We start from the raw sequence: 72,089 nt of genomic DNA, 5'->3' as shown, positions 1-72,089 counted from the left end.
ATGTCAGAAATAGGCTTAGGCATGAAAGGGTTAAGGGAAGCAATACAAACTATTACTCAGCATAAAGGCTATACGGGACACTTACCTATATGGGATAATTATTATCTATGTGAATTAAATAAGTTGCTTGAATTTCTAGAGTGGGAGAAAGCCAGTATAGTATTTCTATATCAGTTATACGAAGGGGATGTTTCATCACCTTAATATATACTTAAACGCTATCAGTTATTGAATAAAAATTTCTATCAATATCTTCAAATACGTCATGCACTACAAAGTCAGACTTGTAAATTTTAGTTGCAATACAATCCCTCTAATATTTTATCTAAGGCAGTTTCTACATTTTGTACAAAACAAGGGTTAATAGTAGACCTCTATTCTGTCTTACAAATCACAAATAGCACCCGAATACAGGTAAATAGTTTTACTAGTTGGGAAAGGGATATAGAATCTTTGGACGAGTGAGAGTGGGCTCGATCATTGGAGGCGTTACCTGAGGTCTCTCTCTCGCCATCCCAAAGGCTGACAACTTATTTTACATAGGGCCCATACCCCACAAAAGCTTTATGCCTGGGCAAAAGCTATACCACCACTTTGCCCTTGTTGTGCTTTGTCTAATGGTTCTCTTGTCCATATGCTTTGGCGATGCCCTAAACTTTATTGTATTGGGAAGAAGGCTTAAAAAAAAAAACAAAAAAAAAAAACAAAAAAACAAACTTTAAAATTTATTATGTTCTACTGAAGTGATAGGGACCCTTAAACTTGCACTTTTGGGAAAAGTCCCTAAAGGAGTATTACCAGAAGAGATGCACATTATGGGGACTAGGTCCCTATATTTAGCACGTAAACTTATTTTTAAAAAAATGGACCTCTCCTATACCCCAAACCCATAAACAATGATGTGAGAAACTTAATTATATAATAAAAAGAGAAAATTTACGTAAAAACAGAGGAACCCCCCCAAAAAATGAAAAAATATGGTCCTAGTGGATAGATCCCAGTAACCTGCTATATAAAATGCTGTATTCAGTATTATAGAGAACTGAAAAAAAAAAAAAAAAAGAAGGATATATATATATATCCATATCTATATCTATCTATCTATACACACACACACACACACACACACACACACACACATATATATATATATGTATATGCATACATACCCCATGTAGCTTTAATTGTGCTTCCAAGCATCTTAAAAGCCTCCATGAAGTCTATGGCAAAGCTCGCTCGAAGCCCCAAGCAAAAGCAGGCGTAAACAGGACTGTACTCTAACCTTTTTAATTTAGTGACAGGAGCTTTGACTAGCATTCATAGAGCTTTAACAAAGTGTGTCCGAAGCCATGTTTTGAAGCAAGTGTAAATTAGCCCTAAAAGGATAGGTGATGTTGCGCTGTCAATAATGAAATAAATATACAGTCCTTTGCAATAACTAGATGTGCACATACAGTGGGTCAAAAAAGTATTTAGTCAGCCACCAATTGTGCAAGTTCTCCCACCTAAAAAGATGAGAGAGGCCTGTAATTGTCATCATAGGTATACCTCAACTATGAGAGACAAAATGTGGAAACAAATCCGGACAATCACATTGATTTTTGAAAGAATTTATTTGCAAATTATGGTGGAAAATAAGTATTTGGTCACCTACAAACAAGCAAGATTTCTGGATCTCACAGACCTGTATCTTCTTCTTTAAGCGGCTTCTCTGTCCTCCACTCATTACCTGTATTAATGGCACCTGTTTGAACTTGTTATCAGTATAAAAGACACCTGTCCACAACCTCAAACAGTCACACTCCAAACTCCACTATGGTGAAGACCAAAGCGCTGTCGAAGGACTCCAGAAACAAAATTGTAGACCTGCACCAGGCTGGGAAGGCTGAATCTGCAATAGGCAAGCAGCTTGGTGTGAAGAAATCAACTGTGGGAGCAATAATTAGAAAATGGAAGACATACAAGACCACTGATAATCTCCCTCAATCTGGGGATCCACGCAAGATCTCACCCCGTGGGGTCAAAATGATCACAAGAACGGTGAGCAAAAATCCCAGAACCACACGGGGGGACCTAGTGAATGACCTGCAGAGAGCTGGGACCAATGTAACAAAAGCTACCATCAGTAACACACTACGCCGCCAGGGACTCATATTCTGCAGTGCCAGACGTGTCCCCCTGCTTAAGCCCGTACATGTCCGGGCCCGTCTGAGGTTTGCTAGAGAGCATTTGGATGATCCAGAAGAGGATTGGGAGAATGTCATATGGTCAGATGAAATCAAAGTAGAACTGTTTGGTAGAAACACAACTCGTCCTGTTTGGAGGAGAGAGAATGCTGAGTTGCAACCAAAGAACACCATACCTACTGTGAAGCATGGGGGTGGCAACATCATGCTTTGCAATGTTTCTCTGCAAAGGGAACAGGACGACTGATCCGTGTACATGAAAGAATGAATGGGGCCACGTATTGTGAGATTCTGAGTGCAAACCTCCTCCCATCAACAAGGGCATTGAAGATGAAACGTGGCTGGGTCTTTCAGCATGACAATGATCCCAAACACACCGCCTGGGCAACGAAGGAGTGGCTTTGTAAGAAGCATTTCAAGGTCCTGGAGTGGCCTAGCCAGTCTCCAGATCTCAACCCCATAGAAAACCTTTGGAGGGAGTTGAAAGTCCGTGTTGCCCAGTGACAGCTCCAAAACATCACTGCTCTAGAGGAGATCTGCATGGAGGAATGGGCCAACATACCAGCAACAGTGTGTGACAACCTTGTGAAGACTTACAGAAAACGTTTGACCTCTGTCATTGCCAACAAAGGATATATAACAAAGTATTGAGATGAACTTTTGATATTGACAAAATACTTATTTTCCACCATAATTTGCAAATAAATTATTTCAAAAATCAGACAATATGATGGTCTGGATTTGTTTCCACATTTTGTCTCTCATAGTTGAGGTATACCTATGATGACAATTACAGGCCTCTCATCTTTTTAAGAGGGAAAACTTGCACAATTGGTGGCTGACTAAATACTTTTTTGCCCCACTGTAATTCATGAAAACTGGCAAACAAATATATAAAAATATAACAATAGCTACTATAGCATCAATAAGCTCAATTGCCAATAACGGTGACTAATAAAAATAGATTACACATAAAAGCCCCAGTGTTAAAAATATGAATGCAACAGTGCAACTGCCAAATGTGGTGCTCTAATTCGTCCGCATTCCAAACAGTGAATAACCGTGATCGGTGTCTATGACACCTCATTTTACTCACATTACCAACACGATTAGCAATGCGAGTAAATGTTAATGTGAGTAAAATTATGCTGTTTTTATAATAAATACCGCTTGAGAAACTTTATCACACCATTGGAGCTCCCTTTTATTCATGTAAAACCATTATGGAGGAGACTAGGTGGAACCCTGGGATTACTTATAAAGGAGAAATTGCTGCTCATCCAGTCCCGAGGGCTGCGTCCATTACAGAGAGAGATCCCCAGTTGAGTGGAGGCACAAGGATTCCCTAGGAGAATTAACTGCACTCAATGCTGTTACCCTACAACATTAAGGTGAGATGCATGTGAGCACTGAGGTGTCATACACACGATAAGACACACACTGCTCACTGTATGGAATGTGGAAGAATTAGAGCACCTTATTTGGCAGTTGCACCTATATTTTATTACTGGGACTTTTATGTGTAATGTGTTTTTATTAGTCACCATTATTGGCACTTGAGTTCGATGCAATGGAAGCTATTTTTATATACAGTATCTCACAAAAGTCAGTACATCCCTCACATTTTTGTAAATACGCTATTATATCTTTTCATGTGACAACACTGAAGAAATGACACTTTGCTTCAATGTAAAGTAGTGAGTGTACAGCTTATATAAACAGTGTAAATTTACTGTCCCCTCAAAATAACTCAACACAGCCATCAATGTCTAAAGTGCTGGCAACAAAAGTAAATACACCCCTAAGGGAAAATGTCAAAATTAGTCCAACTAGCTAATCCCCCCCCCCCCCCCGTCATGTGACTCGTTAGTGTTACAAGGTCTCAGGTGTGAATGCAAAGCAGGTGTGTTAAATTTGGTGTTATCGCTCTCACTTTCTCATACTAGTCACTGGAAGTTCAACATGGCACCTCATGGCAAAGAATCTGAGGATCTGAAAAAAAAAAATTGTTACTCTACATAAAGATGGTCTAGGCTATAAGAAGATTGCCAAGACCCTGAAACTGAGCTGAAGCATGGTGGCCAAGACCATATAGCGGTTTAACAAAAACAGACCTCGCCATTGTCGACCAAACAAGTTGAGTGCACTTGCTCAGCGTCATATCCAGAGGTTGTCTTTGGGAAATAGACGTAAGAGTGTTGCCAGCATTGCAGAGGTTGAATGGCTGGGGGGTCAGCCTGTCAGTGCTCAGACCATACGCTGCACAATGCATCAAATTGGTCTGCATGGCTGTCATCCCAGAAGGAAGCCTCTTAAAAAGATGATGCACAAGAAAGCCCGCAAACAGTTTGCTGAAGACAAGCAGACTAAGGACATGGATTACTGGAACCATGTCCTGTGGTCTGATGAGACCAAGATAGGAGAGGAGTTCAGTGAACCAGATCCCTGGTTCCGTTTGAGTTACTATGATGTATTTACATGTATATGCTACACTTCTGAAAGGTTTACTTTGAGTTGTAACTTTGGGCAAAATAAAATTGACATGATCGCACCTGTCAATAGCATATAAGCACATCAAAAACAAATGTAATATATTGCAGCTTACCAGTCTTTAGATGCACTTCCTGCATTCATTTGAGGCCAAGAACGTTTTCAGCAAGTACAGAAAAAAAACGGTTAAACTCCCACAAATGCAGTTTCCCGTCACTCACTACAACTTTATAAAAAAGCACAGTCAGTCTTATTTTTATTTTGTAAATCACTAGTACCATCCACCACGTTACACATAGTTAATCTGGTTGAAAAATGACTATCCAGTCCAACCAATCATGTAATAGAGAAGTATCTAGGCAGTCATGCTTGAAGGTCAGCCTATGTCATAACCATGGATGCCCTGATAAATACAGTGGAGAAATGAGTCATGGGGACATAAAGAGACCGGAAGAGTGTTATTGATAGGCTTTTTCCTATTGTCACCAGGTAATCCTATTAGTAAAAAAATAATGCTGCCTATACAGCCAGGGACTGGTAAGCTGCAATATAATACATTTCAATCCCGGGCACTTTCACCCCCTTCCTGCCCAGGTCAATTTTTGGCATGCAGTGCCATCACACTTTGAATGACTTGAATGAGTTGCGGTCATGCAACGCTGCACCCAAATTTAATTCTTAATATTGTTTTGAGACAGAAAGAGCTTTCTCTGGATTTTTTAAGTAAACAACAAAATAACACCAAAAATTTTGAAAAATAAATAAATAAAAAAAAGGTCTTAGTTGCTGCTATATCATTTTGCAAATAAGTAATTTTTCTTTCTTCCTCACCAATGTGCACTGATGAGGCTGCACTGATCGGTGCCCTGATTATTAGTGTAACCCGTGTGCTGACAGCTTTGCTGGTTATCATTAACCGGGAAGTCTGTTTACATGTGATCAGCTGTGATTGAACACATGGTAATGGGGGGTTGGGGGGGGGGGACGGGCGGCGTGGTTCTGGGAGGAAGTCCATGGAAGTCCCTCCTAGAACGCCATGATGTAGCTGTCTTTCGGCTATAGCGAGGTAATGAGATGGCTAAACACAATACACAAATTTTTTTCGCAATTCCCCTGTGACAGTTTTACCTTTTGAGAATGTCAGAAGATGCCTTATTTTTCCATTTCTTGCAACAGTGCCAAACTAAAGCAAAAGTAGCAGTTGGAGGGGTTGGGAGAAACGATATTGTGGTCAGTTTTTATTCAGGTGGTTAATTTCTGTAACAAATGTATCCAATATTATAACTAATTTCTCATTCATCATTCCTTTATATTTTTTCACATTTAAATGCAGACCAAGCTGTCCAGAAAAAAGTAACAGGAGTTACTTGAGACAAACAGGAGGGTAGCTGCTTAAAAAGTGTTAGATGAAGTTAAGCTTTAATCATCCTTTATAAACGCTATTTAAAACCTAAAGACTAGCCTGCCCACAGGGCAACACAGCTGCAAGATTTCACTTCAAAATTAACATGGTCACTATTATTGGAAAATGAAAAAATAATGGAACTGCTTTAGTAATGCTATTTACAGACTACATCATACTGTATGTGTCATTTTTAATTTTGCACTTCGTAACATATTCAATTTTTTTCCTGAAGATAATTTCAATTTAACAGCAGTTTCAAAAAGCAATACTGTTAAAAGATTATTTTCTCTCATAGATGTGAAAAGAAAGACTGAATAAAATGGAAACAAAATTGAACTAAAAGGTTTATTGACATTTTTACATACAAGTCTCTTCAGATATTTTTACAACTTTTTTTATACTCTGTAGCATCTTTTCAGTAATCCAGCTACAACAATTTTAAAAATGATTAAAGTATACCTGTAGTGAAAAAAAAAAAAACACAAACAAATGCTTACCTTGCATGGCAGCCACTTGCCCACCAGGTTTTTTGCTAAAAACAGGATCCCCCCCAAAAAAGGGGTACCCTAATGGGAAAGCAGCTTCTGTGGTCACTGGCTGTGGCCCACTTCCTCCTGGGAAGGCAGTCTCACTAATCAACTGAGGTATCAAAAGTGAGTGAAGCCACAAAATAAGGCTGCCATTTACACATTACAGTGCCTCAATATTTGTGAGCCTCCAGGTAGCAGACCTGGTGCGTGGCCAAATCGTAAGGCAATTGTTCTTTTGCCTTTAAAAAAAACGCTCAGTATTGGCTTCAAGGGGACTGCCGCAGTGCAATTGCTTCTATCAAAGATGTTTACACTGCACAGTAGAGAATATACTTTGTCAGGTTGATGCTACCTGTTGACAAGCAATTAACTGGGATTTAATTACTTTTTCAGAGTCAAACAACTTTCCAATACCATGTTTATTGTACTAGAAAAACAACACCTTGATCCCACTTTGAAAAGGAACACCAATAAATCACATCTGAAGACATAGAAAAGTCCTAAATTATTCTGTACAACAAAGTAACTGGGTTAACAAGCACATATTTAAAGCATAAATGCGGCACTCATTAAACAAATACTTTTAGATTTAATGGTGCATCTGGGTAAGATAAAGAGTGAACAGGCCTTGGTTCAAAGCTGGCCACACTCTGATCTAAATTCAGCCAGTTCAGCAGAGACCAGCTGGATTGCGATCCACCTATGCAAAGTCCATCGATAGGTTGACTTTTCGTGAATGGGACTGCTGGCAAATGTCAGGTTTAAGCAGCATTGCAGCCAATAGGACGCAGCGTTAAACTGTGTATTCTGATGACGGGAAGGCGGGGGAGTCTCCCAGCTTTCAGAATACAATGGCACAGAGGGGGGATCCCTGCATGCACACCAAAATGTGTGGATGGGGAACTGATTACGTTTTTTGCTTCAGCCACCTGGCTAATCAGAAAAAAACAAACACTGAATCATGTATGGGCAACTTTACAAATATAAAACCCTGCTTATATCACTCCCACTTAGGAAGCAGACCATCCTGGCTATGCAGTGCCAGCCCCACAAAAAAAGGCAGGCATTGTCTGAGAAGGTTAGAAGTAGTCAGCATTGGACTTGGACCATAGGAGACTCAGAATGGAAGTATGAAGGCGCTTATAGCAACATTCACACTTTGCTCCGCACCATAAACACAAGGTGCCTTATATGTAAATGTGTTCTTACAAAGAACTAGGAGTTGTATCACAGAGACACAGAGGAAGAGCCAAGAAACACGTAGGATTTTTTTTTTTTTTTTTATGCATCATGTTTTTTTAAAAAAAATACACACTTAGTCACTACCTGAGAAGGCTGGAGACCTTATTGAAACCCACAAAGCAAGGACTTAATAGCAGGTACACTAAACAGTAACTGTGCTTTCCATAACAGAGCATCTGCTGCTTGCTTAGCAGAAATCTGGTCCTCAAAACTGAAATGGGAGAAAGTGGCCTATCTTTAGCGTCTAACATCTTTGCCATAACACAAATCTGTCACATAGCATACCTTTGAAGAAGGTGCCATGAAGTAGATTAAAAAAAAAAATATATACAGTATATTACAATAAAAAAAGTATGCTTAAATTTGAGGTTTTAAGTGTATGGCATTCGCATCTTGAATAAACTTGTAAAGTAATGAAACTCCAACTGCTAAGTCAAAATGTATAAAGTAAACAAGTTTATGCTACTGATGTGTAAAACAGCTTTAATTTCTTGGCAAAATAAAGGTTCTGTGGTAGAAAATATTTTAGGGTCCGCACTCACTACAATTTTCTGTTTGGAAACTTATGCCAGCCAAACACAGTTCAAATCTCAGCCGGTTCAGCAGGAACCAGCTGAGATTCGAACCGTTAATGGGCAGGCTGAATGTATCAGGCTGATCGATCAACTTGGGTACAAACAGCCTGCCATGTTCCCTTACAATTATTCACTATAATCATGGTCTTCTCCCAGCTGTGATCCCCCCCCCCCCAAGAAGAGAAGGCAATTCCCTTATCAGCACTGTCTGTACAGCCCATGCTTGCAGGAAAGACATTTGCACTGTGTTTGGCCTGCCATAGGCTGCATTTGCTGCAAAGTGACTGTGCAAAGCTGGCAAGGATGTACCCAGCTTTAAAAACAGTGCTTAAGACCACACCACTGTGCACAGCTCATGACTCCCCTTGGAACTCAGAAACCTATAACAGTGATGTGGGCAAATTCATCAACAAAGGAGCATTGACAGCTGGAGCCAATGTTGCAGTTTTTCATAGCAATCAAATCCTGTGTTTCAAATTTAAACGAAAGAAACTTGATTGTTATGGGGATACATTCAAATTCTGCTTCAGGAATGTGCAGCAAGTGGTTCACAAAATAAATGTGCAGAAAAGTATCCTTGTATAGACCTTAATGCAGCTTATGCAAAGGATACTTTGGATATTAATATCACAGTATTTTCCCTGGTTTTCTTCACAGCAATAATAACATTCTTATTCTCTGAATACAATTTATATCCTGACAAAACTAACTGAAGCAATACAACTCTAGAGAAAACCATATAAATGATTTATCTAACTTTAGTCAGAGGTAACCTAAATAAATAAAAATATATCTGTATATATTCTGATAAACAATTCTTATAGTCCTATAATGCAAGTCACAGTTAAATCTAACTGAAGTTACAGAAATAGGTATTCAGTTAGATGGACCTTTTACTAATAGCCTCCTTTTTCCTTTTTTCACAGCCTTAACCTCTACTTGCCTTTTAAAGCAATGGCACACCAGACTGCTGCATTGCTTTTAGTAACCTGACAAACTGGTCTTAAGCCAGCCATAGATGGTTCAAACCTCGGCCGGTTCAGCAGAAACCAGCTGAGATTCGAATCATGTATGGGCAGGCTTAACATACCCAAGTTTAACGATTGATCAACTTGGGTATAGCCAGCCTGTTGGATTTTACATGCAATTATTGCTAGCGGCTATGCTAGCCGCTAGCAGTAATCACTGTGTCCTCCCGGTGGGGACAGCTCCCCCACGAGAACACAATGGGGTTGATTTACTAAAGGCAAATATACTGTGCACTTGCTCCAGAGCTTAGTAAAATGAGGTAAAGCTTCAGTTTGCAAAAATACCCAATCACATGGAAAAAAAAGCATTTTTGCTTGCACATGATTGGACGATATAAATCAGCAGAACTACCGCTTAGATCTAGAGCAAGTGCACTTGCAGTGCACAGTATATTTGCCTTTAGTACATCAACGGCTCCACGGGACAGATCCTCCGATTAACACTGTGTTGATGGGGGGACTCAAGAGATTTCGCTCCATCTATTGCCGTTTTTACACACCTTCTCTTTCATGTGTGAGAACACTGTGCTGAGAGGTGTGACTGTTACTCATCTATGCCAGCATAGAGTACTGGAGTAGGGGAGAAGTACGTACGTTGACACTGAAGGCATCTTAAGGCTTTTCCAAGGAAGAATCATAAGTCAGTACAAGACTATAAAAAACAAAACAAAACATGGTGTGCGATTTTCACTTTAAAAAAAAAAATCAATAAAAGAATAAAAACATACTTTAAAAAAAAAAAAAAAAAAAAAACTCAATGGCAATACAGATCATCCTGCCTTTTGAGCTTCCCCGAACACTGCAATTTCATATGTATAAAAACGCGTTTAATCCCATTATATTCTCAGGTATAAAAGCTGACCAGCAACATGCATATTGTCTATTGTGAAAGGTCAAAAGTGTAAATCTAAACAGAAAGGTATTTCATCATTACAAATGCATTTCTAACATCTGTTTAATGTGTCCAAAGAACCGATCAAAAATATTAGACACCAAGGAGAATTTATCAAGGAAGACATGGGTTGATTTTGTGGAGCAGTGTTCAGTTAAATCTTTCATTCAATCATATGCAAGGAAAAAAAAAAAAAAGTTCACTATGAATTCCTGATTATGTGCAAGGGACAGAAAAGCGAAATAAAACGTGAACACAGCTTCACCTTATTTACTGAGTTATATGAATATATACATTTCAGAGTCAAATTTGCTGCCTAATTTTACTGCTATATGAAAAACAGTCTCAAAACCTCTAGTAAATCAACCCAAATGTGTGCATCTTAGTTAAGGATTCTCAATCTTGTTTTCAAATGCATGTTCTGTACAATTACATGATCTATAAACAAGGAACACTACTGTGCTTGCAATACTTTTGTGCCAAATGTAATATTTCCCACTGTCTAGGAATTCAAAACAGGTGAATATGTTACATGCTCAAAGCCCTATTTTAAGCAGCATCAGAACACAGATTTGCACTGAAGATAGATATCCCTTTTAAAGAGCAACTCCACTTTTATTGAGAAAAAAAAATCCCCTCTGGGTGATCCTTGTACTTCGCAAGGATTTTAACAAACTTTTTTGCAGATTCCCACCTTGTTATTCTGAAGAAATAGCCGTTTGTCTGTGTCCATGAGCACAATTCATGTGAGTGGTTTTAGAGTTATCAATCAGCTGCTGCGCTTGCATGGTTCTAATGTGGAAAGTGTCAGGGTCTGCATCCCTTTAGACGTGATTTCCCTTTGAGAGTATCTCACCAAAAAAATACACTTGTTACAAGGGATTGTCAAAATCTGACTGGTATCGGAGTGCAGACTGGGAAAATCAGTAAGCCCATCACAATAGCAGGAAATTACAATTTTTTTTTTTTTTTTTTTGGGGGGGGGGGGGGGTGTTTTTGTACACCACCTGTGTACAGAACGCCTCCAGGCTGCCATATTGCATTTTACAGAAAATTACAGTGCTGCAGATTGAAAAGGAAAGGTAATTTTTAATAACAATAAACGAAAATATGACTTGTGCAGCCATTGTATACGCTATATATTTTGTTCCCACAAAAAAAATGGAGTTGCCCTTTAACCGCATGAACATTTACGTCGGCAGAATGGCATGGACAGGCAAATGAGTGTAGGGGTACATCCCTTTAAATTTGCCGCCGTGTGGTATACCCAGGATCGTCTTACGGAGAGGAAGAACGGGGAAATGCTGATGTAAAACAAGCATTTCCCCGTTCTGCCTAGTGACACTGATCACCGCTCCCTATGATCGGGAGCGGTGATCAGTGTTGTGTCACACGTAGCCCATCCCCCCTACAGTTAGAATACATCCCTAGGACACACTTAACTCCTGCAGCGCCCCCTACTGGTTAACCTCTTCACTGCTAGTCACATTTACACAGTAATCAATGCATTTTTAATAGCACTGATCGCTGTATAAATGTGAATGGTCCCAAAATAGCGCCAAAAGTGTCCGATCTGTCCGCCATAATGTCGCAGTCACGATAAAAAGCGCTGATCGCCTCCATTACTAGTAAAAAAAAAAAAAAATAAAAAAAATGGCATAAAACTATCCCCCATTTTGTAGACGCTATAACTTTTGCGCAAACCAATCAATAAACGCTTATTGCGATTTTTTTTACCAAAAATATGTAGAACCTATGGGAGATGAGTACAGCGCTGCACCAATGTTATTAGGGGATGGTTACACAGTAAGCAGCTGACACGCCTATTAGACAAAGGTAAGATAAAAATAAAAGTATATAAAGTGTAGCGCTATGTGTGTAAATATTATAAGGTAAAAAGACAATGAACTAAGCCCGAGCCATTCCTGAAGGGCCCACGAAAAAAATAGAATGATTCGAAATTACATACAGATGACAAAACACAATCAAAAATGCACTGAGTGCCACACAATGTCATATACAATATAGTGATTATATAGTTGATTCTAATAAACCAGTGAAAAGACAATGTGAAAAACAAGTATTAAAAAAGTGGAGAATTGACCAAAAACGTCCATAAATGTTGAAAATTATAGTCTTAATGAAAATCAAAAACCACCACCAAAAGTCTTTGAGGGTTGAATAATGAAAACAACAATGGAAAGCTTCTGGCAAATGGATAGATAGAACACCAAATGAATGAAACGTCTAAATAGGTGCCAAGACCATCACCGGAGCATCAGAGGAGGCTTACCGGAACCAGGTGACTTGAGAAGACATACGTCTTACAAGTCTCAGAAAGCTTGTTTAGCCACCAGGGCTGGCAAGATGCATCATCAGGTGTCCCCTTACGATCACCGCGACTGATATATATTTTGAGCTGTATTACGATTTCCTAACATGTGAGTGTTCCTTTTTATTGTTTTAATAAATCAATGTTTTTTAAACGATGTTATGCCATGTGAGCTTTATTTCTCCCATGGTATGTAAATATATCCGGTTGGCCTGTTGAAAAGTTTGGACGGCTGAAGCTGTGACGAGATCTTTATTTCCCCCCCCATTTGAAGTTGAGGACACCTGATGATGCATCTTGCCAGCCCTGGTGGCTAAACAAGCTTTCTGAGACTTGTAAGACGTATGTCTTCTCAAGTCACCTGGTTCCGGTAAGCCTCCTCTGATGCTCCGGTGATGGTCTTGGCACCTATTTAGACGTTTCATTCATTTATTGTTCTATCTATCCATTTGCCAGAAGCTTTCCATTGTTGTTTTCATTATTCAACCCTCAAAGACTTTTGGTGGTGGTTTTTGATTTTCATTAAGACTATAATTTTCAACATTTATGGACGTTTTTGGTCAATTCTCCACTTTTTTAATACTTGTTTTTCACATTGTCTTTTCACTGGTTTATTAGAATCAACTATATAATCACTATATTGTATATGACATTGTGTGGCACTCAGTGCATTTTTGATTGTGTTTTGTCATCTGTATGTAATTTCGAATCATTCTATTTTTTTCGTGGGCCCTTCAGGAATGGCTCGGGCTTAGTTCATTGTCTTTTTACCTTATAATATTTACACACATAGCGCTACACTTTATATACAAAAATATGTAGAAGAATACGCATCGGCCTAAACTGAGGGAGAAAAATGCTTTTTTATATATTTTTTAGGGATATTTATTATAGCAAAAAGTAAAAAATAATGCGTTTTTTTCAAAATTGACGCTATTTCTTTTTTATAGTGCAAAAAATAAAAATCGCACAGGTGATCAAATGCCACCAAAAGAAAGCTCCATTTGTGGGGTAAAAAGGACGTCTATTTTGTTTGGGTGCAACGTCGCACGACCGCGCAATTGTCAGTTAAATAGACAAAGTGCCGAATCGTAAAAAGTGCTCTGTCTTTGGCCAGCCAAATAGTCCGGGGCTTAAGTGGTTAAATTAAACATGTAGATACGATTGGCTTAAAGTAGACATTTACTTAGAAAATAAACATGCAAACAGGCAGATTTTGAATGAAGAAGAGACATACCTGCTTGTTCGCAAAGCACATGCAGTTTAGGCACCTGCAGAGAAATATGAATTCCCAGCCCAAAAGACGACCGTCTTTGGATGTCTGTGGCTGACGATGGAGCTTTCTGACAACACATTGCTGGAGTGGAGGTGAGTATAGTTCCTTCACACTGGAATGGACAGCTGCCGGAGCGCTTTACCTCTCTGGCAGCTGTCTGTTCAGACTGTGGTAGGGGGCGGTGTAGTGTGCAAATAGAGCATCACGCAGCTCCGTTTTTTTTTTTTGGGGGTACAAACTTTATTTGAAGTGTACAAAAAGTACACTTCATCCATGTCACTGTAGAGGAGCTTGATGTGCTGTGCTGTTGTACAGTGACATCCGATCCCGTGCAGTGCACAATCATTTTGTGTGTCCTTGCAGGAATAGGTGCTTTACAATGCAGTAAAATGCTGATCAACGCAAGTGTGCATTCAGCCTAAATCTTAATGGAGTGTATTATAGGCTTCCATTTATACTTTAAATTATAAATAATTTTTTTGTTTACTAGTGCAACAAATTGATTGTGCTTTACTGCTCTTAAGTCAAGTCTAGGCACAAACCTCTCGGATTTCTTTCTTGGGAGTGTGTAAAACCTTCTGTTTAACCTTTTGCCACCTAAGAAGTGCATATGTGCAGTGGCAGAGGGTGGTCTTTAACGCCCACACGTGCGTCTAGGGGCATTGGTTTCTATGCTGAGATTGCATGCACAGCACTGAGACCGAGCTGTCAAAGACTGCTCTTGGTCTGTACTAATGAATGGGAACCAGTGACCACAGTGACAGCCAAGCACACTGGTAATATGATTAGGCAGACCTTCCCACCTCCCAATGTAATAGCCCAGTTAAAGGGTGGGCAAGCAGGGGTTATTAATATGCTTTTTGTTTACTAGTGCAACAAAGTAATAATTGTGCTACACTGCTATGAATACTTAGTCTAGGCACAAACCTCTTTGACAGATTTCTGTTTTAAACAATAAGCTCTATGGGTAGGTTTATCCTGCGATTATCAAACTCATGAATGCTGACTTCAGTGTCAAACAAATGAACAATGGGGGGACCTACAAAAGTATAAGTAATATATATTTTCATGTAAGCTTTTAATGATAATTCGGTAATCATTTTAAATACCTTGGATTTCCTTTTAAAAATGTTTCAGAGACAAAAAATACATACCGCTTTTGTTCTGCAATCAGACATAAGGGATGTTTTTTCTTTACTTAATATCGGCGCTGTTAAAGGTTTCTGCAACTTGGTTCATTTCTTAATTTTAGCTCAAAAGAAATGAACGTTTGCAGCAATGTGGAAAAACTGTGTTCTTACAAGACCCTTGTTGCCATATACTAGCAGATAATTACATACTTGATTCTTTACACCAAATATTTAGCTTCTATATGGCCAATAGGATTGTCCAGATTCAGGATCTTAATCTTACACATACATAATTGTATACAATAAATGCCATAATTTGCAGAAAAATACTGACCAAAGCATACCAAATACAGCAGTATAGCATAAGCAAATAGCTGAAAACTACTGGTTATAATTTGACCTGGTATTTGTCAATGAATTCTATGCAACCATGGTGGTGTGTGCCGAGATGAGTAAGGCAGACGGTGAATACTATAAAAATGATCAAGTATCAGCCAGGTCTACACTTTTTGGTCTGCGCATTTAATAAAATGTGTATTCTGGTCCTCCTGCTGTTGTACGTTACAAATAAGAGAAACAATTGTCATAGCCAGTAGACCACCAGGAGGCCAGATCAGCCAAGAGTGAGGGGCCATACAGGAATGACACCCTTGAATAAAAAGCCTGGTCCTAAAGCAGTTGTAAACTCAAAGTCTCTGTTGAAAGTCAAAGACCAGACAATTGATGACAGTAGTATGTGTGACATTATGTCAGTTCAAAAAACTCAATCCCTCTCTGTATGAGAAGTTCCTCTGAGCACAGTGGTATGGGGCCAAAGTTATTCACACATCGCAGGAAAAAAGTCAGGAAATGCAGGAATCCTTGAGATGAAGAGTTTCACTGAAATACAGGATAAGGAATCTTCAAATCACACTCTTCAGTGTTACCACTTGAGAACAGTCATGTCACAGACATTACCTTTGGTATTTGAGTAGCACAATGGGTGAGACACATAACTAAATCATTGTGATAACAGCATCCATACAAAAAGTGCACAGTGATAAGACCATCTGTGAACGAGGTATAACATTTGTTAAGTGGCATTTCCATGAGAACAGATTTGTGCAGGTGGGTCATGTGTTTTGGTCTTCTGGTAGAAGATACGGTCAGTACTTTTCTGATAAAAGTCTATAAATAAGGAAAAAGATCAGTAAAGTTTAGTCTGCATAAAAATAGATATAGAAGGTCTTCATATTTACATTTGACACAAAAGTTAATTTCCCTTATTCAGTGCATGCAGATTCAATGTTCTAGAACAAAAAAATAAAAATGGAACGGTACCTAGTAAATAAAAAACTGGCAGCTGTACTTTATGATTCATTTAAGAAAAAAGTTTGGTCCCCTTGGATTACAAGTTATTTTCCTCGCGATTGTGTCCTTATTGACCATTTAATATCCAACTAGGCAGGGGTGCCCTAACTAAACTTGCGCTTAACCTCTCCTTACCCTGTCCCACTCCTGGAGAGGGGGGTTAGTGGCTGCACAAATGCAGCTCTGCTACAAAGTACATAGAGAGGCAATATACACCAACTTTGAGTTGGTCCAAATTACCTACGAACTGGGAGATCATTATTTTTGAATTTGGTGCATTCAGATCAGCACTTTGTAAAGTGGTGCTATTAGGAACTACCCAAATCTGCCACATTTGGCACATAGCTACAGAAACCGGGGGCAGGAATTTTCAGATTTGGTCCATTTTAACCATTTGACCTCCGGAAGAATTAACCCCCTTCATGACCAGGCCATTTTTTGTGATACGGAACGGCATTACTTTAACTGACAATTGCACGGTGGTATTTTTTTTTTTTTTTTTTTTTTTTAAATATACACACATATATATTTATACACACACATTTTTTTTTACTTTCTACTATAAAACATATCCAATAAAATTAATGTAAAAATCAAATGTCTTCATAAAATTTAGGCCAATATGTATTCTGGTTTGCGCAAACATTATCCCATATTTTTATGGAATTTTTATCTATACTAGTAAAGGGGCGATCAAGGACTTCTAGTGGGACTGCGATATTGCAGCGGACAATCTGACACTTTGTGGGAACCTGTGACACTAAGACAGTGATCAGTGCTAAAATATATGCACGGTCACTGTACTAATGACACTGGCTGAGAAGGGGTTAAACATCTAGGGCGACCAAAGGGATAGATGCGTGCCTAACCAGTGTTTTTGTGTATACTGTGTGGTGCTTTCACTAAGCGATGTGCTGATTTTTATTCCCTTTGCAGGGAAATAAAATCCAGCACATCCCCACTGACAGGACAGAGCTCTGCCTTGTTTACATATACAGAGCTCCATCCAGTCAGTCTCCTCACTGATAAGCGGCAGGCTCACGCCGCTTATTGGTATACACAGACACACATACGCGATTCTGCGCAGATCGGTCAACCTGTAGTAGAAGTAAAGCTACAACAGGCTGGTCACTAAGTGGTTAAATCAGGAGAGGGAGGGGGAGAGGGGGGAGAGGAGGGAGAGAGGGAGAGACACACGAAAATGTGAACCCCTTAGAATTAAAGGAGGTGGTTTTCTGTGGAAATTTGCCATAAGAAGTGATCTAATCCTCACCAGAATAGACAAACACAGTGTGCTTAAGCTGTTAACACAAAACAATCCTTTTTTTGTGTCTTTATTGAACACACCCATTAAACATCCATAGTGCTGCAGGAAAAAGTAAGTGAACCCTAGAGTTAATAGTTGGTTGAACCTCCTTTGTCAGCAATTACTTTAAGCCAGCACTTTCAGGTGCTCTGGATCAGACCCGTCTAAAAAAAAAAAAAGAAAAAAAAAAAAAAAACGACATTTGTAAGACGTCTGATTTGAACGGCTCTCTTTAACTCATTACGCAGCATCTCTATGGGGTTAAAAGCAGTAGTAAGGTACCTGTAGGTATAATGATTATCTCCTGAACGTGCACCATTTAGGAGATATTCACATTGTACAGAGTGGGCCAAACTTCCTCTTCTAGGTTCCTGTTGGCGCTCTCGGCTCCTGCTGTTCTGTGTCTGACACGAAAGAAAGCAGCTTGCTCCCAAGGCACACTACCAACGCTTAGTTATTGGTGCAGAACCCTAACGTACTACCCTATAACTGCATGCACTACTGCCCCCCCCCCCCATTATAAAATCCAGTTCTGCCACTGGATTTCATCATTAGAGCAGATTTCATCATGCCTATACATGGCCCAGTCTACTACTGGGCCACTTGCACTACAAATTGCACTTTGTATGCACAGATGTAAAGGCTGTAATGCCTAGATCTAAGCTCTTACCTATTTACATGAGCGAGCAGGGCAATCGGATACAGCCTTGGTTGCTGTCTTCATTGCTGTCCAGTTTTTTCATCCTGTACTGATGGATTTCACGGACCAGTGTATAGAAAGCATCTTCAACACCCTACAATAACCATTTAAGAACAAAAAGGTTCATAAAAAAAAAAAAAAGAAGAAGAAGAAGAAGAAGTAAAACTGCAGCACTATTTATGCACGTTGTCACTTTACATGATTATCACACGGCAACACAGTGCAACAACTGTAATCAAAATTAGTAACATGTGGAATCCATCTATTAGGCTATTTATGTTAGATTAAGAAAATTACAGACATTGTGGTGACTTTCCCACTGTTTTTTGTCTACTTTCAACCCTTGTTCAACTCGAATAGCTAAAATCTTTTTGCATTAAGACAGTAGTGTGACAAATATTGCATTGCATAGCAACTTGATGCGTACACATGCTCCTACTGCTCCAAGATGAATCAGTACTCAGCTGTGTGGTCTGTATAGTCTGGGGTGCAGGCCTAGTTGCAACTGTAGTGATTCAAGTAACAAAGATCCAGATGGCTGCACACCCAACTGAAGATACAAAAAACTGCCTTTATTGTAACGCCACATATAAAAGCAACACTGATGTACAGACAGGGGAGGGGAGAGATTAACACGTTGCACACTAAAGCTTCTGCAATTTGTATACTAAGAAATAAATGTAAACAAAGGCGCATGCCAGCAGTCGGTAATAGATCATACTAACACATACAATTCAGACCCTACCCCAGGCCACTTTGATCTCTTGGCGACGGCCCAAAGAGAACTGAATCTTCACCTGACAGAAATCACAAAGCTAGAAATATATAAAAACAGGCAACGATTCATTGAACAGGGTGACATGAATGGCCATCTCCTAGCCATGTTGGCCCACCATGACCAACCACTTACACTGATCCCCACTATAACCATCTCTGGTGGTGAGACAGTAACAACCCTCTTGGACATACTAAAGGAATTTAATAACTTCTATGAATCTTTCTATACCTCTGGTCTGCCCTCCGACTTTCGACCTGAGGAGCTACAAGATCTGTTAGATCCTCTGGCTCTCGGGTGGCTATCGGACACAGAACGAGAGATATTAGTGCAACCTTTCACAGCTTTAGAGGTTCTAAACGCAATCCAATCCTTCCCCTCTTTAAAGGCACCAGGCCCAGACGGGTTGCCAATAGATTTCTATAAAACACATGGGGAGGTACTGGCACCGCAGTTGGCATTACTATATACGAAATGCCTTTCGGAGGGGAAATTACCAGAATCTATGTACCATGCATATCTGATCTTGATATATAAACCTCAGAAAGACCCTACTTCCTGTACATCTTATAGGCCCATTGCGCTACTAAACAATGACTTTAAAATGTTAACAAAACGCCTTGCCATTAGATTATACCCAATGTTACCCTCAGTAATAGACTCCGATCAAACAGGTTTCATGCCCTGCAGAGCCACAGACGTCAACATTTGTAGACTCTTCACAAATATCCATGCCCAGCACCTCAATAACGGATCTCAAACTGTTGCTTCCTCAGACATTGAGAAGGCATTTGACAGTTGAGTGACCCTTCTTGTGGGAGACATTGTATAGAATGGGGTTCCCTTTGCTCTTCATTAAATGGCTTCAGGTGATATACAAATGCCCTACCTCCTCGGTGCGTCAGGGGGGGGGTCGATTATCTGACCCCTTCAGGCTCTCCAGGGGAACAAGACAGGGATGCTCTCTCTCCCCGGCATTATTTGCCCTTGCCGTAGAACCAGTGGCGGAGGCACTGCACACTACCCCACATATTAAAGGCCTGTGCATTGGTCTGCTGGAGGAGAGGTTAGCCGTGTATGCCGATGAAATGCTACTTTTTCTCGGCGATGCAGGTCCATCATTACAGGGTGCACTGACAGTGCTGAACACCTTTGCCAAAATCACAGGGCTAAAAAGTAAACTGGACCAAATCTTTGCTATTCCCAATAGACCAGGCCGCAAAGACGAACTCCCCTCCAGACATCCCCCTTCAGTGGGTAGACACTTTCAATTACCTAGGTGTTATGGTTTCCTCTCAAGCTAGGGAGTTCATCCCTCTCAACCTAGACCCAGTTATACTAGATTTAAAGATCAAACTTAAGTCATGGGGGAATTTGCCACTGTCCTTATGGGGCAGAGTTAACCTTCTCAAAATGAAAATCATTCCCAAACTTCCAAACTTACCTATCTCTTTAGACATTCCCCGCAATGGATTCCCAAATCTTTCTTTAAAAGGCTCAGTCAGATTTTCTCCTCCTTTCTATGGGGCCCCTCCCCGCCAAGATATAAGCTGAGCACCTTGATGAGACTGAGAAAGCAACGTGGTATGACATTCCCAGATTGCTATAAATACTATCAAGCCGCACAGCTGGTGACGGCGACATGGTGGCTAGATCCAGATAAATCAAATTCAGCTACAGTCCTGGAGGCAGCGATGGTGGATCATTAGAAGCACTTAAATTGCTGGTCTACAGGGGACCTTGTGCCCCATACCCCCTGACCCTCTCCATGCATACCACCTTATGCGCATGGAAGGCGGGTCTGGCGGTGGAAAAATATAGACCTAATGAAATCTCACCCAACGCTCCGATTTGGCTGAAACCTAATATCCCTCACTTTTACAAAATGCTAAATCCATACGCATGGACCAAATATGGTATCAAACTTATATCACAGATAACATCGAACACCACATTAATCCCCTTGTCTCAACTCTCACAGACACATAATATACCAAATCATTATGTATTTCGCTACATGTAATTATCTCATGCCTTCGCCACACAATTCCCACAATCCTCCTGCATGGTGTTCCAGTCAGGGTTGGAAAAGACACTCTGCTCCAGATGTGCCGAAAAACCAACCTCCCATCTTTATGAACATCTGATATTTGTGTCTCTCCCATCCATGGATAATCTCTGGTCCTGCTGGCAAAGAGATATCCCAACACTGGACAACGATGACTGGAATGAGGTTTGGGATTTCCCCTTTAGCTCCCTGGTTTCACTACGAGACAGACTTTTGCAGTTTAAAATAGTACATAGAACTTACTACACACCATATAGACTTCATAAAATGAAACCCGAGCACTCTGAAGAATGCGGGAAGTGTAACACCTCCCAGGGAGACTCTACACATTTTCGGGGCTTGCCCTAAGATTCAGCAATATTGGACCGAGGTGCTAGATATGATCAATCTGGTCGCCTCGGACACAATACCGATGACGATGGAGGTGTGTCTCTTGGGACTCATAGAAACAATAGTGCCGACTGTTGCAAAGAGGACATTGATTGGGTTATTACTCTTTTATGCCCAGAAAAACATTGCTATGCACTGGAAAAAACCCACGGTGCCTTCTCTGGCTCAATGGAAGCGTCTCATAAACAAGAGCCTTCCACTATATAAAGATAAGTATGCAAATAGAGGTTGCCCACTGAAATAGGACAAAATTTGGCGTACATATCTAGCTCAACCTACTACAGCTTGATAGACGAGGGAAAAAGACACAGATTAAATTTTTACATGTCAACTTGTACTCATATGCCCAAATTTTTAAGTAGAGGAATGTGTGCCTGAGCAAGAAATAGCTGGTTCCAAAACTGTGAAACTGAAACTGTGAGAAGACATCAGAAATCCTAGTTATTTCGATGTATCCCAAGTAAGCACTGATAAAGTCATGAACTGTTTAATTACATGCTAATCATGCAGATGTTGTGATGCACTTATTGGTTTGTTGTTTGAGTATGTGTTTTCTTTTTGTTCAAAAATACAATAAAAAAAGAGTTTCAAAAAAAAAAAAAGGAGCATGCACAATTCCCCCTCTGTGCAGTCCGATTCACTAATTTCTGTGCAATAGCTTGACGTTTAAAACGCACATACCTGTCTTGTTTTCGCAGAGGTCTCAATAAAGGGGATACCATAACTTCTTGCCAGCTCCTGAGCTTGCTTGGTGTCTACAGTCCTGGTTGGTAAATCACACTTGTTACCTACAAGTACCATAGGGACATCATCTGAGTCTTTCACTCTCTTTATTTGTTCCCTGTATTAGAAAAAACATTTTTTTTTAGGAAACAGCACAGATATTAATGCTACTGATTTAATACAGAAATGCCATGCATAATAAAACAATGTGCAAATTGCAGTAATCATATTTATTAAACTCATAAATGATGGAAGAATACTAATTTGTTGCTTTTGATCACTATGCATTGCTCCCTGCTTTACTGTAAAAGCCTGTCACCAAAATATTTTATGTAATGGGAAGCCAGAAATGTCAACAAAGCACTATTTCCTGTTGGCTTGCATTTAAAAACCATAAACAGATATTTGTTTGCCCAGTTGGTCTCTGTTGCCAAGCAATAACTTGGGAGGACAGGTCTTTTACTGGCAGGGATGTGAGAGTTATATCTCAACAGAACTGCTTTCTGGCTGCATTTTCATAGGCTATAAGTTTATGGTTGTTTGAGGGACCAACTTACAAAGCAAAAAACGAACTGGCCACCCAGTGAAAATGGAAGGCCGATACTACCAGCAAAATAGTTAGATATACCATAAAAGGAAAAAAAAAAAAAAAAAAACTTTCCCTATTAAGAAAATTTAACATTTTATTAATGAAAAAGTGCACAATTACCTATAGGAATTGATGTCCGCAAAAGATTTGCTATTGTTAATAGCAAACACGCAAAGGAACCCTTCACCAGTTCGCATATACTGGTCACGCATGGCACTGTACTCCTCTTGACCTGCAGTGTCCAAAATATCCAGCAAGCATGTCTCCCCATCAATCACCACCTGCTTTCTGTAGGAATCCTAGAGTAAAAACAGGAAAAAAAATTCATTACGGCAATATAGACAGACATCATTGGTCTAAATTTTTCTGCCGTCTTTTATGGAGTTTCAGCTAGAAGATTTGTATTTATAAATTCACACAGCTCCCAACACACTGTTTGGTATTTTAAACCTATTTGCTAATCCTTCATAATTACAAAATACCTTTGTTTATTTAATGTAAGACAACCCAAAGACAATCTGTGTACTTGAGTCTGCCTACCCGCCAGATGACTTGGAAATACTCAAGTGCACATAGAAATTGCCTTTGTGGTGTTCGCTATTAAAGGCCAGGGAAGATGTGCAAATTGAGGGATAGAGACCGCCCTTGAACATACACAAAAGCAACTTTATTGGGTACACCTAACACTCAGTAGGAACCGCCTACTTTATCTGAAGCATGGATCCAACAAAAGCCGCAGAGCCTAATGAATTATGAGAAACTATCACTTTATATATAGATAATTTGATTTACGGTCAATACTTGAGACTTAAAACGTAACTGCAGTGAAGACAGCCATTTTGAAAAGGAAGCAAAAGCGCTCCAGCTACGCTTTAAACAACGCAGATACAGCAGTAAATGCCTTAAAAAGGCCTACATCAGGGCAAAAAACAAAAATAGAATGTCTTTAAAACATGATCCTAAACCTGTTAAAGCCAACCCAGGGATCGGGTTGATCACTCGTTTCTTGGGTCAGCACCGTCAGGTGCGTGACATCATACAGAAACATTGGTATCTCCTGATGGCAGATGACAATGTTTCAACACATCAAGAAATACCCCGAGATCACCTTCAGAAGATCACGATCCCTTAGGGACAATCTTGTACATAGCCACTAACAACTCCCAGACAGCAATCTCCAAGAGGGCTAAAGGTACAAGACCTTGTCATAAATGTAACTTTTGTCATTACATTCATGCTGCACGACATGTCACCCTCCCAAATGGGCGTCTACACAAACCCAAATTCATGGCAACATGCCAATCAATTGAAGTGGATGAATGTAGTGCTGTGTGAATGTGAGGCATTTTACGTGGGAAAAAGCCAAACGAATATTCTTCCACCGTATTAGGGACCATGTTTCCCTTGTATCGAAAAAGAGAATGGAGACACCAATAAGCCGCCACATGGGCCTGTATCATAATTTTGACTGCTCCAAAAAGCATTTTTGCTTTGGAGCATATTCCCCCAGGAGAAAGAGGTGGTGACTATGACAAAACGCTATTACAGCGTGAAGCACGCTGGATACATGACCTGTCTGCCTTTAAGCATCCTGGTTTAAATGATGCCTTCAGTTTTAAACCCTTTCCTTAGTGAATCATCTAATTTTTTTCCTTTTTCCCCCCCCTTTTCTTTCATGTTCTTTTTCATGTTTTATGTATTCCAGGTCCGGCAAATGTTAAATCACTGTTGTAAGGTCTTGGATATATTTGTGCCATATACAATATTTCCTTTTTAAATATGTGGGTATCTATCAATCTTCTCCGGGCTCTAAATCATTTAAGCATTTCCTCCATATAAAAGTACACATTTATATTCACAAAGTTTTTGCATGTGAATAAGTGCCCTTTGCATGCTCTCTTTTCCGCACCCACTCATTTGGTTTTGCTTCTCTGGTGGCCGTACGGACACCCAGGGCACTAATCTGGCTGTGCCTCTAATCAATCACCCAGCTGATTGGAGCCCTAGAAGCTTCAGTCCCTGGTCTGCCTATCCGGACCCATTTTTGACCATTCTTTTCCTGCACTGCAATATGTGATTGCAGCCTTATCGCTGCCATTCCTATTGCTTGCATGGCCTTACCCCCCATTGGTTAATTTATCCCAGTAGGGCATTCCCTTTACAAAGATGGTGTGTTCGCTTGTGACGTCAACAGCGTCACATTCTGCGCGCCGTCTTTGAGATCTGGCGCAAGCGCATGGGCATCTTCACTTCGTGTCCACGACCCGGCGGCTACATCAGACGCCGACGAGACAGGAGGAACATATGAATGCAGCTTTTCGTTGCAACCATCTGATAGAGGCGCCCTGTGAGTGGGAGATTGAACATCTCTCCCACCTCTCTCTCCACACTATCGATTTCTTAAACTCAGGTAAGTCACCGCTCTGCATCTGCTCTGCAATTAGCAGATTCAGCTATTGACTCATTAAGATATTCAGTTTTGGCTTCTTTTTCTTTCGCCTCTATGACTCCCTAGATTCCCTCTTAGTGAGCATTACTCGAACAGTGCCATTTATCCTAAGTGGGTCCAAACGTATATGTTCCCTTCATATTTCAGCTGGACACTCCTTTGATGCATACCCCACGCTGGACTTGATTTTTGACCAGCAGGACACTAATATTGATTCAACCTTTCCAGCACTTATTTGAGGTAACTCTGACGTTATATTTTTTAGTTTTTGTTTGGTTTTTGATATCAACAATTGATAATTTTCCTTCAACATACACATATCCCTGAAAGAGGGGACAGGGAGGTATGTAAATTAATTTCCTCCTGCGACCACATGAAAGCAAACTCCTGGGTGGGGCACTCTGAACATATATGGGACGTATAATTTTCCATCCTTAGTCAAGTTTTTTATACAGTTCTAAGCAGCCTGGGTAAGATCCTTCCCACATCTACATATATCTTTCTATATTCGTTTCATCTGACCATTATTGTATTTATTGATTATCTGCATACTAATGCTATGCCAATACTATTAGTATTGATGTGTTTGTTTTTTTGTCTGATCAAAACAATTAACATGAGGTCTCATTCCTGTCTTTTTTGTTATCCTTAGCATATTTTACACTTCACCAGAATCTCCTGAAGAAGCTTAAAAAAGCGAAACATGTTGAGTGGTAGTGTCTGTATATATGCCTTTCAATGGAACATACAATTCTTGATATGGATGGTTTAATTTCCTCATGTTTTTTATCTTTGTAATAAAATATTTAAAAATGTTATTGATTATGTAATTGTGTCTTCACACTTTCTATCTTTAACACCGTTAAAAGTCCCGGGGTTTGTTACACCCCCCCCCCCCTATTTAATGTTATGGAAAAGTAATGTTTACTGCCTACCTGTATTGTTTATCATTTTTATAAAATATTTCAAAACACCTTGTACATTGGTTCACACTTGTGCAGCTCTGCCTTGTGTGGGCACTGCAGGTCATTCATTTGAATGGGCTGCTGTGCCTCCTGCAAACGCAGGAAAAAGGTCCCTGCATCTCTACTGAAAATGCGGCCCGAACAGAAACCACAAGTGCAGAAACTGCACTGTGATTAGGATGTTAGAATAATGGCGCGCGTCTCTTAAACGCGTTTTTGTCTGAAGGTGGTTGTGGAACCACCCACAGAAAGCGTGAACCTAGGAAAACAAAAACATCTTAGCTGATGAGCAAGGTGACAAGTGTATGACTTACCTCAATTGTAGGGTCGTACTCGTCTACAAAATGGTTCTGTATAAGCTGTATTGTTAAGGCACTTTTTCCAACACCCCCGGCTCCCACCACCACCAGTTTGTATTCCGTCATTTCTGTAGACCAATTACCTGATAGACAAAGAAAGCACGTTCAGTAGACTTTATATGCAGCCTGTATTAGGGGAGACATACAGGCAACAACTGTGGACCTTTTTCTGAAAATGGTAACTGCCTGGATGACTGACTTCATGCCTTCTGATACGCTGAAAGGCATGCAGCCAGCAAAGTCAAACTCAGGTACAAACTTGTTCTTGGTCATTGATGCAACTGGATTTTAAGTGAAGATTTCTCGTGTCCATTGAAAAGATGGACAATGACTTTAGCACAAGAACTACAAACTACAGTTGTGTCCGTTACATATCCCTGGCAGCAGCTCTAATATGTTAACTATTTTTGGTGCACCAGCACCCCAAAACAGCCTGCTTAAAATGTGTCAAATACCACATAAAGAAGCATTGAAACGGCAACATATCCATTCAGGAAGAGGAGACCAAAATTTTAAAAAAACAAAAAAAGGAGAGAAGAAAAAAAAAAGGTCAGAACCATAAACACGATATTTGGAGAGGGGTCAACAAGGCCTATGAAGAAAAGCATACCATCCCTATACCTTGAATCTCAGCTGTTGCAGAGGGTGGGGCGTTAGCTATAGCAGCACAGGATATTTTGTTAAAACTGATGGCAAGATGAACAAAGCATATTATGAGAACATTGAGGGAAACTGCACTAGGCGGAAATTTGACTTACCAAAATGTCAATGATCCAAAACATAAGGCCAAGTTGACAGTTCAGTGGCTGCCAGGGTGGATAAAAATCAATCATTTAAAAAAAAAAAAAAAATGTGATTATTAAATTTATTTTAATAAAATGGTTTTGGAGTAAAAAAACCTATCTAAAGATACATTATTCATTTAGTTTATTCAGCATGAAATGGAGCTTAGTTATGTAGCATGAGACGGTATATTCTGCAATATTTACATTTTTGGTAAACTCATTCAATGAATCCAAGCTCTGCAAGCTGAGATAACATGCACTGTATTGATGCAGTCAGACAATTTCACAGTAACCATGAGATAAAACAAAGTTCAGGAATATTCCTTTATCCCATTGCTTTGCAAATCCATGTACACTACAAACTGTATGATTGAATCGGTTCTTATCGCTGTTTTACTAACCTGACAGCTTATTCCAAACAGGAAAACTTCATTTTGTTTGCAAATATTAAAGATGCTACCTACCAGCATGAATAGGTCCTTACATTTAAAGAGCACCTGTCATTTCAGATCCATCATGGCAGGGCCTGTTAGTGGGCTGCTGCCACGTTCCTCACCTTGTTGTGTCACTGCCGCATCACCAGCCGTCCCATTAAAGTGAATGGGACCATTGGTGAGTCAACAGAGGGTCAGAGGAGGAGCTGCTGCAGGACTTAGATGACAACAGTAGCTCTGTAAAAAAATTAAGATTTTAATCACGCCTTTTTACTAGCGATTTAAATCAAATCCACCCTGGTGGCTGCAGCTGAGAATAAATAAAAAAAGGTTCTGGAGTGGCGATCACAAACCTCTGAAGTCCATATTACTACACCACTTTGGTTCAAAAAAAATTTTACAGCACCAGGAAGCTTTTTAACCAAATAACTTACAGGACTTAGATAGTTTTTGCAAAGAATAAAACCACATAAGAATAAATACATTTAAAAGAAGTCTAAGTTTATGAAACCTGGAACAGAACTATTTTATAGCGTATGCAAACTTTAGTGCTTTCTATGATGTGTTGGTTTTAACATCAGTGACAGCTTTTAGTCTTTGATAGTTGTAAATGAGGCCATGTTGTTCTCCTTTTTTTAAATGTATTTATTCTTATGTGGTTTTATTCTTTGCAAAAACTATCTAAGTCCTGTAAGTTATTTGGTTAAAAAGCTTCCTGGTGCTGTAAAATTTTTTTTGAACCAAAGTGGTGTAGTAATATGGACTTCAGAGGTTTGTGATCGCCACTCCAGAACCTTTTTTTATTTATTCTCAGCTGCAGCCACCAGGGTGGATTTGATTTAAATCGCTAGTAAAAAGGCGTGATTAAAATCTTAATTTTTTTACAGAGCTACTGTTGTCATCTAAGTCCTGCAGCAGCTCCTCCTCTGACCCTCTGTTGACTCACCAATGGTCCCATTCACTTTAATGGGACGGCTGGTGATGCGGCAGTGACACAACAAGGTGAGGAACGTGGCAGCAGCCCACTAACAGGCCCTGCCACGATGGATCTGAAATGACAGGTGCTCTTTAAATGTAAGGACCTATTCATGCTGGTAGGTAGCATCTTTATTATTTGCAAACAAAATGAAGTTTTCCTGTTTGGAATAAGCTGTCAGGTTAGTAAAACAGCGATAAGAACCGATTCAATCATACAGTTTGTAGTGTACATGGATTTGCAAAGCAATGGGATAAAGGAATATTCCTGAACTTTGTTTTATCTCATGGTTACTGTGAAATTGTGTGACTGCATCAATACAGTGCATGTTATCTCAGCTTGCAGAGCTTGGATTCATTGAATGAGTTTACCAAAAATGTAAATATTGCAGAATATACAGTCTCATGCTACATAACTAAGCTCCATTTCATGCTGAATAAACTAAATGAATAATGTATCTTTAGATAGGTTTTTTACTCCAAAACCATTTTATTAAAATAAATTTAATAATCACATATTTTTTTTTTTTTTTTTTAAATGATTGATTTTTATCCACCCTGGCAGCCACTGAACTGTCAACTTGGCCTTATATTTTGGATCACTGACATTTTGGTAAGTCAAATTTCACATGGGTTTATAGGTACAGCAAAATGACAGAGTTAACCCGCGTTCAAGGCATGTTAAATCACAGTTCAATATATATACATAGGAAAGTGAACGCTCTGGAAGCTTCAAAAACATGTTCTGAACGTGTCAAAAATTTTATAGACATGTTGCAATTCGATAAAGACTGCAGACTGTGTCAAAGCATAGAGAACATAACATGCTCTAAAATTTTTGATGCGACTAAAGCAAAGCTAACATGTGTATGATGTCCCATCCTCCTGCAATTGTTTTAACTACCTACTGCCTTGGGGCAATAAAAATGTGCCAAAATGCCTGTTTTTGTTGCATTGCATTTTTTAAGCCCATGTGAAAGAAGTCTAAGTTTATGAAACCTGGAACAGAACTATTTTATAGCGTATGCAAACTTTAGAATAGGACCTTTTTTTTACATACTTTATACTATTAGTTTTGGGGTTGTGCTTTTCGTGACGCTTATTCATTTATTTAAAATCACATGAAAATATATTTGGTTTAATCACTCATGTCAACTAAAAAAAAAAAAAAATAGTTCACGTCTTACAGACTCTGCCAGTGTTATGCATGCTTATGAGCACAACTGTATAATTGGGTAAATAACAGTAAGCTACTACAGTATAGACCCAAACAATATATTAAATATCTCATGACAACCGCAAAAATTTTACAGATAAAAAAAAAAAAAAAAAAAAAGTGTACTAAAGAATATCGGAGGCAGAGAATAAACATGTGTCTAGCAACTAGCACAAAACGCGCCAGCTGATGGGAGTTGGGCAGTCAAGTGCCTGTTTTTAAAAACAGGAGTGTTGTCAGGCAGTTATGACACATAATAAAATAAAACTGCAAAACATGATGAATAAGACGGAAGCTTCCTTTTCCTTTCAACATGTACATGACCTCTTGAAGTATATATAAAAAAAAAAAAAAAAAAAAAAAACACAACATGGTTAAAGTAGAACTCTGCTATTCAGTATTGTCTGAATCTAAAGTAGCCAACAACACTTACTATTGATTAGAATAACATGCCCCTAACAGTCATAGCACATCATAAAAAATAAAGATAAAATAGCTAGATCGTGTTTGATCTAGGGCAGAGTCATGGCTAGGGGCAACAGTATTATACACAGGATAGAAAAAAAAACAAGTTTTATATATAGGGCCAGTGTGTTTTATTAGGAGGAAAAAAAAAAAAAAGCAAACTGGACAATTTTCTGTATATGTGTACACATAAACTATATTACCAAAAGTATTGGGACGCCTGCCTTTACACGCACGTGAACTTTAATGGTGTCTTAGTCTGTAGAGTTCAATATTGAGTTGGCCCACCCTTTGCAGCTATAACAGCCTCAACTCTTCTAGGAGGGCTGTCCACGGGAATGTTTGACTGTTCTCCCAGAAACACATTTGTGAGGTCAGGTACTGATGTTGGACAAGAATGCCAGGCTCGCAGTCTCTGCTCCAATTCATCCCAAAGATGTTCTATCGGGTCGAGATCAGGACTCTGCAAGCCAGTCAAGTTCCTCCACCCCAAACTCGCTCAGCCATGTCTTTATGGACCTTGCTTTGTGTACTGGTTCAAATCATTTAGTGAAGGGGGATTGTGGTGTGGGGTTGTTTTCAGGGGGTTGGGCTTGGGCCCTTAGTTCCAGTGAAGGGAACTCTTAAGGCGTCAGCATACCAAGACATTTTGGACAATTTCATGCTCCCAACATTGTCGGAACAGTTTGGGGATGGCCCCTTCCTGTTCCAACATGACTGCACACCAGTGCACAAACAAGGTCCATAAAGACATGGATGAGCGAGTTTGAGGTGGAGGAACTTGACGGACAATCACAGCCAGTGAGGAGAGAGCAGGAGTGGGGCCAAGCCACGCTCTGTTTGTCAATGGACTTGCTATGGGTACACTCCACAGAGGAGGAGCCTGCACCGGCAGCGGGGGACCCTAGAAGAGGAGGATTGGGGCTTCTCTAAACAAAACCACTGTACCCCATACATACCCCCCCCATACTTACCTGAGCCCCATCTCGATCCAGCGATGTGCACGAGTGCCTTGGCCCTCCGGGACTCTCCCTCCTAATTGGCTGAGACACAGCAGTGGCACCATTTGGTCCCACTGCTGTCAAAGTCAGTTAGCCAATGAGGAGAGAGAGGGAATGGGGCCAAACTGCAGCTCCATGTTTGAATGGACACACAGAGCTGCGGCTTGGCTTGGGTGCACCCATAGCAAGCTGCTTGCATTGTAAAGCGCTGCGTAAACTGTTGGCGCTATATAAACCCTGTATAATAATAATAATAATAATAATAATAATAATAAATGTGGGAGCACTCAATAGGAGGGAGGGGCCAGGAGCGCCGGTGAGAGACCCGATCCAGGCTCCAGGATCCAGGCTGCTCTGTGCAAAACCACTGTGCACACAGCAGGTAAGTATAACATGTTTTTTTTTTTTTTTTCTTTAAAAATAACAAAGGAGACATTAGTATCACTTTAAGTTTGCTATAGCCTCATGTATAAAGCATTTGGCAGTTTTTTTCCATAAAATTCAGTTTTTCACCTTGTTTTCATCCTTTACGGCATCTTAGTGCTGCTGAACTCATTCAACCTTTTCAGGAATCGTCTGTGTAAATGCACTAACTCCAGTGTCAGCTACACATCACTTGTTTGGACCAGCTTCCTGATCGTGATAATAACATGCCATTTGTTTCAGCACCGACGCTTGCAGTTACAACAAGGACAGTCAGTGACAGGTTGAAAATGCAGGGGCATAACTGGGAGACAGATGGCACCCGATAAAAGGAGGTGCAAGAGCAAAGAAATTCAAAGGATCACTAGATATTTTAGTTAAAATAGCATATTTAACATACTGAAAATAACTTTTATAACATTATGCTACATTAACTCTCGTCATCATTAGTATTTTGAAGCTTAGATATTTAGACCAAGTTCAGCAGCATTCATATACATCAGTTATCCTGACAATAACGCTATGGCTAATTTTTCAGTTTGATATTGGGCCTGAAAACTAGGAATGTGCACAGCGGCACATTCCTAGTTCTGTGCTGCAAGGCAAAATTAATGTTCTCACAGCGAGGGGGTATTTCTTTTATATGCACTTAAAAATGAGCATGTAAGCATTGTTTTGTGGGATTTATGGAGAAGAACTCAGAATGTGTGGGGCAAAGATAGTGCGTTTTTCCACACATCTAACAGTTATATGCAAGTTTAAGTAAACGTGACAAAAAAGGCTTACATAAACCATGTTATCGCCTGCTAAATTGTCCGGTAGGTCTTAAAAAAAACGCTATTCTAACAAGTTTTGATTGACATGGCTCACATACCTCATACAGCCTGGGAACAGCACCTGACGGACAGAGGAAGGAAAAGGCAGGACACGGCTGGGAAGGACAGGGCCTCAAGGGATGTACAGGCTGCACACAATATGTGGAAAACAATCAAGATTTTCTCTGTGTTTATGCCTTGAATGGCCAACTGTAGCATGAAATATAATGTAGACAGTCCAAACATTCAGCTTTTGGGCGTATGTAGACGATAAAGTCATTAATATCTCCAAAATTTGCAGCAGTGTTTAGAACAATGTAATGTTTGAGATTCCCTTTTAACCACTTGCCGACCAGCCGCCACCATACTGTTGCAGGTTGGCTCTATTGCTCGAATCGCTGCAGCTGTACGTCAGTTCATGCAATAGATACAGTGGGGGGGCGCGCGCCTGCAGCGATGAGTGTGACCGGCGGGCGTAATGTCCGCCGGCCACCCTTGATTGCTTCACAGCAGAGCCAGAACAGAAATCTGTCAATGTAAACAAACCCCGTTATGACAGGGGAGTAGAGTGATAGTCTTTTCCTAGTGATCAGGAACAGTGATCTCTCTCCTCCTCCAGTCAGTCAGTCAGTCCCCTCCCACCACAGTTATAAACACCTCCCAGGGAACAAATTTATCCCCTTGATCACCACTAGTGTTAGCCCCTTCCCTGCCAATGTAATTTAAACAGTGATCAGTGCATGTTTTACAGCACTAATCGCTGTATAAATGTCACTGAAATCAAAAAAAGTGTCACATGCCCGATCTGTCCACCACAATGTTGCAGTCCCGCTAAAAATCTCTGATCACCGTCATTACTAGTAAAAATAATAAATACAAAAATTAAAACAGCAGGAGGTTATCTAATACCACCAACAGAAAGCGATTTGTGGGGGGGCAAATTTTGTTTGTGTACAATGTCGCACGATCACACAATTGTCAGTTAAAGCGAGGCAATGCCATAGCGCAAAAAATGGCCTGGTCATTAAGGGGGTAAAATCCTTCCAGCCCTCAACTGGTTCGAAAATCTTTCAGGGTTCAGCGTGTATGGACATACCTTACTGTTTTTTTTTTTAGTTTTTTTTTTTTTTTTTACAGGTCCTTTTGTTGGCAAGCATTGAAAAAAAAAATGTTGCAGGCCATCTGGTGAGTGCACCCTAAAAAGTATCCCAAAGCTGGCCACAGAACATTCAAAACCATGTATGGGCAGGCTGGATGTACCTAAGTTGATACAACCAGCCTGACAGATTTTGCATGTGATTATTGCTAGTGGCTGTCACAGCCACTAGAAATATTCACTATGTTCTCCCGGCAGGACTTGTGTACGTTTACATCCGCCTACCTCCAATCCTCTAAAAACAAATGGAGGGGGGGAGAGATTCGTTTTCCTCCGTGTAGGCGGATTGAAGGGGAATTGGGATGTAAACAGACAGCAGAGTCTGTTTACACTGACCGCCCATAGAGCACAGTGGGCTCTGCAGAAACTGAGAGGACGTAACTGTCTTCCGCCCATTCTGATCAGCAGGGAATCACTGTAATATCTATTTTGAAGTTATTTCTCACACACAGCATAGGCACTCTTCTAATTACACCCCAAAAAACACATTCTGCTACTCCTCCCGAGTATAGGGATAGCATGTGTGTAAGACTTTCACAGCCTAGCCACAGAGACCCAAAACCCAAGGAACACCCTTAGGCTTTATAGGGGCATAAATTACTAGGACTGCAACTAACGATTATTTTCATAATCGATTAGTTGGCCGATTATTATTTTGATTAATCGATTAATCGGTTAATAACCTGAAAAGAAAAGTATGGTGTATATTTAGTTAATATATAAAGTTTTAAAAAAAGGCAATTTATTCTTAAGTATCTCTATGCAGTGGTAAATAAAAATAGCCAACTATATGGTTAGGGAGCAAAATATCTAATCCACTCTGAGAATAACAGACAGAAGAGATATACTGTATATACTATTAGAGGAGATATACTGTATATACTATTAGAGGAGATATACTGTATATACTATTAGAGGAGATATACTGTATATACTATTAGAGGAGATATACTGTATATACTATTAGAGGAGATATACTGTATATACTATCAGAGGAGAGATAAGAACGTTCGTTCGTTTTTCTAATCAGTGAGGTCAAATCGACATTCATTTTCAACCACAGTAATGGGAAAATTTGGAAATAAAAAACTTCTTGGTGAAAGGAATTATCAGACAGTGTATGTGGTTTTCGTTCAGAAATTACAATTATTTTAAAAACAGAACGTTAAAAACAAGTGAAAATTTCAAACATTCTTCCATTCATCGAGTGTACAAAGATTTTTCATCTGAATACTCTCATCTGAAAATTGATCGGTGCGGCCAGCATAAGGCTCGGTGCACACCTATGCAGTTTGCTTTTGATCTGTTTCTGAAGTGGTCTTTGCTGTGCATTTTAGTTTTGCGCATGGGATTTTGCTGCGATTTGTGTTTTTTGCATTTTTTTGGCCAATTTGTTGTTGGGCAGATTAAGAAACACAAATTGCTACAAAAACGCATTACATGCTTTTCTGCAGCTTCTCCATTTGAAGTATGTTGAACCAAAAAAGCACTGTTTTGCGTTAAAAAAAAGTCACTGACGCTTTCCATATACGCAGCGGCTGAAAAAGCATAGATGTGAACGTGTCCCATAGGAAACCATGTAAATGAACTGTAGTCCGTTTCTGCAAAAAGCACCAAAAAACATAGATGTGAACCAGGTCTAAGATGTTTAGTAACATAATGGGGTTAAAAAAACTAATATTAGCCCTTTATAGTACAAGAAAAGCAAATAATCACTACTGTAAGGGGTTCATTTTTTTTTTCTGTAGAACTGTGAAAGAAAGTTACAGCAGCAATTATTTGCTCTTTTTGTACTATAAAGGGCTCATTTTAGTTCTTTTTTTTAACCACATTATGTTACTGGCCGATTAATCGATTATGAAAATAGTAATCGATTAATTTCGTAATCGATTAGTTGTCGATTAATCGATTAGTTGTTTCAGCCCTATAAATTACACTTCTAATTTTCTGACTACCTATCACATTACTGGAGACCCTGGAGCACCAAGACAAGTGGGGACACTGGCTCTGTTGACACTGGCACTAGTATGGTGGGGATCAGCACACAGCTATGGAGGTGATCAGGACATTGGTGTGGGGTATGGCAGGGATTATGAAACTAGTGTGGCGGTGATCAGGACACTGGTATGGCGTATAGCGATCTGACATTACGGCAATCGGGCACACTGACTGGTATAGATAATAAAAAGGTACACTGTTCTGGCAGCACTGGACACTGGCTGCCCTTTTTTCTCACGCTACATACACTAAGGGCTAGCTTGCACTGGTGTGTGTGCATACATTGTGACAGGCTGTGTGTCACAATATGCTGAAATGGTTCTCTCTTCTCTCACACAGACGATCTCTGTGGGAGGAGAGAGAACCGATCTTTCACATGTCATGTTTACAAATTGGACACAGCGATCACATGGTAGATTTTATTTTATTTTTAGCAAAAAAGTTTTAGTTTCTGTTATAAAATTTTGTAAAGGAGTAATTTTTCTCCTTCACCGATGAGGCGGCACTGATGATCAGCACACTGATGTCAGTGTGAGGAGAGGACTGCCAATAACCAGCAAATGCTGTTTACACTGATTGGACAAAGCTGATCACATGGTAAAGAGCCGCTGTGATTGGCTTTTTACACCAAAGGACACAGTGATCACACATCCCTGCCGATGCGCATCAATCAGGAAGCGTGATCACGGGAGGACATCAATAGATGCCCTTCTGGAAATGTGTGACGAGGCTGCAGCCGTCATTCAGCTATAGGACAGTCAGGAATAGGTTAAGGACCAAAAGTACATATCAATTTGAACCATAAAGTTTATATGAGCAAAATTAAATACATTCCCAAACATGCCTTCAATTATTAACTCAGTGGAGGTACCAAAGGTGTTCCTTATGTTGCAAATAAAACGTCAAATTGAACCTAAAGAACTATTGGCAGTTCCTGCCAATTGCCCAAATCACCTTTTAACTTACTATGTTTAGCCAAGGGTTTATTTTCCATAAACCCTTAAGCTTCATTCACACTAGCGAGACTCCAAAGTCACTCGATTTCCCGTGTGATTTCAATACGACTAAGTGGGGCTGTGATCCGTCTTTACACTCTTTGGATCAAAGTCACATCAAAAGTCCCATCAAATTAGTGCAGGTACCTTTTCAAAGCCACTGCAACTTTAAGTCTCCCAGATTTGAATGGGTGCCATTGAAAAGAAAGAGCTGTGACTTGTCATGCGACCTTGATGTCCAAAGTCACATGACAAGTCGCACAAGTGTGAATGGAGCCCTAAAGTCTACCTTTAAACTGCCTAAGGCTCGGTTCACACATGGGCGGCACGACTTGCAGGTCGCCTCAGCGAGGCGACCTGCAAACGACTGCCGGGGCGACTTGCGAGACGACTTCTGCATAGAAGTCTATGCAAGTCGCCCCAAGTCGCCCCCAAAGTAATACAGGAACCTTTTTCTAAGTCGGAGCGACTTGCGTCGCTCCGATTAGAACGGTTCCATAGCACAGAACGGGAGGCAACTTGTCAGGCGACTAGGTCGCCTGACAAGTCGCCCCAGTGTGAACCGAGCCTTAGGCTGCTTTCACACTGAGGCACTTTACAGGCGCTATAGCGCTAAAAATAGCACCTATAAAGAGCCTCTCTTCTCACTCCAGTGTCAAAGCCCGAGTGCTTTCACACTAAATCGGTGCACTGGCAGGACGGCAAAAATAGTCCTGCAAGCCGCATCTTTGCAGGGCTGTAGGAGCGGTGTATACACCGCTCCTAAAGCGTCCCTGCCCATTGAATTCAATGGGCAGCGCCAACAAAGCGTCGCTTTGCGGACGCATTTAACCCTTTTTCTGGCCGTTAGCAGGGGCTAGAAGCGCCCCGCTAACAGCAGAATAAACGACGGTAAAGCACCGCTAAAAATAGCGCAGATGCCCCCAACGACTCCTATTAATAGCTCTCAGTGTTAAGTGAGGTGAACGTACAATTCTAGTTTTTCTCAGTTTTGAAGAAAAACCCTGGTTTACTTCAACTCACTTTACACTTAATACCCAAGAACAAACACTGCAGTACTGTAACTTCCCTGTCCTTTTTCCCCCCTTTTTTTTAACTTGGTAATTCTGACATGAAAACACTTTGGGGGAGATTTAATAAAACTGATGTACACAGAATCTGGTGCAGTTGTGCATAGTAACCGATCAGCTTCTAACATCAGTTTGTTCAATTAAAGGGGTTGTAAAAGTTTGTGTTTTTTCACCTTTCACCTTGCATCCTATGCATTAAGGTGAAAAAACACCTGGCAGTCACCGCCCCCCCCCCCCCCCCCGTTTTACTTACCCGAACCCCTTCATTCAAGTCGGCGGGGACGCGCTGTCTTTCTCTCCACCTCCGCCTCTTGATTGGATTGATAGCAGCGCAGCCATTGGCTCCCGCTGCTGTCAATCAAATCCAATGATGTGGGTGCCAGGGGGCGGGACCGAGTCCGGCATTCTGTGTTTATAGACGCAAATGCTAGACTTGGGAGCGTGCCCTCAAGGTAACCCCCTCGGGGAAGCGCTTCTCCGAGGGGGTTATCAGATGTGGGGAAGAGCCGCCGGGGGGACCCCAGAGGAGCAGGTTTGGGGCCACTCTGTGCAAAACGAGCTTCACAGTGGAGGTATGTTTATTTAAAAAAAAAAAAAAATATTATACATATATATTATATATATATATATATATATATATAAATAATACGCCTTTACAGTAACTTCTTTAAGCTTGGACAATTAGCCCCCATTCACACTGGAGCAATTTGTCATGCGATTTGACAGGACAAGTCGCATTCTATTGCCAGCAATGGCAGCGTTCAAATTGATGTGACGCATCGATATAAAATATAGTACATGCACTGCTTTTGGCGATTTCGGGTGCGACTTCAATAGACATCTGTACATTAACAGGCGTCTTCAAAGTCACACCTGAAGTTGCACTGAAATGCAGCTTCAAAAGCTGCACTCAATGTGAATGGGGACTGAAACCTAGAAGCTGATTGGTTACTATGCACAGCTGCACCAGATTCTGTGTGCTCCAGTTTTGGTAAACCAACACCTTCCAGTCCCAGGGTGACAACCATACTGAGCAGCGCGGTCACCCTAGACAAGGTGTGTGTAAGGCTGCATTCACACCTGAGCGTATCAAAGGCGCGCATTTTTGCCACAATTTTGTTCAGGTCTCCAATGTAAAAGGCAGAAAAATGCCTGTAGTCTGCCCGAAGAAGCTCATGTTCTTTCCTGAGCTTAAGGCATTTTGCTTCGAGTGACAAAACACTCAGATGTGAACAGGTGCCATTGAAATGAATGGGATTTTGGGCGTTTTTTGAGCTGAAAACGCTCAGGTGTGAATGCAGCCTTAGGGCTACATTTTTTATACAATGGAGATAGCAGGGAACAATGCTATGTGATAACAGTCTAGAGGGAAAGCTCACAAGATTTCTGGCTGAATGAACAGCAATCTTGTCCAATAGATTAATATACTATTGAAAGTATTGGAGGACCAAAAAAAAAAAAAAAAAAAAAAAAAAGGAGAGAACATTTGAGAAATGCAATTTTATCGTCTGCATGGCGCTAAACTCTGGTAACAAAATTATAATATATATATATATATATATACATACACACATACACACACACACAGTAAGGACTAGTTTACACTTGCTTTAAACACGCTTTGCTAAAGCTCTCTGAATGCCAGTCAAATCTCCTGTCACTAAATAAAATTGTTAGCTTACAGTCCTGTTTACACCTGCTTTTGCTTGGTGCTTTGATGAGGCTTCGGTGGGGCTTCAAGCGAGCTTTGTCATAGACTTCTACGGAGGCTTTGAAGACACTTTGATGCACCACTAAAGCTACATAGGGTATAATTTATGAAGCAAAGCAAATCAAAAGCAGGTGTAAAACAGGACTGTAAGCCAACCATTTTATTTAGTGACAGCGTTCAGAGGTTTAACAAAGCTTGTTTTGAAGCAAGTGTAAACTAGCCATTAATGTGTGTTGAAGCCAAAGCAAGTGTAAATGAGCCCCAAGAAAATTAAAAATTGATAACGGCCATTAACCACTTCAGCCCAGGAAGATTTGGCTGCTCAATGACCAGAGCACTTTTTGCGATACGGCGTTGCATTGCTTTAACTGACAATTGCACGGTCATGCGATGCTGAACCCAAACAAAATTGACATCTTTTTTTCCCCACAGAGAGCTTTCTATTGGTGGCATTTGATCATCTCTGCGTTTTAAATTTTTTGCGCTATAAACAAAAAAAGAGCGCCAATTTTGAAAAAAAAAAAAAAAAAAAGACGAAAAAAACCCACAATATTTTGTACTTTTTGCTAAAATAAATATCCCGATTTTTTTTTTTTTAAAAGCTAATTTTTTCTCAGTTTAGGTCAATATGTATTCTTCTACATATTTTTGGTAAAAAAAAAAAAAACACAACAAATCGCAATAAGCGTATGTTGATTGGTTTGTGCAAAAGTTATAGCACCTACAAAATAGGGGATAGATTTATGGCATTTTTATTTTATTTTTTTTTACTGGCAATGGTGGCGATCTGCGATTTTTATTGTGACTGCAACATTATGGTGGATACATCGGACACTTTTGACACATTTTTGGAACGATTGACAATTATACAGCGATCAGTGCTATAAAAATGCACCGATTACTGTATAAATGTCACTGTCAGGGAAGGGGTTAACACTAGGGGGCGCTCAAGGGGTTAACTGTGTTCCCTGACTGTGTGTTCTAACTGTAGGGGGAGGGGACTGACTATAGGAGATGACAGATTGTGATTCTTAGCTATTAGGAACTCACGATCTGCATCTCCTCTCAGAACATTACAGGGATTTGTGAGTTTACACAAACACGTCCCTGTTATGCCTTGGTGCCCGCGATCGCTCGTGGCCAGTGGTCATCGCAACCACCGGTCACGAGCATCCACATCCGCCTGCTATCCCAATTAAAGGAGTCGACGTACAGCTACAATAAAAATTACAATTACTAAAGCGCTGATATGTTAAAAAATCCGTGACCTGGTGTAAAATATCCAATACACAGTGCATACAGTGAAAAAGGATGATGGATATCAAATAAATAAAGTGAAAGAATAATTTAAATATAAAAAAGTGACCGTAGGAAATAACCAAATGATTAAAAAGCTGCTCTTATGGGTAGGTGCTCTGATAACCACTCAAAAACAATAAATAATGGATAGATTATAAGTGCGCTAATAATCAACTACCTACTAAAAATTATATATAATATATTAAATATACGTGAAAGTAAACCAATATACAGATCATAAATACACTAAAGAAATAAAAGAATAAAAATATTTTGGTAATAAAGGGTCCAATGTGACAAATACAAAACGTGAGAATATATATATATATATATATATATATATACACATACATACATACATACATACACACACACACACACACACACACACACACACACACACACACACACACACACACACACACACACGTGAGAAAAAAAATTATACCAGCATAAAAAATAAAAAAAAAAATAAAAACATTTTTTAGTAAACCACTTATTTTACATAAAAAAAAAAAAAGGGAAACGATTGTCTTCAGTTTGTCACAATAAAATATGGGCTCCACAGATAAGTCCTGTAGCTCAACAGGCTAGCTCTATATTAGAGGCGAAGTTCAGCATAAAAAAACCCCAAGCTCTTCAATGAGACACTTGTTTTCTAATCAACAAAATGAATTGGAAGTGATTATCTTCAGTCACTCGCACAAATAGACTGCTACATAGATCAGCCAAGCATCTCTCCGGCTAGCTCAATAATAATAGTCCCAGTTTGAATTATGTCATGTAAAGAAAAAAGGAAAAAATATCATTGCGCAATGACCATATGCAAGTACACAGTCCGCATCCACATCACCAAATTACTCACATAGTACAGATATAAAATCAGGCGCTTCAGAAGCAATCAGACCGCAGTATAAGGTCCCGCTCACCGTTCACACAATGTGTCAGGTGACGTCACTGGCTCCTCCCGACGCATTGCGTCACATGTCACGTGACTTTATCAAGGGTAACCATGTGATCGCCCAGCCACCATTTATATACGCATTGAAGTGTGCCGGTTGCCAAGGTGACCTACGGTGATGAGCGGTATCATCATATTGATTCAGCGCTCCTTAAACTTTATTATATTCACTTCTTACACATTTTTTTCGCTACCATATCTCTGAGTGGGGGGGCCCTTCTGTAAACAAAATGGGGTCTCTCAGGTAAAATTGATTGAGAGACCCCGTTTCGTCTTTTTGTGATAATGTCGATTATATCTAGTGTTATATATTTATAATGTCATTTAATGTCTAAGATGAGCTATACATGTATTCGGCCACTGGAGGGAGTTATTTTAGGTAACTAATGTGATATCCAATAATTGGATTCCTATTTGTTTTTTTACTGCTATGTAGTTTGTTTTTATCATGTATTTTTTCGTGATATTTGTATTAGCGAAAGATACACCAGTGTAAAGTTTTTAAATAGGTGTAAGAAGTGAATATAATAAAGTTTGTTAAGGAGCGCTGAATCAATATGATGATACCGCTTATCACCGTAGGTCACCTTGGCAACTGGCATGCTTCAATGAGTATATAAATGGAGACTGGGTGATCACATGGCTACCCTTGAAAGTCACGTGACGCAACGCATCGGGAGGAGCCAGTGACGTCACCTGACACATTGTGTGAACGGTGAGTGGAACCTTATACTGCGGTCTGATTGCTTCTGAAGCGCCTGATTTATATCTGTACTATGTGAATAATTTGGTGATGCGGATGTGGACTGTGTACTTACATATGGTCATTGCGCAATGATATTTTTTCCTTTTTTCTTTACATGACATAATTCGAACTGGGAGTATTTATTATTGAGCTAGCCGGAGAGATGCGTGGCTGATCTGTGTAGCAGCCTATTTGTGTGAGTTACTGAAGATAATCGATTCCAATTTCGCTTTGTTGATTAGAAAACAAGTGTCTCATTGAAGAGCTTGGGGTTTTTTTTATGCTGAACTTCGCCTCTAATATAGAGCTAGCCTGATGAGATACAGGACTGATCTGTGGAGCCCATATTTTATTGTGACAAACTGAAGACAATCGTTTCCATTTTTTTATGTAAAATAAGTGGTTTACTGAAAAGTGTGTTTTTTTTTAATGCTTGTATAATTTTTTTTCTCACGTTTTGTATTTATGTCACATTGGACACTTATTACGAAAATATTTTTATTCTTTTATTTTTTTTAGTGTATTTATGATCTATATATTGGTTTACAATAGAGAAGGAAATTGGGACTTTAAATGAAGCGCTTGGGTAGTGGAGGGAAAATAGACCATAGTAGAAATGCATTAAGAAATGTTTATTGATTATAAGGAGTACCAAACAATAAAAAAGTAATCATTTCATATACAGTAAACAATTCATTAATATATGCATAGGTAATGTACACATAACATAAACATAGTAAAAATTGTATATACGTATAGCAGCACAGAGTCTGATGTAAATACAGCAGTGATATGGCATAGTATTGCTAGCGACAACAAGCCTGATACCGACACATGCACCCACATGATAAATGTGCATTTCTTGAATAAGGAAACAATTGATGTAAACAGATGATATGGGTAACAATGGTTCCATATAAGATGTAGCTGGGGCATCGTTAATATAAAGCTCGACGCGTTTCGTGGGTATGTTCCCACTCATCAGGAGCTGATGCGATTGGGTTTCCTAAAGGATATATATATAAGAGTATAATGAACCATAGAGTCCATATAAAAGTAAAAAATGATGAAATCAACATTTAATATCTATAGCTGTTTATACCAAACGCACTCACCGACTCAAGCAACAAGTGCAGTGTGCTGTGGTGGCCACACTGTAAGCTATAATGCCTTCACTTTCTTTGGTCACCTTTACCCCTACTCTCATGCCCTCACTTATAAACACAGATCTCCATATACACACACTTACTATCCACATCATCACCTCTCTGGGAACTTCCTGGGTACATTATTTACTCTTTAACTATTATTACTTACTTAATATTATTATTAATTAGATGTACACCTAATGAAACATATTGTTCTGTTCCCAGAATTGTCTGTTTTTACGACAATACATTTTCACTTGTGGACACACTCTACCCTATTCTATCTCTTTCTTCCTGCCCGATGCCGCATCTACATTTATGCCGCCTCAGCTCCCGTGGAGAGGCTATGGCCCTGGCCCACCCTGCTCCCACCACAGCACACTGCACTTGTTGCTTGAGTCGGTGAGTGCGTTTGGTATAAACAGCTATAGATATTAAATGTTGATTTCATCATTTTTTACTTTTATATGGACTCTATGGTTCATTATACTCTTATATATATCCTTTAGGAAACCCAATCGCATCAGCTCCTGATGAGTGGGAACATACCCACGAAACGCGTCGAGCTTTATATTAACGATGCCCCAGCTACATCTTATATGGAACCATTGTTACCCATATCATCTGTTTACATCAATTGTTTCCTTATTCAAGAAATGCACATTTATCATGTGGGTGCATGTGTCGGTATCAGGCTTGTTGTCGCTAGCAATACTATGCCATATCACTGCTGTATTTACATCAGACTCTGTGCTGCTATACGTATATACAATTTTTACTATGTTTATGTTATGTGTACATTACCTATGCATATATTAATGAATTGTTTACTATATATGAAATGATTACTTTTTTATTGTTTGGTACTCCTTATAATCAATAAACATTTCTTAATGCATTTCTACTATGGTCTATTTTCCCTCCACTACCCAAGCGCTTCATTTAAAGTCCCAATTTCCTTCTCTATTGTACCGATAATCGGGATGGAGGCACATTATTGTGCCTCATTTAAAGTCCCAAATCTCTCCCCCCGTTTATATTCATATATATTGGTTTACTTTCACGGATATTTAATATATTATATATAATTTTTAGTAGGTGGTTGATTATTAGCGCACTTATAATCTATCCATTATGTACAGCTACAATGGCTCGCGAGATCATGCCGACCTGCTGCATTATAATGACGGCCGCTGGTCGGCAAATGGTTAAGTTGATGTAAATGGATTATTTTTGAAAAATAAGGGTATCGCTTAGCATCACTTTATCCACTTGAGCTCCAGGAAGGGGTTACCGCCTTCATGACCAGGGTATTTTTTTTTTGCTATTTAGCATTGTGCACCTTTAATTGGCAATTGCGGTCATACAACGCTGTACACAAACAAAACAAATATAATTTTTTCACAGAAGTAGAACCCTTCTTTTGATGGTATTTGATCACCACTGGGTTTATTATATAAAACAAAAAGACTTTTTTTCCCAAAAAGGTCTTTGTAAAAAAAATAAATAAATAAAATACCAATAAGGGTATACCAATTGGTCTGCATGAACGTTATAGCATCTACAAACTATGGTATACATGCTGAAATTTTATTCTTATACTAATGGTAGTGATCAGCAACTTAAAACGGGACTGCATTAGTGCAGCAGGCAATCTGACACTGACATCACCATTGGCACGAATACACAAATAAAAGCTGATCATTGTAAGAACCCCTGCCAGTGTTAAATGGTTTGTCTTATCTCTGTTACTGGTGCATTCTGCTGGAAAGCTTTTTTTCCCCCCTCAAAAGAACAAAAACAGACTTACTGGCAGGTCCCCAGATGAAAATTGAAGAAAGCAAGCCTTAAAAAGATAATTAATGCAGCCACCACATCTATGCTTTTAGGTTAAATGCTGCTTTAATCCTCAAGTCCAGGCTCCTTTAGCACAAAGAATGTAGCTTAAGATATCACACACAGGAGGATTTTCTGAACACTTTGGGATGTTCTAAGGGGAAATTTTACTTGTATATAGAGCGTTGTTCCCATCAAGTCACAAAACCAAAGTGCTTAAAGTGTAAAAAAGAAAAAAAAAAGAAAAAAAAAAAAAAAAAGTTGTGTCTTTAAAGTTTTGGATAGAGTGGGGAGGGATTAAACCACCTGGTCAGTTTTTATTGCTGTCCATGCCCTCATTAGGATGAATCGCCCTATTTGTCCTGTTCGCGTTATCAAAAGTAAAAGAAAATAGGGACACTAGTTCTGGTAACCTGGAGGGTCCCAAGGGATGCCCTCACTTTGGAGGGATTTTCTCTCACTTCCTGCTATGGAACAGGAAGTAAATGGAAATCTCCACAAGGGACACAGATGTCAAAAAAGCCTAACAATGGTTATAACCCTCCCTTACTCTATCCAACATGAAAAAAATACAATTAAAAAAAGTTTTGCCTTTAGTTATATTTTATCACCAACATAATAGTCTTAAAGTAGATCAGTAGCCATGTCAACTGAGATAGATGAGCACTTTTCCTATCGTCACAGAAATGTTACGGCCCTGGTAGTATTACTTTCAGTGTTGACAGGAAAGCACAGCAGTTCTCCGTGTAGGAATGTTAGTGCCAAAACAGCTAAAAGATTTTCTTAACCTTTCCCTAAAATGAAGCTTCAACTCAACCACCCCATAGCACTTAAAGGCCAAGTCTACATTTTGCAAAAAAATAATAAATGAAATATATTAGAAAAAGATGTGCAATAATTATTCTTGTGCAAACGGGTCTGCAAAACATTGTAACCGCGATCAGTGGATCACAAGTGCAATGCTAACTGCAGCCGCTTCCTCCAGTGGCAGCCAAAGAGGGTGCCACCCCCTCGATCCATAAGTCCAGCCCCCCGATCTACATGCACGTATGTCGGACCATGGGTTCCAATGGGGTTGGGGGTCATTTTTAAGCACGTGATTAGAGCCAGAGGCTCGAATAGGCGCTAGTGGTGGTTTTGGTTGTGCTGGTGAAGTGCTGCCCACTGTCCACCTCTATGGTCGTACGAAGGCATAGACTCTCAATATGGCCTCTTGCACACAGGTGTAAAAAACCCTTCACTTTTTTTTTTTTTTTTTTTTTTTTTTTTTACGGATTTGAATTTACATACATTGGAAAAATGCACACAGCATAGAAAAGATCAGTAATACAGCTATGAGTACAGGGCAATAAAAAGATACATAGAATATGTTACATTTGAATGCAGCAATTTACGTGCTTACACATGTTTACACATCTATAAGTATGTTTAAGTGAGTATATTACAACATTAGCAATTATAAAGAATTTTACTTGCTTACACACCTTTAAGTGCCTATACACGTTTATGCAAGGTCTTCGTGGAATATTTTACTCAGGACCTTTCTGTCAACAAGATACTGAGCAGAACATCAGTAAAGGATTACGTCCGTGTGCAACTGGCCTAAGAGCTGGAGGAAGTGTTAATGGACTATGTGGAGATCAACACATTGAGAATTACAAATCCTGCTTGCCATGAATAGTAAATTAAAAAAAGGACATGGCTGTAGGGGTGAGGTCCCGCACGACTGTACCGATTTCAAAATTGGTCAGCTGTTGGGTAGGGAAAAATGTGTGTAATATGGATGTAACTTGGTGTGTAAGGTGGAGTTAGCCTTTAAAGCAGCAGAACCTAGTTTCCTGGGGAACATGTGAGCACATTCCATAATGTGCAAGACAGGACAATATCGTAATCTTACCTCTAAACCTGGCCATAGATGGAGCAAATTTCCTTTCTGCAACCACGGGCTGCAGGAAATAAATTTGGGGGGGGGGGGGGGGGGGCGCTGAACTTCTACTTTAACAACACAGGTATCCGAAAAACAAACCTAAGGCCCAGTTCACACTTGTGCTATGCGAGAATCCTGCGAATCCACTGCGGGTTTCCTCATCGCACCGACTCGCATGCCAGTACACACTGCCATATGCGATCTGCTGGGGAGTGTCAATACATTGTTAACGACACCCCCAGTTCAGCTCGCGTATCGCACTGCGAACTGACAGTTCGGACCAGAATCGGATCGCATATGTGTTCACACATATGTGATCCGATTCATGTCCTAACAGAAAAAAGGGTCCTGTACGTGTTTGGACCGAATGCGGTGCAATATCAGCCATACTATTTGTATGGCTGAAATCGCACCGCCCAGACATCGTATGTAATGTGAACAGCAGTGCGCTGCGAATGACATGCAATGTCTGGCATCGCACAAGTGTGAACCGGGCCTCAAACTCAATCATCTGTGTAATACTTTTCCCAAAAGGATCCAAAAACAACAAGAAAAAAAAAATGCTTGATTAAAATAAAAGCAAGTGTCCAAGCAAGTCCACTCAATCTGCACCACAAATGTGTAATAAACCAAAAGCAAATCTTCCGCAAAAGCACGGCCCGATCACTTATCAAAAAGCTCTTTGCTGGCACTTAAAGCCAGTGTTCTACCGAGCAATCCCCTCCGTCGAAAAAGTGCCCACCCAATACGCAATGGCACTCCAGCTGATTTCCCGATCAGCTGCCATGACGTCACCATTGCGCATGCACACATCATAGGAGGCATTTTTCGACGGGAGATACCATTTGACTAGCACAATTGAAAGCTATGCAAACAGCGGAGGAATACCGTAGTTGTCAGATTGTGCCTTGCTGTTGCAGGGTGGGTTGTGGGTGTGTTGAAGGGTGGGTCTTGCCAGTGTTGCAACCCGCCCTTAAAATCCTTTCACACTGGGGCGTTTTTCCAGTGCTTGGAATCGATTTTTTTTTTGGACACCACGCTGGTCCTGGTGGACGCCACGGACTAGGCCGAAGCCGAGGCCTAGCCTAAAAACTCCTGCCCGCAACTCCTTTAGGACCAACGCCGGTCCTGCTGAAAAAAAAAAAAACCATTTGCTGAAAATTTGACTCGATTTGACCTCTCAACTCGATTCAAATCGATTTTTTTCCCCAGCCCTAGCTTTTTCTAACGTCCTGCAAGCAGCATCTTTCCGGTGGTGCGGGAGAGCGGTGAACCGCTTCTCCACCGCCCCTGCCATGGACTCAATGGGCACCGCTGTCGAAGCGCCTGCAAAGTGCTTCGCGGGTGCTATTAACCCTTTATTCGGCCGCTAGCAGGGGGTTAAAAGCACCCTGCTAGCAGCCGAAAAGCTCCGCTATTACAAGCGCCGCACCGCTAAAACCCCCCGCCCCAGTATGAAAGTAGCCCTATACACAGGCAAAACCCAGCGTTCAACACACCAAACCTGCCCTGCAAGACAGACAAAGCCCAGCATTAAGCACACTATACCCAACCTGCAAGAGCAAGGCACAATCTGACAACTACTGTCTCCCTCCGCTGTTTGCATAGCTTTCAAATGTGTCCGTCAAATGGTATCTCCCATTGAAAAATGCTTCCTACGATGTGCACATGCGCTATGGTGACGTCACGCCAGCTAATCGGGAAATCAGCTAGAGTGCCGTACCATACTGCGCGGGCACTTTTCGACAAAGGGCACTACTCAACAGAACACCGGTACCAAGCTCACAGCTGCAAGCTTAATTTAACCACTTGTCTACTTTGCCGTTTACCTAGGCAGAAAAGTTGAAACTAAAAGCTTAGGTTTGTTTTAAAGTGGAAGTCCATCCTAAAACTAAAATCCCTGCATCTAAAGCCACCAACATTCTAACACTAACCTCTCTAGTCTTGTAAAGAAAAAAAAAAGAGAGCATATAAATACCTTTTCTGCAGGTGATCTGACCAGATTTCCAGCTCTGCAGAGGACACGGCCGACAACGGCTAAGAAACGAATGGGATGTGACGTCACCCATAGACTAAGACTTACTATGGGGCTTCTGTTATCGAACGTGTCCTCTGCATCCACCTCCACAGCGAAGCCACAGCTGACAGCTCAGCATGGGATCCGGTCGGATCAACTTCAGAAAAAGGTATGTATAGTGATTGGCAATAGATGCAGGGATTTTAGTTTTAGCGTGGACTTCCACTTTAATGACACCAGTGGATGCAGCTTGAGAAATGCTTAGACAATGGATTGGTTTTAGAACTCTAAAGCTTTCATAGTATTAGATAAAAGGAAACAAAACAAAAGGTCTACAACATCCATTTAGCAAGCTTCAAGCAGTGTAAAGCTTGTTCAAGCCTGCAAATCTGCAGAGATCAGTACTGACTGACAGGGACAGGTGTGTATAAGGAACGCTGATACCCGAGACAACGCTGATACTCCAAGTTACGGTGCACCCACTACCGCCTGAAAAGACTAGGCAGCAAGGTGGGGGGGGGGGGATGGGGGTTTGCCAAAAATGCCGACCTGACTACCGTACTTTACAGATTATTGGATGCCAAAAATCCACCCCTCTTTCGGCTAATTTGGAGAGCATATACGTCTAATTGCACACGCGCGTATTTATTTGTGCCTGCAACCACTTCACTTATTGCAATCATTGCTGAAGATGAGAAGGCGCTGCTGATGGCTGCGTTTATCAGAGCCTTATGTGAAGTGGCAGAAGGTAAGCAACCAAGTCGCTGTCCTTATGTTCTGCCTTGCAGCCATGGCTTTTAGCGCCACTTGCATACTTGGAAAACCTGTAGGACTCTGGTGGCATGGTTGGATCATAACAGATAACCTCAGGGCAGCCTGGCAGAAGCACCAACCACCAAGCCACTGCGCTGCCCATGCAAAATATGGTTATATCCCTGTACCAACATTTCTAGTGGCACAAGGACACACACTACATAAAATGCAGCAACATGTTGGTGAAAAGGAGTTTAAATATCTACTGCTGACACTTAAAATCTCTGCAGGAGAGCCCCGCTGTGCCCCGTTTAACCACTTCAATACAGGGCATTTTCACCCCCTTCCTACCAGGCCAATTTTCAGCGCTGTAACATTTTGAATGACAATTGCATGGTCATGCAACACTAACCAAATTACATTTTTTTTTCCCCACAAATACAACTTTCTTTTGGTGGCATTTGAGCACCTCTGCGGTTTTTATTTTTTGCACTACTTAAAAAAATTTTTTTTTTTTTCAAAATTTTCGCTCCCCTTTTTTTTTTTTTTTTTTGTACTTTGCACCCCCATACTGCCGGGAAACCAAGGACGTCATACGACGGCCGTCTGGAGGGACAGAGTGTTACTGCGGATGTCATAAGCCTCTTCTGCAGCTTTAGCTACAACAAATTATCCAGAGAAACATCCAACCTTTGGAGTACATCTAGAGCAGGGGTCTCAAACTGGCAGCCCTCCACAAATCCCATGATGCATTGCAAGGTTCACCGTTACAAGCATGACTCCAACAGCCAGAGGCATGATGGGACTTGTAGTTCTGCAACAGCTGGAGTGCCGCCAGTTTGAGACCCATGCTCTAGAGGCTACAGGTTTGCAGTAAGCAGGGGTGAAAAAAACAGCAGCTGGATGTAGCACTAAACCCTGGACCTGAACAACTTAGGGTCCTGGCCAGAGTCTAAGCATAATGCCCCGTACACATGGTCTGAAAGTCGTACGAAAAATGCCGCATTGGAATCGATCGTACGATAATCAGATCATTAGCACAGAGCTTACGAGAGCCGATCAGGACAGTTCATCCGATATTATTCTATCGGACATGCACGGAAATTTTTTTCGTACGATGCTAGTACAGCTATTGTTCGAAAATGCAATACAAATGCATTACAACACATGACATCACTTCCAAATTTTTTTTCTGTCGTGCGGGAATTTGTGACTTTAGTAAACTCATCAGATTCGACGTGAGATTAGCATGCAAAAAAAAACAGATGATCATTCGTCCGATAATCGGATCGTGTGAACGGGGCATAAGAATGCCATGTTAACATAATGTGACTCCACATACAAAACTGGTAGCACAAAAAATGGTTACCACACATATGTAAATATAAAATCTTAGGCCCAAAAGAGACTTGTGCTAAGGCCGTACATTTTCCCTGACACAGATTTATATCACAGAGAATGTGTATGGCAGGATGAACCCTACAGAACTACTGAGGCTTGTAAAGGTCAATTCCCAAGTGAGTGAAGGCATAAAAGTCCTTCATCAAAAAAGCTCTGAAGTTTACACTTCCTCCCTCCCAGCTCTGTACTAGTGGGAAAGGAGAGCTCTGTAAGGCTCCTTTCACAGTGAGGCGCTAAAGTGCTAAAAATAGAGCCTGCAAAGCGCCCTGAAAGAGCTGCTCAATGCACGCCAGTGTGAAAGCCCCTAGGGCTTTCGCACTGGAGCGGTGCGCCTGCAGGGCAGTCATAAAAGTCCTGCAAGCCGCATCTTTGGAGCGCATTAGGAGCGGTGTATTTACCGCTCCTAAAGTGCCCCTTCCCATTGCAAACCCGCCCGCAAACCCTTTTTCGGCCACTAGTGGGGGGTTAAAGCCACACCGCTAGCGCCGCTAAAACGGCACTATATTTAGGGCCGCTGTACCGCCAGTGCCCGCACGCCTCAGTGTGAAAGTAGACAAGTGGAGATTAAACTTCTGCCAGCTGAGTTGTTAATCGACTGCAGGTTGCACCGTATGTAGGAAGGCAAGCCACAACACCTGTGAGACAGCAACACCCAGGCAACAGACAAAAATGCAACTCCATATGCAAACCCAGTAGCACCAAAATGGTTACTACACATCATACCCAAGATGCAAAGTATAACGTTAAACCTTAGGCCTAAAAGACAGTCTTGTGCTAAGGCTGTAAATTTACTATGAGACCGACCTCTTCACTAAGGCTTGTATAGTCAGATTCCAGGTGAGTGAAGACAAAGTATACCGGTAACCAGTCCTCCATCAAGAGCTTAGAGTTGATACTTCATCCTTCTCAGCTCTCTAGTGGTAATGGAAGGTTTCTGTGAGACAGGTGGAGATTAAAAACGTCTGTCAGCTGAAAATAACAGACTGCAGATTGTACCATGTGTAGGGAGGTAAACCAAACCCCTGTGAGGTAACCACACCTAGGTAACAGATAATAGAAAACATAGGGGTAATGTGCTCTGTGAGCCTAGAGAAGATTGGGAAAAAAAAAGCAGTCCTTGCTTAGGCCGGGTTCTTGCTGGTACGACACGACAGTAAGGATGAGCTCGGATGTGTTCGCTAATCACAAGCAGTGAGACGTTTCCCGATCTCTGCAGCCGCACATCGGGAAATGTCTTACTGCCTGTGATTAGCGCAGCCCCGTGCCGACTTCCTGGCGGGCTCTGCATGTGGAGTGTGCGAACACGCCAGAGCTCATCCTTACACGACAGTCGTACCACTTTGGATCCGACTTCGCCCTGCGACTTGAAGTCCAACTTCAATGAACAGAATCCGACTTTGATCCCTGACTATACCAGGCACTGTGTCTGGTATGAATCTTTAGGGGGAACTCCACGCACAATGTAGAAAAAAAAAAACGCATGGGTTCCCCCTCCAAGAGCATACCAGGCCCAGCATCAGAGAATTGATTAATTTCTCTCATTCAGCTCACAGGGTAGCTTTAGTCATCGAAATACCTACTAGCATGGTTTGTTACAAGAGGGAGCTGCCTGATCGGACATGATTTACTATGGGAGAAAAGACTCCAATAACTTTGCAAATTGAGAGAATTGAGAAAACTTTTAAAAGCAAAAAATATAATTTAGGTAAAAAATTTTTTGTTTTTGTTTTATTTAAATAAAGTATTCTGCCTTAAACATTCTCCATACTTATAAGAGGCAGAAAGCAACAAACTACATTGTTTATGTGTTATAAAACAATTAGAGATTGTCTGAGCTAAATATCAAAGTAATATTCAACAGCTGTCCTTATATACAGTCACGTAATAAACTGGTTTGTTTGGTTTCACTGAAACCTGCAGAATGCAAAACAGGAAAATACATAAACAAATTATGTTATTAAGTTGATAAATGGCAACATAACTGCCACTAATGTGAAAACATGCTATAAAATTTGTGTTGGTATTGGAAAAACGAATCTTATTTTGCTTGAGGGCACACAGGACATTACTAAGTACACCTCCAGCAGGACAGGGGCCTCATTTTCTTCCTTCAAGACTGCTAGTCCTGTATTGTACAGGACGATGTCATACAGCCGCAACCAGTCCAACAGGGAAAAAAGCAACCTTGGGGGACCAGTCTGAGCCTCCATTTACTGAGTGTCAGTGTTTTTATGAGATTATGGAGTGTTTCATTCCTTTGTAACTTTGTACTCTTGAGCAGTTTCAGGCTTCAGTGCTTTTGTTTTGTGAAAAGCTGGTTACTAGGAGAAGAGGCAAGGAATCACGCAAACAAGTGTGTTACATGCACATCCTATTGAAGTCTGAAGCCAAAAACGCACAACTCTGCCGCAAATAAGCTCACATGCTTTGATTAACAGACCTCAAGAAACAACAAATGGCCCTTCTGACAATTCACAAAATGCAAAAGTAACATTTTTGTGGATACTCTGCTCCATTCATCTGCAGATCAAAGTGATATGATGTCAGGACAGACAAGAAAAAAAAAATGTTATATATATATATATATATATATATATATATATATATATATATATATATATATATATATATATATATATTTTGAGGCCCTTAGTTTACCCCAATTTGCCCTGTGCTTCACTCTTCGCAAACAGCGTTCCATTGCAGCATACAGTATATGACAGCCAGAGGTTAAAGTGATTGTAAAGTCTTTTTTTTCCTATAAAAATAACCATGTTATACTTATCCACTGCAACAGAGGAGGTTTGTGCAGAGCAGCCCAGATCCTCCTCTTCTCGAGTCCCTTTTCTGTGCTCCTGGCCCCTCCCTCCTGTTCAGTGCCCTCACAGCATGCAGCTTACTATGGGGACACTCTAGCGGAGTCACAGCTCCCTGTGTCCATTTAAACGTGGAGCCGTGGCCCCGTCCCTCTCTCTCCTGATTGGCCAGCCAACTTTGACAGCAGCGGCAACCAACAGTACCGGACGGCTGAGACACTCATGGACAGAGATGGGGCTCAGGTAAGTGTTAGAGGGGCTGAGGGCGGGCTACTGCACACAGAAGGCTTTTTATCTTAATGCATAAAGATAAAAAAAACTTTTGACTTTACAACCCCTTTAAGGCCCACCTGCCATGCTGCCGTATATAGCCACCTAAGACCCATCTACCGAAGATTTACTGCGGCAGAGTGGCCCCGCTGCGGTGGATCATGTACGTGAGCCAGTATTCCCGGGTAGGGGGCTGCCCTGACTGTGCTGTCATTTGCTACAGCTCAAGCTGATCAGCAGGTGCTAGTAGAGCTGCACGATTAATCATTAAAGAATCAGATCGCAATTCTTCCCCCCCTCACGATCTTAAAACATTTTCCTGATTCTATGCAGAGTTCTCCGCTCAAAGCTGATGGAAAAAAAAAAAAAAAAAAAAAACAAACACACCAGGCAACCTGGTGTTTATGACATCACTTAGACCAGAGGTTCTCAGATCCTGTCCTCCGGACCCACTAACAGGCCAGGTTTGCAAGTTAACTGAAATATATCACAGGTGATATAATTTACTGCCAGAAAAACTTACTTAGAACTCCCAAAATTATATTTTATATATATATATATATATTTTTTTTTTTTTTTTTAGCAGAGACCCTAGAGAATAAAATGGCAGTTGTCGCAATATTTTATGTCACACTGTATTTGTGCAGCGGTCTTTCAAACGCAATTTTTTTGGGGGGAAAAAAAAAAAAAAAAAAAACAGTAGTTAGCCCAATTTTTTTTTCTATAATGTGAAAGATGTTACGCCGTGAGAATCGTGATCTTTATTCTAAGCAAAAAAAATCATGATTCTCATTTTGGCCAGAATCCTGCAGCACTAGGTACTAGTCAACGATTTATGGCTGGAACCTGCTGATCGGCTGAGCGGATGACAGGAGAGAGCCCTGTGTATGTAAACACAGGGGCTCTCTGTCAGCAGCAATGTGCCTTTTTTTTTCCTCCCTGCAAAGCAGGGAGGAAAAAAAACTGGCACATTTCTTAGTAACACACAACACAGCAAACACATTGTGAGACACGCGGTCAACACCATAATCGCCCTAGAAGTTAACCTCTTCCCAGCCAGTGTCATTAGTACAGTGAGAGTGTATATTATTAGCACTGTATTAGTGTCACTGGTGATGATCGTTTCAGTTCTCTCTCTGACCCCCCCCCCACCGCGTCAGATTGCTCATCGCACCGATCACCACCATTAGTAGTATAAAAATTCCAGTATCTATACCATAGTTTGTAGACGTTATAACTTTCACACAAACCAATCAATATACACTTAACCAGAGTACACTCTATTACCACTGGGTTGAAAAAAAAAAAAAAAAAAAATGAAAGAGCTCGGGAGGAGCTGCTGTACTAACTATGCAATGTTAGCACAATAGCTCAGTGGGGGAGATCCCTGTACTATGACAAGGTGATGTGCTGATTGGATGTCCATCGGCAGACCTTTTTCGGTCATGCCCCTTCGACAGAAGGCCAGCTACTGTACACATGGGTTGAACGTCGGACGGTTTCTATGGAACCGGCCAATGCTGCCCGATGTTCAGTTTATGTGGATTTTTTTTTTTTTTTTTTTTTTTTTTTACAAAGACATGTAGCAGAATACATTTAGCCAAAATTTATGAAGAAATTTGATTTTTTTTTTTTTATTGGATACGTTTTATAGTAGAAAGTTAAAAATATGTTTTGGGGTTTTTTTAAGTTAGTCTTTTTTCGTTTTTATATATCACAACAAATAAAAAATACAGAGGTGTTCAAATACCACCAAAAGAAAGCTCTGTGTGTACTCAAATTAAATTTATATAATTTTTTTCAGTGTTGCCTGACTGCGACCAGTTAAAGTAGCACAGTGCTAAAAGGCAAAAAATGGCCTGGTCATAGGGGTAAAACCTTCCAGAGCTGAAATGAATATGTGCTTCGCCCGTGGGAACCGACCAACTGCTTCCTCCTCTTTGTTAATATTTTCCTGCAGAATTTTGTTTATTTCTATTTTTCTAACCATTAATATTTATTCCTTTTGTTGCCAGGTCAGTATGTTGTATGGACTTAAAGGGCTGGTAAACCTTTGAGGTTTTTCACCTCTATGTATTGAGTTGAAAAACCTCCTGCAATACTGCAGCCCCCCCGAGCCCCCATTTTACTTACCTGTACCCTATCTCGTCCCGGGGACGGGAACACCAGCAAAAGCCGGTGTCTCGGGTCCTGATTGGATGGATAGCAGCGCAGCCATTGGCTCCCGCTGCTGTCAATCAAATCCAATGACCCGGGCGCTGGGGGGCGGGGATGAGTAATACATTCGGCTTCTATGGACGCCGAATGAATGACTCAGGAGCGCGCCTGCAAGGTAACCCCCCGGGAGAGCACTTCCCCTAGGGGGTTATCTTATGCGGGGATGAGCCAAAAAGGGATCCCAGAAGAGCATATTCAGGGCCACTCTGCGCAAAACGAGCTGCACAGTGGAGGGATAGGTTTGTTATTAAAAAAAAAACAACCAAAGTTTTAGTGTCACTTTAACGGCGGGTGGTATCACACACACAATCCAGTGGCTGCAGACACCGAGATTGCGTGCGAAACTGACAGGCAGACTCCTATCTGTCAGCTGAGAGCATTCGGGCAGCCTCGTTGCTGCCCGATCGCACCCCCGCCCCCCCCGGTACCAGCGCTCCCCCCCGCCGCCCTACCATGCTGCTTAGCAGGCTCCACTTGCCCATCAGTGGGCCCGAGATCTCCATGATGGGTGCCGGCGAGTAGAGGAAAAAGAGAACAGCGGGCACACGTCCGCCCTTCTTGTGAACCGGAAAGCATAGTCTCTTTCGGGTCAAGCTCTCGGTGTCCCTGGCTCGTTGGATGCTTTACAATGCAATTTGCATTGCAAAAACATTCAGAGGAGACATGCAGGGTCTTTAAGACCAGTGGTCATCAACCGTGTCCTCAGGGCCCACTAACAGAACAGGTTTTATGTATTACCTTGGGGAGATGCAATCTAGAATACTGCAATCACTGGAGGAGCAAATGATCTCACCTGTGATGTATTTCAGTTATCTTGCGAACCTGGCCTGTTAGTGGGCCCCGAGGACAGAAGTTGATGACCACTGTTTTAGACCCTGCATATCTCAAGAGAACCTGTCACCTAAAATCATTACATAGAGGTCTGTTTATCTCCCATGTGATGAAAAAAAAAAGTTAACCAAACATGCGTGAAAACGTTGATTTGCAATACACATTACATATCGCCACGCATGCCGGAGAGCAATAATTCTAACACATAACATCCTCCGTAACACTAAACTGATACCTATAGGTGGCTTTTGAAGCGTTGTCTATAGAAAATATAGGGTACTGAAGTTTGTCGTCATTTCACGGGCACACAAAAATTTAAGGTTTGGCATGTTGGGTATCTATTTACGCAGTGCAACCTCATCTTTTATATTTTACCAAAAACGTGGGTAATTTGTTGCGTTTGTTTGCTCTAGAATTCACGTTAGTGTGTTTTTTACTGAAATTTTGCGTGACATAAATTTCAACTATCATTATTTTATTCTCTAGGGCATGGGTACTTAACCTGTGGCCCTCCAGCTGTTGCAAAACTACAAGTCCCATCATGCCTTTGAGAGTCATGCTTGTAACTGTCAGCCTTGCAATACCTCATGGGACTTGTAGTATCGCAACAGCTGGAGGGCCACAGGTTTAGCACCCATGCTCTAGGGTGTCTGCTTTCAGAAAATATATAAATATTTGTGGGTTGTGTGTAATCTTCAGGCCTAAAATGATTTTTTTAAACAGCTGTGCAAAAAATGCAAAAAACGGCTCTGGCAGCGAAAGGGTTAAAGCCTAACTCCAGGAAAATTAAAATATGTCCCCCTGCAAAGTTTAATTGCTTGTTTATTTCTAGCGGGTTTCACAAGTGGCTCTATCAGTTACTCAATTCCTCTTCCCGGGCAACTCCAGCTCTCTCCTCCACCCAAAGGGCCAGCAATAAAGTGGTTTTAAACGCTCAATGGGGCAGGGGGTTATTGCAATAGTGGATTTTTACATTTTCCTGGGGTTGGGCTTTAAACCCATTTTTATTTGGTTTGTTTTTTATCATTATGTCACATAAAAAAAAAAAATAAATAATTGCATTTGTAAATAAAATTTGCAATGCTCAGCGCACAATTCCAGCACACACTAGCTGTGCTGGAATTAATGACTTTTGCTTGCATGTTTGTGATGACATCGCCTGCAAGCCAATCAAAATGCCAAAAACCCATCGACCAGAAGTAGAGGAGAGGATGACATCTGCCGGGGGCAGAAGTAACCGCTGCATCGCTGAAAGGTGAGGGTGCGTACTTTTCGAAGTTCAGTTCCGCTTTGACGTTAGTTAAAGCTAAATTCCAGGAATTCAGCTCTTTTTTAAAAAAATAAATAATGAAGGCACATGGTGTTAAGTCCAGTGAGGTGCAGGACATCTCCTGGGCTTAGCGCTATTATTTATATCTGACATGTTTACAGTACACCTGGAAGGCAGCCATCGCTGTAAATCTGGGGGAGAGACGCTGATCCTTCTGAGCTATGAATATTGAACAGAATAGTCGCTACAGCAGCTATGTCCACCCCAACCCTCTTCCTGCCCAATCCCAGAAGCCTTTGTATTATGTGAACACATTCACAAAATACAAAGACTTCTCATAATGGGCGGCGGGGGGGAGGGTATAGCTGATCTGTGTACCTTGAACCTTGAAGCGCGCAAGTGTAGTTTAAACAGGCACTTTTCTGTTGTTTACGGACAACTGTAGTTCTTACTGGCAACACTGCTTGGGCCCCCCAGTGTGTCAGAACACCAGTGCCCAGTCGCAAGTGCAATCTTGGTAGTTCTGCCACTGTCTGGAGTGTAAATTGCCAGCAGAGTGATAAACCTGTCAGATATAAATAATCCATGCAGCTCCTTGGACTTAATTCATAGTGTGCCTTCACTATTTACAAAGTGACTGAATTACTGGAATTCAGCTTTAAAGGGGTTGTAAAGGCAGAAGGTTTTTTTTATCTTAATGCATTAAGATAAAAAGCCTTGTGTGCAGCAGCCCCACACTTACCTGAGCCCCCTCTCTGTCCAGCGATGTCCACGAGTGTCTCAGCCATCCAGATTCTCCTTCCTGATTGGCACAGACACAGTGGCAGTACCATTGGCTGCCGCTGCTGTCAATCAAGGTCAGCTAGCCAATCAAGGGGGAGAGAGGGGGCGGGGCTGGGGCTGAAGCTCCATGTCTGAATGGACACAGGGAGCTGTGACGCAGCCCCGGTGCCCCCATAGCAAGCGGCTTGCTGTGGAGGCACTGGACAAGGGGGGAGGGGCCAGGATCACAAAAGAGGAACCTGAGAAGAGTTGGATCCGGCCTGCTCTGCGCAAATCCACTTCAACAAAGCAGGCAGGTATAACATGTTTGTTATTTTTATAGGGAAAAAAAATACTTCACAATCACTTAGAATAACATACTTACTGTCCAGATCACCAGGTGAAAATAAAAAAAAAAAAGTAAGAACCTAAATAAAACAAAAAGATGCGGATGCAGCCGCCACACCTAAGAATTGGTAAAATGGAATAGATTACATTTTTGGGTTTAATCCCACTTGAACCTGTTGGCGCGGAGTGCATGTAGATATGCGGTCGCATATTTGCGTGCAATAGCAATGTGCGCACTCCTGGCAGTGACTATAGTGCTAACGGAAACCTCCAGATCGCTGCCTGAGATCAGGAATTTTGTGATCATGCGACGACTGACAGCCAATCACGGCGGACACATGGCCAAAATCCCCCTCCCCGTTTCTCGGCGTTCTAAAGTCCTTAAATGAGTGGCAGGAGCCAGTGCCAAGGGGTAATTGCTGTGAATGCATTCATAAAGGTAAAAACACATACTTTGGTACTAGGCATTTAACCCTTGAAGCAAAGGAGAGGGTGGAGGCACAGAGGTTTTTTGTTTTTTTTTTGTTTTGTTTTTCTTTAAGTTGTTGTGGACAGAGTTGAGCTTTAAAGCTTTGGTGCCCAACCTCTTTGGTATATGGCATGTGGTCCTCAGATCTCAGCAGTCTGTAGTGGGAACAATGGTTAGGGATAATAACATTGATCTCTACCAGCCCCATGTAACATGTTCCCAGTTTCAGACTGTCTTCTGCAGGCATTCCCAGCCAAAAACATAGCATGTACACACTGGGTGACCCTCATTTCCTCTCAAGTACTACATATATTGAACATTATGTGTAGCCTTTGGTGATGTCAGAGGCCAGACTGGAGGCCCCCTTTAGCTCATAAGTGGACAACTGCTTTCTAAACAAAGAAGCTATCAAAACAAAGGGCCGGTTTACTGTCCTTCACACTTTAGGGGGGCCAGACTGTGGCCATTGAGAGTAGAAAAGGTCCTGACATCAGTGGGAGAAAAAGAAATACCCCATCATTGGTTCCAATTGTTGGTGTCATTGGGAGGTATTGTGCCCTGTCAATGGAACTCTGCCCATCGAGAGGAAAACTGGCTTTTTTTTTTTAAAGCGCTCCAAACATGCCCCAAAGATGCTACTTGCAGGACTTTTTGCACCACCTCAGTGTGAAAGCACTAATTGAAATGAATGTTTGAAAGGGGTCTTATAGTGCCCCCAAAGGCCGAATAAAAAGCAAAGGGTTGCAGTTTGGAGACCACTGCTTTATAGACCCCTTTCAGATGTTTTAGCACTAAAAATAGCACCTCTCAAGCCACCCCAGTGAGAAAGTCCGAGTGCTTTCACACTTGGGCGTTATGCTTGCAGGATGGGTAGAAAAGTCCTGCAAGCTGCGTCTTTTGGTCGGTGCAGGAACGCTGTATACACCGCTCCCAAAACGCCCTGCCCATTGAAATAAATGGGCAGCGCCGTAACACGGGCGCCAATAACCCTTTCTTTGGCGGCTAGCGGGGGTTAAAAGCACCCCGCTAGCATCCAAAAAAGCACTGCTATAACAGCGGTAAAGCGCCGCTGAAACTAGCGGCGCTTTACCGCTAACGCCCGGAAAGGGCGCTAAAGCTTGTAGAAACTTTTTAAGTTTTATTTAGGATTACATGAAAAAATATTTTAATTCCCCCCCCCCCCTTTTTCCTAGACAGTATCACCAAACAAAATCCTGTTTGTCCTAGGATAATTAACCGCTTGCCGACCGCCGCGTGAACATTTACATCGGCAGAATGACATGGACAGGCAAATGGGCGTACAGGTACTTCCCTTTAAAATTGCCGCCATGTGGTTGCGCCCGCGAGTGAGATCGCGGGTCCCGCGGACTCGATGTCCGCGGGCATACCCGCGATCGTCTCACGGAGAGGAAGAACGGGGAAATACTAATGTAAACAAGCATTTCCCTGTTCTGCCTTGTGACGGGACACTGATTACCGCTCCCTGTAATCGGGAGCGGTGAGCGGTGATCAGTGTCATGTCACGCGTAGCCCCTCCCCCCCCCAAAGTTAGAATCACTCCCTAGGACACACTTAACCCCTACAGCGCCACCTAGTATTAACCCCTTCACTGCCAGTCACATTTACACAGCAATCAATGCATTTTTAAGTGCACTGATCGCTGTATAAATGTGAACGGTCCCAAAATAACGCCAAAAGTGTACGCCATAATGTCGCCGTCACGATAAAAAAATAGCTGATCGCTGCCATTACTAATTAAAAAAAAAATTATTAATAAAAATGCCATAAAACTATCCCCTATTTTGTAGACGTTATAACTTTTGCGCAAACCAATCAATAATATTATAATTATTGCAATTTTTTTTACCAAAAATATGTAGAATACTGAGGGGGAAAAAAAATGTTTTATATATTTTTGGGGATTTTTATTATAGCAAAAATATTGTTTTTTTTCAAAATTGTCGCTCTTTTTTTGTTTATAGCGCAAAAAATAAAAAACGCAGAGGTGATCAAATACCACCAAAAGAAAGCTCTATTTGTGGGGAAAAAAGGACGTCAATTTTGTTTGGGAGCCACGTCGCACGACCGCGCAATTGTCAGTTAAAGCGACACAGTGCCGAATCGCAAAAAGTGCTCTGGTCTTTGGCCAGTCAAATGGTCCGGGGCTGAAGTGGTTATATAATGACAGAGATATAATAAAAAAAAAGTCAGCCCCACAGGAGGAGTGAGAGAAATTCCCCCAGTATCAGTAGACAGCCCTGGCACTATCACAGGGAAGGGAGGAGGGCTGTAGTAGTGGGGGCTGTAGTAGTGGGGGCTGTAGTGTGGGGAATGAGGAAAGGCTGGGGCACGTGTGAATGGGACAAAAGACATAAACAGAGCTGTGTGCGGGAATTGTGTGTCATGCGGACTCACTCTCCGGGCCGTGCAGTACACGCTCCCCTCCAGGTCCATGCACCGCTCTCCCTCTTCTAGTTCTCGGCTCCCAAGTCTCGGTGCGCCTTCTCAGTCCTGGGCGCACCCTGCCTGCAGCTCTCCTCCCAGCTGCCGCTTCCGCATCCAAATCTCGCGACACTTCACACTCTCCTCACCTCAACGCTGCTAAGTTTATGCACATGACGTAAGTGTTCTCAGGCGGATGGAGTTCGAGAACTATTTCCACGGACTTTTCTGTAAAAAAAATCGATAGTAGACTTCAGTTTGTAAAGTATACGACTTTTTCCTGGGTTTTGTTCTGTCAGGGAAAAGCTGCCAATAAATACTACCATACTCCAATACATGAATGACATGACACGAATCAATAGGTGAAGTAATGGTAGAGCGCTTACAAATCATACTAAACCCTTTCGCTGCCAGAGCCATTTTTTGCACACACGTTTAAAGTGGAGGGTCGCCCTGAAAAAAAAAAAATTGCACCAAAAATCTTAAAAAAATGAAAAAAAAAAAAAAAAAAAATTTGAAAAAAAAAATTTTTAACTTTCCTGAATCCTTGTTGCTAGGCAGTCTTCCTAATCTGCCTCTTCCTTTTCCGTGGCGTGTCCTGTTCCTCGGTGAGCGGCCCCGTTGCCTTCTGGGAACTGTGTGTGTTCCCAGAAAACCACGGGGCCATTCACAGAGCGCCGCGCCGCTCGCACGCAGTAGGAAACTGCCAGTGAAGCCTCAAGGCTCCACTGCCTGTTTCCCTTACTTAGGATGGCGGTGCCAAGAGCCGAGGGACGGGTTGGCCTCGGGCGGCTGACATCGCGGGCACCCAGGACAGGTATATCTACTTATTTAAAGTCAGCAGCTACAGTGTTTGTAGCTGCTGACTTTAAAAAAAAAAAAATTTAGCTGGCCGGAATCCCGCTTTAACTACTTCAATACAGGGCACTTAGGTCCCATTCACACCTGAGCATTGTGTAGCTTGAAGCCTGAAGCTACAAAACGCTTGAGGGGGAAAAAATCCATTATTCTCTATGGAGATGGTTCACATCTCCACTCCAAGTCGCCTGAAGCTCAAACAAGTTCTGGACCCTTTTTTGTCGCTCGAATCAGGCAGATTTGGGCGTCTTCGGAGCATATTCACCCAGGAAGCAGATGACAAAATAGCAACAAAATGATGAAACAGATGATTATTTTTCCTGTTGGCTAATAAAAAAAAAATGCCAAAGCTCAAAAAGGGTACATGGAAAACGCACAAATACACGCAAAAAACGCTACGCACAAGTGTGAATGGGTACTTACACCCCTTTCCTGCCCAAGGCACCAACCCCCCCATGTTGAGGGCATTCGGCCTGGTACGGTTCAGGAGGGAGGGGGGGGGCGCTCGCTCGTCCCCACCCCCATTCCTGACCGGCCAGGCTGCGTGCTTGGATAAGGGTCTGGTATGGATTTGGGGGGACCCCCACGCCATTTTTTCGGCATAGGAGGTTCCCTTCAAGGTCCATACCAGACCTAAGGGCCTGGTATGCTCTTGGAGGGGGAACCCATGCCAGTTTTTCATTTAAAATTTGGCGCGGAGTTCCCCCTCAAGATCATCTGAGCACAAGTCGCGTGCCGAAGTCGGATCATGCGAGACGGCGATCCAACTTTGATCCGACTTCAATGATAGTCAATAGGCTGAAGTAGGATCATAGTCGGACCAAAGTAGTACAGGGAGCATTTCTAAAGTCGGAACGGCTTGTGTCGGACCAGTTAGGACGGCTCCCATAGGGAAACATTGGATTTCACACGTCATGCGACATGAGCTCCCAATGTCGGAGCGTTTGTCGGACCAGTGTGAACCCAGCCTAAGGGTCCTTTCACACGGGACGGATCCGAGATGATCCGCCCCGTGAACATCCGCTTGCTCAGCCGGGATCGCTCTGTGGATCCCCGCTGAGCAGGCAGATGACAGGTCAGTCTCTGCACACTGTGCAGCGATGGACCTGTCACCATGTTGCTCTCCCCTATGGGGGTATGGATGACGACGGACCGTAGAGTCCGTCGTCACCCGATCCGATCCGAAAACGGATGGAAAAGTAGGTTTTTCCTCCGTTACACTTTTTCGGATCAGATCGGGTCGGATGTCAGCGGACATGTCACCACTGACATCCGACGCTCCATAGAGGTCTATGGAGGGTCCGTTCAGGTCCACCTACAAAACTGACAGGCGGACCTGAACGGATCATTCATGTGAAAGAGGCCTAACAAGTCAGGAAAGTACAAATATCCCCCAAATGACCCCTTTTTAGAAAGTAGATATTCCAAGGTATTAAGTAAGTAGCATGGTGAGTTTTTTTAAGTTGTAATTTTTTCCCACAATTCTTTGCAAAATTATGATTTTTTATTTATTTTTTTTTTTTACAAAATTGTCATATTAACAGGTTATGGACATCATGTGCACGTCCCTTTTATCCTTCCATCTCAAGGCCAGCACTTTGTTGCATCTCAATGTTACTCTTTCCCCCCTTCGCAGCTTTTTGTTCGCTAGAGATTGTGGGAAGCCCATCCTATTGTTTCTGGAGGTTCCACAGGCCAGGATTTTTGCGATGTATAAGTGTTTGAAAAGGGGCAGGTTGGTGTAGAAGTTGTTAAGGTGTATAAGTTCACTGGCCGCTACTGGGATGTCAGCATCACATTTAGACACTCAGTCCAAGCGGCATTAATTTAATTGCTGCAGGGAGGACTGGGTGTCCCTTGTGAACGCGCTTTTGTTGGACCGGCATATGGACACATGGATACTCTCTTGCCATTTGTGGACCCTTGCAGCCAGCATGTGTTTTCCCACTTGTTTTTACCTTTCCCTAATGAGTCTGATTATGTAAAAGAATATCTTTACCCAACTGTGTAAATTCCCCTAAAGAAGGAATATTACGTCTGACTACGGTCTCTCCGAAACATGTTGGGATGTACACTGTAGCTACCAACCCCAAACCGTCTTTTACATATATTTATTCTCTATACTTCTTTTCTGCCCTATAAAGTCCATAGGGGCGTCCCCTTCATGCATCCCATTGCATATTTTTTTCTTTGAACATTTTCCTAGGTTGATGGCAGGCACGCACATCATCTAATTCTCATCTGTCTTTTTTTTCTTGTTAAGGTATATGTGATATCCTTTGTTCAGAAGTGAGTATGCCAGGTCCCATACAATTTTTCTCAGGGGGCTGGAGCTGGGAATCTCTTCCTTCACATATGCGGAACACATACAGATATCCCATGACTCTCTCACAGAGCTTGTAAAATTTGACTCAGTATCTGGCCCTTTTGCTAAGAGTGTATTGCTTTATTCCTAGACGGCCTGAAAAGGGTACCAGGGGCTCATCTACACATATTTTCTGATCGGGGACATATAGTTCTGCAAATCGTTGAAATAATAAATTTATCAGTGGGTGAATTTTATATAACTTATCGTAATTTGGATGATTGCGGGAAGGGCGCTGGGTGTTGTTGCTAAAATTAAGGAATCTCATAATCATCTCGTATCGGGACCTGGACATTACGGCAGAAAAAATGGGCATGTGGTGGATAGGGCTGGTGGACCAATAGGCATGTCCTTCATTTTTTTTGTGTAAGCCCCATGTTTATGGTGAGGCCCATAAACAATCCTCCAAATTCAGATCTCTCCACTCAAACAGACGGGCATATGATGATTGGGGGTTGTTTGCAATATACTGCTGGGCATATAAATTGGTCTGCTCCACAATGAATTGCAGCAAAGTGTCGGGCAAAAACAGATAAAAACAATCGATCTCTGTGAAATTTTGGATGTTGGCCTGCACACCTGGCTGTGCTGTGAAAGGGGGAATAATTGGTGATCCCGAGTCGGAAGGCAGCCATATTGGGTTGGCAAGACCATCTGGCATGCATGTAGAGGCCCTGGCTCTTGGGGGACGTGACACTCCAGTAGTAGGGGGATTTGAACTTCCTGTGCTGGTACTGGGCCTGGGCATTTGTTCCCGGGGCCTATCGCTGGACGTAGGCCTGGGAATATAATCCTGGTTGCTGGCGTCTGCCTGATTTCCAGAGCGCCGTGCCCTTTTAGGAGGGACCCATTCTTCCTTCGAATCATTTGCCGATTCACTACTCTCAATCGGTTCAAATGTCGAATTTGATTCGGAATCAGAATTGGAATCTGATGAGAACTCCCGGCTGCTCTCATCAGTCATGGAGAGGATCTGGAACGCCTTCTCACTGGTATATAATCTTTTGGACATGACGCTGATGGCTGTGTGACAAGTGACAGGTGATGGTCACTGATGGGCTTTGTGATGGGTGGCAGGTGACGTTCACTGTTAGGTGATGATGGTGTGATGGACGATGGTCACTGATGGGTGACAGGCCACAGACAGTGACGGGTGATGGTCACTGATGGGTGACGGGTGATGAGTGACAGGGCACGGTCACTGATGGGTGACGGGTGCAACGCTGACGGTCACTGATGGGTGATAGGCTATGGTCACTGATGGGTGGTGGGTGCACCGCTGACAGTCACTGATGGCAGTCTCTTATGTGACAGGTGCACTTTATGGGGTGACTGTGGTGACTGTTGGGTGACAGGTGACCATTGGGGAGGCGATGGGACAAGTGTGGTGCTGGTGCAGACACTACAGAACACAGATCTGTAACTTACTGCTCCTGGCTTTTCTCTCCTCACACCGGAAATGGTAGTTACCGGTCTGTGTTTACATTTAGTGATTGGCTGTGAAAGGATCACAACCGATCACATAGTAAACAGCCACCGGCCAATGGCTGTTTACCAGCGTTGGTGAAGAGCAGTGTTCCTGGGAACATTCTGCCACCGACGTGCACGTGCCGATCACGTGGTAAACAGCCATGCCCAATGGCTGTTCACCCCCGTCGGTGACAAGCGGTGTCTTGGTGACATGCCGCCACCGTCAGTACAGAGCTGCGCGCACGTGATCGCGCGTATGCCCTGTTTAAATGGACGGACATCATATGACGCCCGCCCAGAACGAGAGCCGCGCCGCCCAGCCGTCATATGACGGTGGGCGGCGAGCAGTTAATCACCTTAATACCAGACCAATTCTAACATACATGTAGAGTCAGCGGCCGCCCACTCAGCCGCTTTGCAACCACCCATTCAGTTCACGGCATGGCTGGGGGGCAGAGACTAGAGGTCAGCTGACTGGTGAGTACTGTGAAGTGGGAGGGGCTGGAGGAGACCCTATCTCCTGATTTAGGTATAGGTGTCACTGCTACGAGACACCAAAAAGTCAGAGACATAGTGAATCTGGAGACACAGTGAGTAACACTACTTGTGATTATAGTTGCCATTAAAAGTCCCCACTACAGTTCTCAGATCAGCAGATGAGCAGATGACCTTGATCAAGAGCACCTAAGTTGGCTGATCAAAACTCCCCCCAGCACTGCCACTGATCCCATTCCCCCCACCAGCACTGCCACTCATGCCAACTCCCCGCCAACACTGCCACTGATCCCACCCCCCCACCAGCACTGCCACTCATCCCAACTCCCCACCAGCACTGCCACTCATCCAATCCCCCCCCCCCCCCCCCACTAAGGAGTAATAAAAGGAATAAATATAGAGAATACATGGAAGGGAGAGGAAAAGAGGGAGAGGAACAAAGAAAAAAAGATAGAAAGAATAAGAGAAAGAACAAGTAAAACAGCTAGAGAGAGGGATGGGGAAAAAACAAGAAATTAGGATGGAGAGAGATAAAAGGGAAAGAAAGGAGAACAAAGAGAAAGTAGTGGTACATCCAAAAATGTGTCATAAGGGGTTTTAATACTGTACGAGTGGAAGGGACTCGGGGAGCGCTAAATGTCCGTGGGTTAGGGATGCAAACTATTTGTCTTGCCTTGGGTCCTGTCAACCCACGCTACGAAAACAGTTTTACTGTTGGGGTCCCCACAACTTGGGAAATTTTATCAAGGGGTCACGTCACTAGAAAGGTTGAGAACCACTGCCCTAGAGAATAAAATGGTGGGTGTTGCAATTTTTTATGTCAGGCAGTGGTTTTTCAAACACAATTTTTTTTTGTGGAAAAAATAAACATGAATGAATGTTAGTAAACACAAACACAATATTATACCACTTTTTTTGGTAAAATGTAAAAGATGATGTTACACCGAGTAAATAGATACCAAACATATCATGCTTTAAAATTGCGCATGCTCATGGAATGGTGACAAACCACGCTACTTTAACCACTTCAGCCCCGGAAGATTTTACCCCCTTCCTCACCAGAGCACTTTTTACAATTTGGCACTGCGTCACTTTAACTGACAATTGCACGGCCGTGCGATGCTGTACCCAAACAAATTTTTTTCCCACGAGTAGAGCGCTCTTTTGGTGGTATTTGATTGTCTATGCAGTTTTTATTTTTTTCCCTATATACAAAAAAAGAGTGACAATTTTGAAAAAAAACCCCAATATTTTTTACTTTTTGCTATAATAAATAACTCCCAAATTTTTTTCAAAAAACACATTTCTTCATCAGTTTAGGCCAATATATATTCTTATACATATTTTTGGTTAAAAAAATCTACAAACTATGGGAAAGATTTATGGCATTTTTATTATTATTTTTTTTTACTAGTAATGGCGCGATCTGCAATTTTTATCAGAACTGCGACATTATGGCGGACAGATCAGACATGTTTGACACTTTTTTGGGACCATGGACAATTATACAGCGATTAGTGCTAAAAAAATTCACTGATTACTGTGTAAATGTCACTGGCAGGGAAGGGGTTAACACTAGGCGATGATCAAGGGGTTAACTGTGTGTCCTAGGGAGTGATTCTAACTGTGGGGCGATGGGAGTGACTAGGAGAGGAGACATATCATTTTTGCTACTTAGTAGGAACAAACGATCTGGATCCTCTCCTCTGATAGCACAGGGATTTGTGTGTTTACACACACAAATCCCCATGCTGGTGCTCGTGCACGTGGTCACACGTGACCTCAGGCCACACGCATTGGATCCCTCGCTGTGTGGCAGGCACACGCCCTCTGGTGGCCGAAAAAGGGTAGGACGTACCCATATGGGATTTCGCCCAGGAGAGCCATCTTGCCCCAGTATATTTGCGTGGGCCAGTCGGGAACAGGTTAAATTATCCATAGGTGACACTTTAAAAGTCTTTCCAGGTAACCAGTTTAGATTTACAGAGAAGGTCTGGTGCTAGAATTATTGCTCTTGCTCTGACGTTCACGGTGATACCTCACATATGTGGTACGATCACTGTTTACATATGCGTGTGTGACCAACATGTGCATTCGCCACAGTGTGTGAGTGACAGGGGGCACTTTAAAAAAATTGTATTACTATTTTTTTTTATCACTTTTTAAACATCCCTTTTGACAGCAATAGCAATGACAGGTACTCTTTATGACACCCCCCCCCCCCCCCCGCCGTCTGATTGGCTGCTTCACTGGTTGCTATGCGGCCTGTAAACAAAGAGCTGGAACCAGAAGTGACCCTGCATGTCTCCCCTGTGCTCCACTGAATGTAATGTAATGCAGATCGCATTGCACTCTTTCCCAGCCATACTGGCCAGGAAAACTGACTGGGAGACCCAAAAGTAAGGTCAAACCCGTTGCTTCCGGGTCACCAAGAAGAAGGGGTGAAGAGTAGACGTTTGTCCACTCAGCTCCCTCCCCACTACCCTGCGGCACCTGCTATGCCGGGCCCGCAGATGGGTAAGCGGAGCCTGGGATACATGGCAGAAGTGTGTAACAGTAATCTAAAGGCACTGGACTGCTTTTATCTGACAGGCGGCAGTCTGCATGTTAGATTTACACACAATGTGTGTAAAACCCCCTGCTGTCAGGTCCGTTCGACGTATCCACGTGGCAGCAAAATATTATTTTATTTATTTATTTCAGGTACTTATATAGCGCAATCAATTTACGCAGAGCTTTACATATATGTAGCGCACTACCCCTGTAGGAGCTGCTGGGTAGTTCATTCCTTTTCGCTAGTGTGGTTCCATTACCCCCTTCCCTCAACAGATTGACACAGCAGACAGTCCAGAAGGATTAAACATTGAACTTTATTCTTCTCTGGCACTTATTGCGATACTGAAATACAGAGTCCCTCTGAATAACTCTTATGCCCCGTACACACGGTCGGATTTTCCGATGGAAAATGTCCGATCGGAGCGTGTTGTCGGACATTCCGACCGTGTGTGGGCTCCATCGGACATTTTCCAGCGGATTTTCCGACACACAAAGTTTGAGAGCAGGCTATAAAATTTTCCGACAACAAAATCCGATCGCGTCAATTCCGACCGTGTGTGGCCTGTTCCGACGCACAAAGTGCCACACATGCTCAGAAGAAATTCCGAGACGGAACAGCTCGGTCGGGTAAAATTAGCGTTCGCAATGGATACACTTTCGTCACGGTGCAATGTTAAGAATGTTTAATACAGCGCACTCTCTTCTTCTTTATAATGTGAGAAGAATGAAGTAGTTTTGCTGCTCATATTCACACAGACTTCTCACAAACTTCTTTCTTTATTATTTATCGGGATTCCCTTAATATATTTTGATTTGTCACATCTGACAAAAATATTTTTATTATTTTTTTTTTTTTTTAAAGGCAGATTTTTTTTATATTTTAGGTTTGTATTTTTTCCAAGGCTGATCTTTGTTTTATTTTATTTTTAGTTTTACTCCAGAATATTTTTGTGTGTGTTTTGTGTGTCAAGTTACGACAACACCATTATTATCTTGTATTATTTAATCTCAAGGAGATTGTTTGGTGTT

At 41.6% G+C, this 72,089-nt stretch overlaps 1 protein-coding gene across 1 annotated transcript; it reads right to left on the bottom strand.

Moving 5' to 3' along the window:
* Positions 1–15,587: 15,587 nt before the first annotated feature.
* NRAS (NRAS proto-oncogene, GTPase) lies at positions 15,588–63,445 on the bottom strand. Its single transcript, XM_073615696.1, has 6 exons — positions 63,290–63,445; positions 26,716–26,843; positions 23,108–23,286; positions 22,357–22,516; positions 18,413–18,536; positions 15,588–16,253 (listed from the first exon to the last, which is right to left on the bottom strand). Exons 2-5 carry the CDS (start codon positions 26,824–26,826, stop codon positions 18,417–18,419), a joined length of 570 nt encoding a protein of 189 aa, XP_073471797.1. The 5' UTR covers positions 26,827–26,843; positions 63,290–63,445; the 3' UTR covers positions 15,588–16,253; positions 18,413–18,416.
* Between the last annotated feature and the right edge of the window lie 8,644 nt (positions 63,446–72,089).

Source organism: Aquarana catesbeiana, linkage group LG02, assembly GCF_042186555.1.
Source record: "Aquarana catesbeiana isolate 2022-GZ linkage group LG02, ASM4218655v1, whole genome shotgun sequence".
In the NCBI taxonomy this organism is placed as follows: Eukaryota; Metazoa; Chordata; class Amphibia; order Anura; family Ranidae; genus Aquarana; species Aquarana catesbeiana.
The sequence above is the reverse complement of the archived record's forward strand: the minus strand, read 5'-3'. Positions and strand labels throughout refer to the sequence as shown.

Coding starts and splice junctions, on each gene's coding strand:
- NRAS (XM_073615696.1), bottom strand. CDS start 26,826: ATGACGGAATACAAACTGGTGGTGGTGGGAGCCGGGGGTGTTGGAAAA. Junction 23,287..26,715: donor AGTACGACCCTACAATTGAG/GTAAGTCATACA, acceptor TTTTTACTCTAG/GATTCCTACAGAAAGCAGGT. Junction 22,517..23,107: donor GCGGACATCAATTCCTATAG/GTAATTGTGCAC, acceptor TTTCTAATACAG/GGAACAAATAAAGAGAGTGA.